The sequence below is a fragment of the Chelonia mydas genome, chromosome 27, assembly GCF_015237465.2.
Source record: "Chelonia mydas isolate rCheMyd1 chromosome 27, rCheMyd1.pri.v2, whole genome shotgun sequence".
Classification (NCBI taxonomy): Eukaryota; Metazoa; Chordata; order Testudines; family Cheloniidae; genus Chelonia; species Chelonia mydas.
The window spans coordinates 13711726-13783814 of record NC_057860.1 but is presented as its reverse complement, the minus strand read 5'-3'; the positions used below and the strand labels follow the sequence as shown (position 1 = coordinate 13783814).

At 42.1% G+C, this 72089-nt stretch overlaps 3 protein-coding genes across 3 annotated transcripts; all 3 read left to right on the top strand.

The window, feature by feature from the left end:
- Positions 1-849: 849 nt before the first annotated feature.
- Positions 850-8381, top strand: LOC119564522 (keratin, type I cytoskeletal 19-like). Its single transcript, XM_037886880.2, has 8 exons — positions 850-1521; positions 2525-2607; positions 3308-3464; positions 4935-5096; positions 5574-5699; positions 5939-6165; positions 6993-7123; positions 8007-8381. The coding sequence occupies exons 1-8, from the start codon at positions 937-939 to the stop codon at positions 8030-8032; spliced, it is 1497 nt and encodes a 498-aa protein (XP_037742808.1). The 5' UTR covers positions 850-936; the 3' UTR covers positions 8033-8381.
- Positions 8382-19362: 10981 nt separating this feature from the next.
- LOC102932837 (keratin, type I cytoskeletal 19) lies at positions 19363-26681 on the top strand. Its single transcript, XM_037886879.2, has 8 exons — positions 19363-20012; positions 21015-21097; positions 21798-21954; positions 23252-23413; positions 23891-24016; positions 24256-24482; positions 25310-25440; positions 26307-26681. The coding sequence occupies exons 1-8, from the start codon at positions 19428-19430 to the stop codon at positions 26330-26332; spliced, it is 1497 nt and encodes a 498-aa protein (XP_037742807.1). The 5' UTR covers positions 19363-19427; the 3' UTR covers positions 26333-26681.
- A 21567-nt stretch (positions 26682-48248) lies between these two features.
- On the top strand, positions 48249-55840 carry LOC102931614 (keratin, type I cytoskeletal 13). Its single transcript, XM_007062057.4, has 8 exons — positions 48249-48909; positions 49477-49559; positions 50354-50510; positions 51247-51408; positions 52885-53010; positions 53250-53476; positions 54311-54696; positions 55760-55840. The coding sequence occupies exons 1-8, from the start codon at positions 48316-48318 to the stop codon at positions 55783-55785; spliced, it is 1761 nt and encodes a 586-aa protein (XP_007062119.2). The 5' UTR covers positions 48249-48315; the 3' UTR covers positions 55786-55840.
- The last annotated feature ends 16249 nt before the right edge of the window (positions 55841-72089 follow it).

Sequence of the window (72089 nt, the reverse complement as noted above, 5' to 3'; positions counted from 1 at the left end):
CATGGACAACCCCACCCCATTCACCACTGCATGGACCATTTCCCCTTTCACTCACTGTCACAGAACATCCAGCTGGCATCTACAGCAATTACTTACATGGGAAAAGTAACGTTAGGAAAGTATTTAATGTATTTTGGCTTATTTCAATGCAGTTGTCAGCTGAACACAAGGAGGAGGGGAACCAGTTAACCAGCCAACTCTCCACAGACTACCAGCAAGAGCTCCTTGGGGATCAGCAGCGATCTACAGGCTATAGTTCGGGAACCCCTGCTCTGCTTCCACAGCCTAAGAATTCTCTTTGTTAGGAGTGTATTGGACCTAGCATCTGTCACAGTATTAGGAGCAGACCTGAATATTTATATCATGGTGTCTCAGACCTTTCCACTGAGAGGTTCATCACTATTTTCACTTTACTAAAGCATGACTCCATGTTTATTCATTCATTCACTTTGATCTTTGATATCTACGCCCCAGCATCTCACATGAAAAACATGCTTATTAAAGACAAAATAAAAATTAAAATAAAACAACAACATATAAAGAGCTTTCTGTTGCAATAAGCTGCATTACTTCTTCCCTGTATATAATTTAGGGCAGTGTTTTTCCTGGCTTCTTCTTGTAAAATTTTCATCATAAAGAAAAGCCAATGATTCATGAAACATCATTGCGAGTGTACATTTGGAACTAGCTGCTGACATGTAAATTAACTTCCTTGTTGTACTGGGATTTCTGGAGGGAAACTGCCTTTGGGAAATTATTCTTGGCATAAACAGCAAGACTAGTCAGCCCCAAGGGAAGGAGAAACACCCTACTGGTGACACCCACTGTGGAAGGTATAAATAGAGATCTGTGGGGATAGAAAATCTGCAGTCTGAATTCATATCAAGCTGTGCCTCTTGCTTTGGGCTTTGGGTTGGACTCTTAATCGCTGTCGCTATGAGCTGCAGCACCAAGCAGACTGTTACTCTCTCTAGCAAAGGGAGGAGTAGTGGTGGTAGCTGTGTGGTTGGAAGTGGTGGTGGAGGAAGGACTTCTTCCATCTCTTCTGGAAGATATAGCTCCTATGGGATAGGCCCCGGTAGAGGCTTTTCGGCTAGGAGTTACAGTGGTGGAGCGAGTTGTGGAGCGGGACTGAGTGCTGGTAGCTTTTCTGGAGGTAGCTATGGAGGTGTCTTAGGAGCAGGTGTCCCAGGATACGGTTATGGAGGTTGTTCCAGCATTGGGTTCAGTGGTGGCAGCACCCGCTGTGGATATGCAGGTGGCTTTGGTGGTGCAGTCAGTGGTGGCTTTGGTGGTGGTGGTGTTTGTGGAGATGGCGTATTTTTCAACTGTGATGAAAAGCTGACCATGCAGAATCTTAATGACCGCCTGGCTTCTTACCTGAACCAGGTGCGATGCCTGGAGGAAGAAAACGCTGCCTTAGAGTGCAAAATCAGGGAATGGTATGCCCAGCATGGACACTCCGGTGTACCAAAGGACTACAGCTGCTACTATAAGGAAATAGAAGATCTTCAAAATCAGGTGACTTTTTTTTGGCTGCATTCCCCATTGTAAGAGCTTCCCTCTGAGTCTGTGTTCAGATCCTAGGGCAGTTGTGAGAGGCAATATTTCACTTTTTGTAAAATGTTCTTTGCAGACATAAATTAAGGCAACTGCTTTTATGAACTACGAGTGAGGGTGTGAAAACTCATGAATCCATTTACAACTTGCCTTTTCTTGACCAGATTTGCACATAGAGAAAAAGGTTACATCTGCAGGGAACATTCTGGGCCTGGTCAATACTCCTCATGAATGAAGTTTGTAAGAGGATGTTTTAAAATATTTATATTCAAAAGGGAGATGAGAAGAGAAATTCATTCATTAATCCATGGAGCTATCTTCATTATTACATTGTATCCTGTCATCAGTTTTCCGGATTCTAGTTAAAATCTCATTTCTATTTCAACCAACTTTGAGCTCGTATACAGAAGTGAGGGTGGGGACGGGGAATATTCTCCTAAAGAACAATAAGAAAAAAAGGATACTTTGTCACCAATGGTTTTGAATGGGCAATTTAATTTTTTTTTAAAATATTTTCCAAGTGTATTCTGAAGAAGAGTTAGCCAGATAGGAAAAACAAAGGAGACAGAATCACAGGGTGCAGGAGAGAGATACCTGCCAAATGCTGAGCTGTAATGTAAGTCTTGCGATGAAAAAAATATAAACTCATAGTTACGAACCATAGACCAAGTTTGAAAATGTGAGGTTTGTTATAGCAGACACTAGGGAGCACTAATTATAATTGCAAAACTGTTAGCATTTTAACAGCGTGTTTTTACACATTCATTCATTTCACCTATTTCACTTCACACACTTGGACATTTCTCAAACATTTCTCCTTGGATCTGAAATTTTCTGTGCCTCCTATCCGTCTGAATTTGAATACTGGGAGAGTAAAAAGACTGAAATTTGCAATGTGGCACTGAATGTGACATAGTGAAGAGACTTCAGAGCTGAAAATCCTCTGGACCCTATTCTTTTCCAGATTGTTTGCACTACCCTAGACAACAATAAGATCATTTTGAACATTGATAACAGCAGGATGGCAGGTGATGACTTCAGACTGAAGTGAGTACCTCTCTGTACCAGACAAACCCTGTAATTCTCCTCTTGTTCCCTCACATCCTATTTACAAATTGACAAATGAAGAAATCCCCAACCAAGAATTACTGGAATTCCTGATTCATGACAGGTTGTGTTTTTGAGAGATTTTATTATTATTATTAATTATCTGTATTAGAGTACAGCTATGAAGCTCAGTCATGGCCCAGGACCCCATTGTGCTAGGCACTGTACAAACACAGAACAAAATGACACTCACCACCCTCAAAGAGCTGACAATCCCACTAGAAGACAAAAGACAGCAATGGATACAGACAGACCAATAGGGGAGTACTTGGGAACAATGACACATAAGTGGCGATCTCCGATTTTGATATGTGCCTTTGGTCTTTGACTCTAGAGTTGCCAGAATAGGGGCATTTCTAGGACAGAGTGTTTGAGGCAACAAAGAGTTTGCTTGTGAGGTTTAATGGGCTAAAATATAGGGACAACAGATGTACATTGGCAAGAGTCCATTGAAGGCAATGGAGCTATGCAGATTTTTACCAACTGAGAGTCTGGCCCATGGATTTTTAAAAAAGAAAAGGGTTTTGATTATTTCCCAGGGGACGTGCAGAAAAATTAGTGTGTGACATCTTTGTAGTAGTTCCTTAATGGTGGGCTCAGCCAGGGGCTGACTTTTCTGTCTTTCTTGTCCATGGCTTAGGTATGAGACTGAGCTGGCCCTTCGCCAGAGTGTGGAGGCTGATATTAATGGCTTACGCCAAGTTCTGGACGAACTGACCCTGTGCAGGTCTGACCTGGAGTCGCAGCTTGAGTGCCTGAAGGAAGAGCTGTGTTGTCTGAAGAAGAACCATGAGGAGGTAGGAGCTCATTCCCGTATATAAAAAAAATTATTTTGTACATTACTTACTACAGCGGTGGGGACCTGATCCTGATTAAAACACCAGGGCACAACTGCAACTACGACCAAGAGAATATTAATAATAATCTGCATTATTATGAAATTACTCCTTTCACAAATCCCGTTGCCTATCATATTCATTCTAATTTGAAATATAAAGAGGGCGGATCCTGTGCCGGAGTAATTGTCACAAGCAGCCCAAGAGCTCAGGTCCAGCCATCTAAGGTTTGTGAACAATGTAGGACCTGAGTGTTAGGAACGAATGTCAAGCTTCTGGGAGCTCCTGGGCTCTGCAAAAGGGGAAGGGGAGAGAGCTACCTTAGAGACTAGAGATGAGTTGCAGAAATCTTCCAGCTGATTTGTCACGGGCCCATTACTTAATTTAACTCAAAACACTTCATAAACAATTAATTAGTATTAACAACATCCCTGTGATGCTAGTATTCTCTCTGTTGCGAAGCCAGGATATTTAAGGAATGGTTAAAAGAAGTGTCCTGCCCAAAATCACTTGGAAACTCAGTAGCAGATCCAGGAAGAGTAGGGCAGGAACTCTAAGCACTGAACCAAGCTCCCTTCTCTTGAAATGTAAATATGAAAGGAAAAAATATGAAGAGAGCCAACCTATTGTGACTAATCTAAGATAAAGAATGACTTCTTTGTCACATTTCAGAGTAACAGCCGTGTTAGTCTGTATTCGCAAAAAGAAAAGGAGGACTTGTGGCACCTTAGAGACTAACCAATTTATTTGAGCATGAGCTTTCGTGAGCTACATGCTCATGCTCAAATAAATTGGTTAGTCTCTAAGGTGCCACAAGTCCTCCTTTTCTTTCTTTGTCAAAAAGAGGCCAAGAGAACCTGTAACACTAGTCCAAACCCATTCAGGAAAATGAGTGACTTTCATTCATCAAAGTTAATTCTGTCACAATATGGATGCCACAAAAATGTCAGTGGAAATGCGCTGACTGGATTCGGTGTGTAGAAGAGCCACACACAAAAATGGCTCTTGTGAAAACATAAACTGTTAAAAAGCATAATGCAGAAATATCACAGGAAATCGCCTCTTATGCAAGATCCAGTGACAAAAAGACCCAGGTGAAGATGAAGCATAAAACATGTCCTTTTTTGCTGCAAAAATAGTCAGGAATTCCTTAATTTGCTGTGATTAACCATCACACAAACCAATAAACACCCACTGTTTCTTTACCTCAGGAGTACTCACTGTAGAGCTTTGCTTGGAAATCAGCTGTGGTTTCCCCACCAGAGCTGGGTGTATACTGGAGAAGAAGCATCAGAGACAGTTGTTGTGACTGTCAGAAATGGGCCCCGGGACGTAGAGGCTCACTGACAGTGGCATGCTGCTCTCACTTGCCAGAGAACTCAACTCATGTTGTTTTCTTTTCAAACAAGCTGATCTGGGTTATCTTTGCAGGAAATCAATTGTCTGAGAAACCAGTCCACTGGTGATGTCAGCGTGGAGGTCAATTCCTGTCCTGGCCCAGATCTGAAACAAATCCTAGAGGAGATGAGATGCCAGTATGAAACAATGATTGCACAAAATCGCAAAGAGGTTGAAGATTGGTATGAATGCAAGGTAAATTCATCACAACTGTAACTCTCTCAAGCAAAAATACAGGAGCTATTTCTGAATCACACGTGCATGCCACGGGGAGAATTTATTCCTGTATCATATGTTCTAAACGTCATCAGCATAGATGTATAGTGACCAGGTGCACAGGGGATGGAGGCCCTGTGTATACACAGTGTATGTGTCTCATGGAAGAACGGGGTTTGCTACATGTCATTATTGAGGTGTGTTGGTGGAACAGCGGGCGAGCCTGTCAGTTAGGACAGAAGAGAATTACTGGTGAAGTTGTGAGGGGTCTTAGCATTCGAATAGCAAGGGGAGTTACAAGCAATAGATGAGATTGATTCCAGTGTGCAGAAAACTTGCCCAGCCCCTGCCTATCTTACATCTTTTGTTACCCACTCCTTTATACATTCACTAGATCCACCTGACAATTAAAAAAAATCCCTCTGAAGCTCTTTATTCTGGGTTTCTGGTTTTCAGATTGAGGAGGTGAATCGTGAGGTCATCACAAGCAGTCAGGAGGTTGAGTCGTGCAACAGCCAGGTCTCTGAACTTAGACGTCAGTTGCAGTGCCTGGAAATTGATCTGCAAGCCCACCTCAGCCAGGTATGTGATGTTGTCACCATTGATATCTCACCTGTGACACACTGACGTCTGGATTTCTGGACTGACGGGGACCAGCCTGGCCTGGCACTCTATGTAGCCGTGATGATATCACTGCCACACCCATTGTTAGCAACGATTTGCTTTTATTTTTGCGTTGAAATCCTCAACTTCCTGCATCGAAATGGGTTTAATTTAGTGCATGGCTAAAGTACAGGTGGGTCTTTTGCTTCATTTCTTAGAGAGACAATCTGGAAGCCTCTTTGGCTGAAACCGAAAGTCGCTACAACAGCCACCTGTGCCAGTTACAGCAACAGATCACCTGTGTGGAGCAGCAACTGGCTGACCTGCGAGCAGAAATTGAGTCCCAGAACCACGAGTACAAGGTTCTCCTGGATGTCAAATGTCGACTGGAGCAGGAGATTCACACTTACCGCTGCCTGCTGGAAGGAGGACAGCGTGACATTGTGTACGTAGACTACAGACACAGCGGGGCATAAAGCAAACACCTATGCTGTGATCTGTGCAATGTGTGAGATCTAAAATCACAGAGAGTGTGGGGATTCAGTTTAGATAGGTATCCAAAGCTTGATCCAAACCTCGTTCCCGCCTCGTGGGTCTGCAGAATGGAGAACTTCTAATGAGACGAGTTGCCTTCTAATACTGTATCTAATGATATAGCATCATCTCGTATTGTTGTGTACTTCCTGGTATGTGCTGGGCAACAACTACCATGAGGAGAGGATTAATTGCAATATTTTGCCATTTCTGCTCCAGACAGAAGCCGGGGGTGCAGAGGCAGCTGTGAAAATGAGAGAGAATTGTAACAAGACATTAACCTAAGTATTTCAAACCTGCATAAAAGACCCAGTCTGAGATTTTGCCAAAAGTCCAGGTCATTCCTTCTTTTATCCCAAGCATCTGGCATCTCCCCAACTTCACTTTGTTGTGAAACAAATGGTACAAATAATTAGGGAAAGATTTTCCTGATTTGGAAGCAAGGGAGTCAGCAGACCCTGTTTAAAAAGCCCATTGGCAATGGCAGCCTATGACTAATTCATCCTTTGTGGGCAAAGTTAGTGGGGAGAATGACTCGCCCTGTAGTGATGTACTTTCGCTTTTCTGCGTGGACAAAGCGGAGTGAGGGTGCTGGACAGGCGTGCTGGACAGGTCCTGGCTCTTTGCTGGACTGGTAGCGATTGAGGACAGGCAAAGTCACATGGCTTCACTGAACCTACAATGCCGTTGTAAGGTTGGTTTCTCGTTCATTCACCAAACATTCTTTCCTTGTCACAGTGGCTCGGATGGAGGGATTTGCGTAGGAGGTGGAATAGGAGGAGGAACAGTCACTAAAACGTCCCACTCCTACTCTTCATCTTCCCACTCTCTGCCCCATGTCACGTCTTGCCACCCCAGTGATCTAAAAGGTAAGAACTGACTTACCGTATAAGGGAAAATGTTTCTTTAGTCCTCTTCTTACCAATAGGGCAAGAGAAAAGCTGTCAAACCCACTCTCTGTTAGGTGGTTGTGAGGTGCTGTAGCTCACCTTTCAGGACCCTGTTGTAAGGCAACTGGAGAGTCTGGTAGGACATGGTGACACAACAGTGGTATGGTATGGGGAGTGTTATCAAGAAACAGGATCAAATGCAGTTGTGACTCTCTCACTATGAATTATGAATGGTGCAAGTGAGGGAGAAGAGAGCTAAAAGAGAGGGAGGAGGAAAGAGGGAAAAGAAAGGTAGCCTGAAGTGGAAGCAGTGAGAGAGAGGGAGAGAGTCTAGAGAACTTGGAGAAAGAGGCTGGAAATGGAGGCTGGGTGTTTTGTAGGACGAAAGAGGTGGTAAAACGTCCTTAAAACAGAGAGACGGAACCAACAAGGTGTTGGTCGGGGATGGGAAAATGGATCCAAGGCCACAACCAGTATCTCCGGGAGGTGCATCCAGCCGTGGGGAGAGCACAACAATTTACATTTTCTTTCTAGGAAAAATAAAACACATTGGGGGCAGAGTGAGCTGGGTGTCTAGGGGATGGACTAGGCCAGGGGAAGGGCACAAGGAGCTTCCCTTGTGCATTCCCAGCACAGCGGCTCGCCCAACCTGTGGGGTTTGTATTCTTTTTTTGTATTCTAAACACATAAACAATTTTGGGGAAGTTCTGGAGCTCATCTGAATTTATAGTCAGCAGGGTGTCTGTGTGCAGCCCCCACACTCGGGGTATATGTTAAATAGGCACATCTCAAAGCCTGATGCTGCAGGGAAGGTTTTACTTGCTTTCTAAGCAAAGTAATGGTTCTATTTATCCCTCTCCAGGGCACGGCAGAAAGATCTGTGACTAAGAAGAGAAACCGGCATCTTCCAGTGCAAGACCCACCCAGCAAAGACCCATCCATACACAAAGCGAGAGCTCAGCCAGCACATTCACTGTGCACCTCTGCAAAGAGCATGGAGAAGAGCTCTTCAGAATTACTCATCGCTGCTAATGCCAACACAAGTGTCCTAAGGGGCCCATCTGAGCTTTGGTCCACCTTCCTGCCTATCATGATACTTGCTTCTTCCAATCTGTGATGCTCTCTGTGTCTAATTACAATAATTACTTACTTGAGTTAATCTGTACCGTGGTTGGTAATTTACCTTCTGCTGAAAAAGTGTCTCCAATAAAACTTTGCTTCTGCCTGATGCAATCAAGAAACCTGTGTCTGGGAAATGGTTTCCTCTATCCAACTTTTCAGTGGTCTCTGGTACCGGGTTAACCACGAAGCCATGCGCTCAGATAGGTCTGTTAGACTGTGCCATCGTCCCCAAAGGGAAGTGGTGGAAGCCTCCTCACAATAAATTAAGGAGAACAATTCTGCTTTGTCCAGTGGGGCTGAGGGAATGCACTAGCGAACTTAGCACGTCTTTTCCAGCCCTAACTTCTAGGTCAGACACTGCCTGTTACTGTGTAAACTGCGATTGTTCACAGTCTATATGTACAGCCCATATGGGCAGGTTTATGTGAATTTGTGGGTTTCTTTCATAACACTATGCTAAATTTTAGGGTTGTTTTTTTTTTTAAAAAAAGGTGAATTGAGCACAGCTGAAAGAATCTGGCTGACAGTTGTGGAGACTGAATGCCTCAGTATAATTCTGGAAGACAGGCCTTGTCACTTCTAGGCTGCCCCTTAAGAAATGGACTAAAGTAACCAATTCCCTTCAGACAGGTCACTGGGCTATTCCTTTGGTCACTACCAGCCTAAACTGAACTCATTTTAGTAATCTAAAGGTGAAAGGTTATGTAAGCCATTACCAACCCCCAAACAATCCAATCCCACTCTGAGCCACACACTGCGTCTGATGAAGTGAGCTGTAGCCCACGAAAACTTATGCTCAGATAAATTTGTTAGTCTCTAAGGTGCCATAAATACTCTTCTTTTTGTGGATACAAATTAACACGGCTGCTACTCTGAAACCTGACACGGGGTTTGGTTCTCAGTGGGTTTGTGAGAGTTTCTGTCAGAACCTGATCTTCTGTGTTTGTGCCCATGGGGACTCACTTAAACCAGACACGTTTTCTCAAATTCTAAGATTTTGTGAAACTACAGTTTCAGCCCAGAAGTGAGAATGGGACAGTGGCCATCTTGAAAATGTTCTTTTTATGGGTAGAAATTAGATGGGGAGAAAAGAGGCTGAGAGAGATAGAATGCAACATTTTATATGTAATATTTTTGTCACTGAATACATATTTTACATATAATGGATGCACTTAAAATTAATTCTGATTTTAGTATTCCTAGTTCCAGAAATATTTCCCATTTTAAATATTGCTGGAACAGTCACAAATATCATCCAAAGGAGCAAGAACTTTGCTGGCTTTTGTTTTAGAGCAGGGCCCTACAGATGTTTCAGTGACCATACAGATGGCGTAATATGTAAAGACTAGGGCTGTCAAGCGATTAAAAAATTAATCACGATTAATTGCGCTGTTAAACAATAATAGAATACTATTTATTTAAATATTTATTTAAATATTATATTTTCTACATTTTCAAATATATTGATTTCAATTACAACACAGAATACAAAGTGTACAGTGCTCACTTTATATTTATTTTTGATTACAAGTACTTGCACTGTAAAAAAACAAAAGAAATAGTATTTTTCAGTTCACCTAATACAAGTACTGTAGTGCAATCTCTTTATCATGGAAGTTGAACTCACAAATGTAAAATTATGTAAAATAAAAACAGCTGTCAAAAATAAAACAATGTAAAATTTTAGAGCCTGTAAGTCCACTGAGTCCTACTTCTTGTTCAGCCAATCACTTAGACAAACAAGTTTGCTTACAGTTTCAGGAGATAATGCTGCCCGCTTCTTGTTTACAATGTCACCTGAAAGTGAGAACAGGCGTTCACATGGCACTGTTGTAGCCGGCATCACAAGATAGTTACATGCTAGATGCACTAAAGATTCATATGTTCTTTGATGCTTCAACCACCATTCCAGAGGACATGCATCTATGCTGATGACGGGTTCTGCTCAATAACAATCCAAAGCAGTGCAGACCAATGCATGTTTATTTTCATTATCTGAGTCAGATGCCACCAGCAGAAGGTTGATTTTCTTTTTTGGTGGTTTGGGTCCTGTAGTTTCCGCATCAGAGTGTTGCTCATTTAAGACTTCTGAAAGCATGCTCCACACTTCGTCCCTCTGAGATTTTGGAAGGCACTTCAGATTCTTAAACCTTGGGTCGAGTGCTGTAGCTATTTTTAGAAATCTCACATTGGTACCTTTTTTGCGTTTTCTCAAATCTGCAGTGAAAGTGTTCTTAAAATGAACATCATCCAAGATTGCTGTAACATGAAATATATGGCAGAATGCGGGTAAAACAGAGCAGTGGACATACAATTCTCCCTGAAGGAGTTCAGTCACAAATTTAATTAATGCATTAATATTTAACGAGCATCATCAACATGGAAGCATGTCCTCTGGAATGGTGGCCGAAGCATGAAGGGGCATACGAATCTGGCACGTAAATACTATGCAATGCCAGCTACAAAAGTGCCATGCAAATGCCTGTTCTCCCTTTCTGGTGGCAATGTAAATAAGAAGAGGGCAGCATTATCTCCTGTAAATGTAAACAAACTTGTTTGTCTTAGCAATTGGCTGAACAAGAATAGGACTGAGTGGACTTGTAGGCTCAGAAGTTTTACATTGTTTGTTTTTGAGTGCAGTTATATAACAAAAAAAATCTAAAATTGTAAGTTGCACTTTGTAAAGAGATTGCACGGCAGTACTTGAATGAAGTGAATTGAAAAATACAATTTCTTTTGTTTATCATTTTTACAGTGCAAATATTTGTAATAAAAAATAATATACACTTTGATTTCAATTACAACACAGAATACAATATATATGAAAAGGTAGAAAAATATCCAAAATATTTAATAAATTTCAATTGGTATTCTATTTAACAGTGTGATTAAAACTGCGATTAATTTCCTTAATCGTGATTAATTTTTTTGAGTTAATCGCGTTAGTTAACTGCGATTAATGGATAGCCCTAATAAAGACACAATATGGTGAATGAATAAGTATGAGACCATGCCATGTGGAAGTGAATTTTACATACACAGATGCCAACTCAGCAGACACACAGACCTAAAAGCAAGTGTGTTTGCGTGTGTGTGTGTGTGTATGAGTCCTGGGAAGCTACTCAGATCCTGAGTATTAGGTCCTTGGTAACGGCCACCTTTAGCTGGTAAATAATCAGGATGGCCCATTTCAAACAGTTGACAAGAAGGTGTGAAATGATAGTCAGACTCCTGATTATCACTACAAAAGTTTTTTTTTCTTCTGCTGACAGTAGCTCATCTTAATCGATTACTCTCGTTAGAGTTGGTATGGCAACCCCTATTTTTTCATGTTCTCTGTATATATATATCTTCCCACTGTATTTTCCACAGCATGCATCTGATGAAGTGGGCTTTAGCCCACGAAAGGTTATGCTCAAATAAATTTGTTAGTCTCTAAGGTGCCACAAGTACTCCTCGTTCTTTTTGCTGATACAGACTAATGCGGCTACCACTCTGAAACCTGAGTAGAGCTGAGTAACCTTTTTTGGCCATATCTTCATTTTGTCAAAACACGTCAATTCTGAGAGAGGGAAACATTTTGTTAATTCATGTTGATTTCACTGAACTGATTTGGTTAAAAATAAAAAGTAAAAACAATTGACCCCAAATCTAAATAATTGACCCCAAAGGAAAATGTTTCAATCTATCAATTTGCAGGTACTTTTCATTTAGAAATATAGGTTCAATTTTATTTTAAAAAACATAAAATGTTTTTAAAAGCTCAAAAATGAAAGGAAATTTTTTGTTTTGGGTTGTTTTGTTTAATGCAAAATTATTTTTCCTCCAACTTTTTGATTTTGGGAGTGATAATAATTTCAAAAAATTTTCATTTTTGGTCAAGCTGAAAGAATTTTTTTTTAAACTTTTTCAGTATGGCTAGTGAACTGAAAAATCCATTGTTCACACAGCTGTTGCTCAATAAATGTGACAACAAACTAGATATGAAAGTCATTTTTTTACACAGCTGGTGATTTATTGCTACAAATACACACACTAAAAATCAGTGTCTGATATTCTTCAGACATTTAGAAATGAAAATTAACTATATTAACATCTTCCTGATTTCCACTGCGTTATGGTGGTTTTACAGGATAATTCCATGCACATCTATGCGTTTACATGGACATAAAACTGGTGTAACAGAGTGCAGAACCTGGCCTTTGATTTCTATGTCATAATTAAAATAAAATAAAATAAAATTCACAACAAAGGTGAAAAGGTTTCTGAAACAAAGGAAAAAGGTTTCTAAAATAAAATAAGTGTACATCCTAGAAAAGGTTTCTGAGATCTTCTACCCATCAGCTTGCGGCGTGGGGGTAATATCTATACAGAGCACTCAGACCCGAAAGGTTGTGCATGGTATTTTGGGATGAAATGTCTCTTACACTTCCCTCTGATGGACACGCTCATCCACAAAAAAACCTTTTAAAGTCCAGAATCATGTCACTCCATGATCATACAAGATCCAGATTAAACGAAGGGACCAGAAATTACTGTTAACACACACAAGGGAGACACAACAGGAGGAAACGGGACACCTGAGGGGAGCCAGTATTATAGCATCTACAGCATATTCCAAAGCATGTCTTGCAGGCCCACAGACACATAGAACAGTGTGCGTATGTGTGTGTGTGTGGGATTCCTCTGCTCAGAAATGAAGCATTATTTACAACACAGAAATAGATAAACTCTCCCTATAGGAGCAAAGGAATCTTCATATTTGGAAGGGAGCAGTGATCTCCTTCGTCTGGTATCCCATCTCTGACAGTGACCAGTGCTGGATGCTTCAGAGGAAAGTGTAAAACTTTCATAATACACATAATTCCATTGCTTAATTATACTATAAACTGGGAGGGACTGTCTTTCTGACTCCACCTGGTGATCAGTTGTGCCCTGTAACATCAGGATTGCTGAGGACCCAGGGAAGGGTAATATTTTGACTCTGACTCACCAGCAGAGGAAGCAAGACTCCCCTCTGGTATATAGTAAACAGAATTCTGGGATTTAGAGGAATCCAGGGCAGTAGGAGTTTTTTCCCCACAACTTGCAGGTACTCTACAAGAAGAAGTTGTAGTGGGAGGAAAACAGCACATCGCCAATACTCCGTTAGCTCTTCCTCTGCCTGCACCTTTGTGGGTCCTGGCAGACAGGCATTCTGACCCTGGAGGTGTCTACTTAGACCCTGGTCTTTAGTTGCTGGGAATATAGCCTGCATATCCCTGCCAAAGAAAGCCAGGCAGCAGGAACCAGAGGTGCTTGAACTACCAGTGCTGGAAGTGCTGCTTCATTAGATCCAGGGTTTACAGTTTGGTTCAATGGCCCTCAGCACCCCCACAATAAAAATTGTTCCAGCATCTCTGGCAGGAACCACCCAGTGTGAGAGGTGTCTCTTGGTGGTGTCCCTGAGGAAGCAGGTAGGAGAACTGCAAGAGGAAGTGGCTGGTTTGAGTAGCATCCACAAGCATGAGGTCTTCATCAACAGGACACATGTGAAGACATCAAGATGGAGGATGCTAGCTGACTAGAAAAGTCCAGCACCAAAAGAGAAAGGAAAACCAGTTGCTCTGCAGGGAGGAAACTTAGCTGCTGGCCACCTTGGGCAGTAGGCAGCGATCCACCCCTCCACTCAAGTCCCCCATCCATTGAGGTCAAGAATCGGTATGCTGTACTGCCAACAGCAAGAGAGGAGCAGGTCCCAAAAGCTGAGGAAGAGGAACCACCTGCCCGAAGGCTAGGGGTTCACAGTCACCACACCCAAGAGAAGGAGATGTAGGGTGGCGGTGGCCTGGGATTCCCTTCTGAGGGGAACAGAGACATCCATCTGCTGACCTGACCTTATGTCCTGGGAGGTGTTCAGCCTGTCTGGAGCCCTGATCCAAGACATTACAGAAAGGTTACTGAGGCTCATCTGTCCCTCATATCACTAACCCATGCCGCTCATCAGCGCTAAGTGTGCAAAATGCTTTACAGAAATAAAAGAAGACACAGTCTTTGCCCCAACAAGTTTCCAATCTAAATTAGACAGTCAGAGGAAATGATGACAACAGGCTAAGATGAAGGAGGGAAGGGATGAAGGAGGGTTATAACAAATAGAGAAGGTGTGATTCATGTTATGTGGGGAATGCTGTTTATGAGCATTGATTTTTTTTCTTTTCTCACTGTAAACAATTAGAGCAAGAGATGACGAGCAGGTGACTGAGGCACAGGCTTAGGCTGAAAACCATAAGTTTTGAAGAGGAATTTAAAGGGGGAGTGAAGATGTTTGGTGCGCTGGGAAGGGGAGGCTGTTCCAAGAGTAGGAGACAGCATGAGCAAAGGCATTACGATGCAAGTAGGAGAAGACAAAGAGAAGAACAAGCAAGGAGTGTGGGCAGAGCACAAGGAAGGAGTCTCAAGGCTCAGTGCAGAATGGATCTTGGGAAGCAGTCAGCATTGATGCCAACAGTTGTGGTTAAAATGAATTGTGCTCCTACGGGGAGGCAGAATCACCAGCCCATTCATGAGGGAGCAGAAATGAATACAGATTACAGCATCATCAAAAAGAAATCTTTGCAGGGACAAATGAACAGATGCTACAAGGTGTGAATGAGGAGATCGAGAGGAGACCACTAGCCACATGGAGTGCAAACTGTGTGCAATAAGCATCTATTAAATACTGGGTGTTGAAAATAATTTTACAAGACCATGTGGAGTCTAGATTTTTTTGAATACTCATGTATTTTATGGTATGATGTAGACACTCTAAATTCTCCATAAAAGTCTGTTTTGTGATGTAGATCTGTTTTTCTGTATTTATTTATTGTACCATTTGTAACATTTGTAAAGATTTATGTAAGTGTAAATTCCCATGAAAATAACCAACCCTGAGGCTGTGAGCTCTCAAGGCCTGAGACTGTCCTTGTGTTATTTGTTTGTCCAGTGCCTAGTAAAATAGGGCTGTTCTACTTGTGTGGGATCTGTACATGCTACTGCAATAGAAATAACAATAAATAATAGTTATATTTCACCCTTCTTCTTGTCTATTGTCTCCACCTAGTCTAACACTGTGTTAGTAATGGCTGTGAATGCTGTATGCTGTGAAGTAGTCACCTGAATGACAAATCATAAATGTACAATATTTAAAAAAATTAAATACAAATGGAAGAATCATTTCAGAAGAAACACCAAGTTGGGTACACATCATCTATCTATTTATCTGCCTGCATTGGACTGACCACCTTGATGTCTGGTGTTTGAAGCACTTTAAATAGTCCAGCTCTGTTGCTCACTTCCCACATTCTCACAGTGCTCTGCCAGTACATTTCCGTGTTCTGCTGCAGGCTCGGGCATTGTCTCCTGTTCCAATCCATCTCTGCACACAGATCCCAGCAAGAAAATATACAAGGAGGGTGAACCAGCTGTGCCTTCACTCCCACTGCATTCTTCCTGGTATTCCCTAATGTCTCTTTGGATTCTTCTTTGCCATGATTATTGATCGACGATGACGCCCCCAGCGATGTAAACGCCAGGAATTTTTATTGCATCGTGAAATATCGGCAGACTCTGCAAGCAGATTAAACCCTCCAGAAAAGAAATCGAGGAGGTTAAGGATGAGCTTCTAAGAGTAGATGATTCTGCTCTTGTTGTACACGCTCTACCACACCTCCAATTCATCACTCACAAATGTGCTGAGATAACTCAAAGCTACGAACTAACCACCAGTGTGAGAGAAACTGAAGTAATGCACAAAACTGGCACCTTGGAAGGTATATTTAAGACTTAGGACCACAATCAGTGTTGCCAAATTCAGCATGGTAATGATTTAATTTACCTGCTTGGAATTTTGTCAGACATCGTCATTACAGACCAGCGAATCATTAGCCGATAAAAAGGCATGGTCTGAATTTGAAGGGTTGCAACACTAAAACTGCAATCAGCACAGTATCTCACACCCACCCACATGCAAAAATTAAAGTCCACATTTACTGCAGAGTACTGATTTCCAACTTACTCTCTGTTTGCACATCAAAGAACTGGAAAAATTTAATAGATGATGCCTGGTAGCTATTATGCAAATTGCATAAGGTAATTATGACAAGTGACAAGATAAAATCATGTACAACAAGGCTGCAGAAACATCACGAAGCAACGCTTAGGAAAGAAAGCTCTGCTGGTTTGGACACACCCTCCTCGTGGAGCACACAGGGCTCTTAGAGAAAATATTCTATAGTGGACTTTCGATGAACAAAAGAACCAGACAGAGAAAAAGAGAGAGATGTCCTGAAAATTAACTCTGTCCATTGTTATAAAAAACCATCAGTGGGAAGGTGCAGTGGGAAATCAACCATTTTGGTGGGAAAAACAGTAACACATGATGCTGCAAGTTTTGAAGCAAAAGGACAGTTTGCTGTCACAGACAGCAAGAGAGAGTCGGAGTTAATGAGATGAGTAGCAAACATAAATGCATTTCCCTCTCTGATCCATGGCAGGGCCTGTACGTCAAGCAACGGAGTCTTTAGCTAACTACAAATGTACAAAAATCTTCCATGGAATTGACAATGAACCTCTGTTTGTGCTGCATGTAATTCAGGCAAGTTTTGCTGTGCTGGCAAGAAAGTGGAACTCTGCTGTGCCAAAACGATACCTCTGAAAGAGAGAACAGAAGTTACCCCCTCCACAAAAGCTGCTTACTGAGGACAGCTATTGGCTAATTTCTTCAGAGATCCGACACAGCATAACGAAAGCTTCAAGCAATAAAAGCATTATATTAATTTCTGTTTGTCCTCAGAGCCTCACCCTGACACAAATTATACTCCACAGTACAAATGATGAAAATCAGATTTTCTTCCTTACAACTTTCCTCATGATTGTGTCTTTGCTGACTTGCATTTGGGAAGCGAGTGGGGTACATTTCTGAAGGGAGGACTGGCTTCTGTTTAAAGCACTGTAGCCTAATTCAGGAGCCCTGCATGTAATTCTTGGCTCTGCCACAGTTTCATTCTGTGACCTTGAGGAAGTCACTTTCTCTCTCTGTGGAAGGATTATTTTAATGCTGTTGGGGGTTTCCATGTACCGAGTAGTTAATGAATGTGGCAGGGCATCTAGAGCCTTGTGATAGGCATCCTTTTTATCATTTGAAATCTAAATAAATTAATTATGATCACTTAAACGGGGATCATAGTACCCTAACTTACATGAATGGGATGATGATAAATCCATACATACTTGGGAGGCACTTGGGTATTATGGGATGGGAGCCATATAAGTGCGTAATATAGATAGCTATTCCTACCAGTAAACAGGAGATGGTTTGAGGGGTATGGATTTGGAGGGATTGTCTTTCAGATCCCAGAGGAGAAGGACTTGGAGAATTAGGTGCTCACAACAGCAAGTAGTTTTTCAATAACCCTTTTTCCTCTAATATGGAATCCCTTTCTCTGTCTCATTCAGGCAACACGATATAGGAATTTAGCCTCTCCTTATACAGAGAGTTCCTGATTGCTCCTAAATCTCTGTGTTAGGGCTTCCAGATCCCTAGCACAATATCTCATGCTAGCAAATCTCAGCTGTTCACAGCTGACAAGTTCTGGCTGGGTGTAAATAGTTCTAACCATTTTGCAAAGAAGCCCCTCTCTTCTGAAGTGGCAGCTGATGCCCTCTCTGTCTTCTCTGACAGCACCAGTCTATATAAATGAGGATTCATCACAACTTCTCCCTTAATGAGCTAACTGGGAGGAGGGAGGAGGTGAGACAAAGCCCATTTACTACTAATGGTTGCTTGTAAATTGCGATCTATTAGGGAATGTGTGCCTTTGTGCACTTGAAGAGAAAAGCGTGCAATTATTAAGATGTCCTCTTGGGAAAACGTTACTGACCTTTTCTGTAGTATGCCAGTTCTGTGAATCCTTTTCTTGTTCCCACCTGTATATCATAGCAGTAGTGGTGTCTAAGCTCTCAGAGCAAATCAGAATGAATTACTATGCAGTTGAGAAATGAGAACAGCTCTTCTCACTTCAATTTCCCTGCTCAGTATAGATTCTTACACATTAGCAATGGAAAAGGTCTATTTGGTCACACCTAGTCCACCCCTTTGCAGCCAGCCAGTTGTTCCTCCAGTGCTATCAGCGGTCCAGTTTTACATTCTCTATTTCAGGAGTTCCCAGAGTTTTTCACATACACAACAAATATTAACAGATAAATTGTCCATGGACAACCCCACCCCATTCACCACTGCATGGACCATTTCCCCTTTCACTCACTGTCACAGAACATCCAGCTGGCATCTACAGCAATTACTTACATGGGAAAAGTAACGTTAGGAAAGTATTTAATGTATTTTGGCTTATTTCAATGCAGTTGTCAGCTGAACACAAGGAGGAGGGGAACCAGTTAACCAGCCAACTCTCCACAGACTACCAGCAAGAGCTCCTTGGGGATCAGCAGCGATCTACAGGCTATAGTTCGGGAACCCCTGCTCTGCTTCCACAGCCTAAGAATTCTCTTTGTTAGGAGTGTATTGGACCTAGCATCTGTCACAGTATTAGGAGCAGACCTGAATATTTATATCATGGTGTCTCAGACCTTTCCACTGAGAGGTTCATCACTATTTTCACTTTACTAAAGCATGACTCCATGTTTATTCATTCATTCACTTTGATCTTTGATATCTACGCCCCAGCATCTCACATGAAAAACATGCTTATTAAAGACAAAATAAAAATTAAAATAAAACAACAACATATAAAGAGCTTTCTGTTGCAATAAGCTGCATTACTTCTTCCCTGTATATAATTTAGGGCAGTGTTTTTCCTGGCTTCTTCTTGTAAAATTTTCATCATAAAGAAAAGCCAATGATTCATGAAACATCATTGCGAGTGTACATTTGGAACTAGCTGCTAAAGTGTAAATTAACTTCCTTGTTGTACTGGGATTTCTGGAGGGAAACTGCCTTTGGGAAATTATTCTTGGCATAAACAGCAAGACTAGTCAGCCCCAAGGGAAGGAGAAACACCCTACTGGTGACACCCACTGTAGAAGGTATAAATAGAGATCTGTGGGGATAGAAAATCTGCAGTCTGAATTCATATCAAGCTGTGCCTCTTGCTTTGGGCTTTGGGTTGGACTCTTAATCGCTGTCGCTATGAGCTGCAGCACCAAGCATACTGTTACTCTCTCTAGCAAAGGGAGGAGTAGTGGTGGTAGCTGTGTGGTTGGAAGTGGTGGTGGAGGAAGGACTTCTTCCATCTCTTCTGGAAGATATAGCTCCTATGGGATAGGCTCCGGTAGAGGCTTTTCGGCTAGGAGTTACAGTGGTGGAGCGAGTTGTGGAGCGGGACTGAGTGCTGGTAGCTTTTCTGGAGGTAGCTATGGAGGTGTCTTAGGAGCAGGTGTCCCAGGATACGGTTATGGAGGTTGTTCCAGCATTGGGTTCAGTGGTGGCAGCACCCGCTGTGGATATGCAGGTGGCTTTGGTGGTGCAGTCAGTGGTGGCTTTGGTGGTGGTGGTGTTTGTGGAGATGGCGTATTTTTCAACTGTGATGAAAAGCTGACCATGCAGAATCTTAATGACCGCCTGGCTTCTTACCTGAACCAGGTGCGATGCCTGGAGGAAGAAAATGCTGCCTTAGAGTGCAAAATCAGGGAATGGTATGCCCAGCATGGACACTCCGGTGTACCAAAGGACTACAGCTGCTACTATAAGGAAATAGAAGATCTTCAAAATCAGGTGACTTTTTTTTGGCTGCATTCCCCATTGTAAGAGCTTCCCTCTGAGTCTGTGTTCAGATCCTAGGGCAGTTGTGAGAGGCAATATTTCACTTTTGTAAAATGTTCTTTGCAGACATAAATTAAGGCAACTGCTTTTATGAACTACGAGTGAGGGTGTGAAAACTCATGAATCCATTTACAACTTGCCTTTTCTTGACCAGATTTGCACATAGAGAAAAAGGTTACATCTGCAGGGAACATTCTGGGCCTGGTCAGTACTCCTCATGAATGAAGTTTGTAAGAGGATGTTTTAAAATATTTATATTCAAAAGGGAGATGAGAAGAGAAATTCATTCATTAATCCACTGAGTTATCCTCATTATTACATTGCTTCGTGTCATCAGTTTTCCAGATTCTAGTTAAAATCTCATTTCTATTTCAACCAACTTTGAGCTCGTATACAGAAGTGAGGGTGGGGACGGGGAATATTCTCCTAAAGAACAATAAGAAAAAAAGGATACTTTGTCACCAATGGTTTTGAATGGGCAATTTAATTTTTTTTAAAAATATTTTCCAAGTGTATTCTGAAGAAGAGTTAGCCAGATAGGAAAAACAAAGGAGACAGAATCACAGGGTGCGGGAGAGAGATACCTGCCAAATGCTGAGCTGTAATGTAAGTCTTGCGATGAAAAAAATATAAACTCATAGTTACGAACCATAGACCAAGTTTGAAAATGTGAGGTTTGTTATAGCAGACACTAGGGAGCACTAATTATAATTGCAAAACTGTTAGCATTTTAACAGCGTGTTTTTACACATTCATTCATTTCACCTATTTCACTTCACACACTTGGACATTTCTCAAACATTTCTCCTTGGATCTGAAATTTTCTGTGCTTCCTATCTGTCTGAATTTGAATACTGGGAGAGTAAAAAGACTGAAATTTGCAATGTGGCACTGAATGTGACATAGTGAAGAGACTTCAGAGCTGAAAATCCCCTGGACCCTATTCTTTTCCAGATTGTTTGCGCTACCCTAGACAACAACAAGATCATTTTGAACATTGATAACAGCAGGATGGCAGCTGATGACTTCAGGCTGAAGTGAGTACCTCTCTGTACCAGACAAACCCTGTAATTCTCCTCTTGTTCCCTCACATCCTATTTACAAATTGACAAATGAAGAAATCCCCAACCAAGAATTACTGGAATTCCTGATTCATGACAGGTTGTGTTTTTGAGAGATTTTATTATTATTATTAATTATCTGTATTAGAGTACAGCTATGAAGCTCAGTCATGGCCCAGGACCCCATTGTGCTAGGCACTGTACAAACACAGAACAAAATGACACTCACCACCCTCAAAGAGCTGACAATCCCACTAGAAGACAAAAGACAACAATGGATACAGACAGACCAATAGGGGAGTACTTGGGAACAATGACACATAAGTGGCGATCTCCGATTTTGATATGTGCCTTTGGTCTTTGACTCTAGAGTTGCCAGAATAGGGGCATTTCTAGGACAGAGTGTTTGAGGCAACAAAGAGTTTGCTTGTGAGGTTTAATGGGCTAAAATATAGGGACAACAGATGTACATTGGCAAGAGTCCATTGAAGGCAATGGAGCTATGCAGATTTTTACCAACTGAGAGTCTGGCCCATGGATTTTTAAAAAAGAAAAGGGTTTTGATTATTTCCCAGGGGACGTGCAGAAAAATTAGTGTGTGACATCTTTGTAGTAGTTCCTTAATGGTGGGCTCAGCCAGGGGCTGACTTTTCTGTCTTTCTTGTCCATGGCTTAGGTATGAGACTGAGCTGGCCCTTCGCCAGAGTGTGGAGGCTGATATTAATGGCTTACGCCAAGTTCTGGACGAACTGACCCTGTGCAGGTCTGACCTGGAGTCGCAGCTTGAGTGCCTGAAGGAAGAGCTGTGTTGTCTGAAGAAGAACCATGAGGAGGTAGGAGCTCATTCCCGTATATAAAAAAAATTATTTTGTACATTACTTACTACAGCGGTGGGGACCTGATCCTGATTAAAACACCAGGGCACAACTGCAACTACGACCAAGAGAATATTAATAATAATCTGCATTATTATGAAATTACTCCTTTCACAAATCCCGTTGCCTATCATATTCATTCTAATTTGAAATATAAAGAGGGCGGATCCTGTGCCGGAGTAATTGTCACAAGCAGCCCAAGAGCTCAGGTCCAGCCATTTAAGGTTTGTGAACAATGTAGGACCTGAGTGTTAGGAACGAATGTCAAGCTTCTGGGAGCTCCTGGGCTCTGCAAAAGGGGAAGGGGAGAGAGCTACCTTAGAGACTAGAGATGAGTTGCAGAAATCTTCCAGCTGATTTGTCACGGGCCCATTACTTAATTTAACTCAAAACACTTCATAAACAATTAATTAGTATTAACAACATCCCTGTGATGCTAGTATTCTCTCTGTTGCGAAGCCAGGATATTTAAGGAATGGTTAAAAGAAGTGTCCTGCCCAAAATCACTTGGAAACTCAGTAGCAGATCCAGGAAGAGTAGGGCAGGAACTCTAAGCACTGAACCAAGCTCCCTTCTCTTGAAATGTAAATATGAAAGGAAAAAATATGAAGAGAGCCAACCTATTGTGACTAATCTAAGATAAAGAATGACTTCTTTGTCAAAAAGAGGCCAAGAGAACCTGTAACACTAGTCCAAACCCATTCAGGAAAATGAGTGACTTTCATTCATCAAAGTTAATTCTGTCACAATATGGATGCCACAAAAATGTCAGTGGAAATGCGCTGACTGGATTCGGTGTGTAGAAGAGCCACACACAAAAATGGCTCTTGTGAAATCATAAACTGTTAAAAAGCATAATGTAGAAACTATCACAGGAAATCGCCTCTTATGCAAGATCCAGTGACAAAAAGACCCAGGTGAAGATGAAGCATAAAACATGTCCTTTTTTGCTGCAAAAATAGTCAGGAATTCCTTAATTTGCTGTGATTAACCATCACACAAACCAATAAACACCCACTGTTTCTTTACCTCAGGAGTACTCACTGTAGAGCTTTGCTTGGAAATCAGCTGTGGTTTCCCCACCAGAGCTGGGTGTATACTGGAGAAGAAGCATCAGAGACAGTTGTTGTGACTGTCAGAAATGGGCCCCGGGACGTAGAGGCTCACTGACAGTGGCATGCTGCTCTCACTTGCCAGAGAACTCAACTCATGTTGTTTTTCTTTTCAAACAAGCTGATCTGGGTTATCTTTGCAGGAAATCAATTGTCTGAGAAACCAGTCCACTGGTGATGTCAGCGTGGAGGTCAATTCCTGTCCTGGCCCAGATCTGAAGAAAATCCTAGAGGAGATGAGATGCCAGTATGAAACAATGATTGCACAAAATCGCAAAGAGGTTGAAGATTGGTATGAATGCAAGGTAAATTCATCACAACTGTAACTCTCTCAAGCAAAAATACAGGAGCTATTTCTGAATCACACGTGCACGCCACGGGGAGAATTTATTCCTGTATCATATGTTCTAAACGTCATCAGCATAGATGTATAGTGACCAGGTGCAAAAGGGATGGAGGCCCTGTGTATACACAGTGTATGTGTCTCATGGAAGAACGGGGTTTGCTACATGTCATTATTGAGGTGTGTTGGTGGAACAGCGGGCGAGCCTGTCAGTTAGGACAGAAGAGAATTACTGGTGAAGTTGTGAGGGGTCTTAGCATTCGAATAGCAAGGGGAGTTGCAAGCAATAGATGAGATTGATTCCAGTGTGCAGAAAACTTGCCCAGCCCCTGCCTATCTTACATCTTTTGTTACCCACTCCTTTATACATTCACTAGATCCACCTGACAATTAAAAAAAATCCCTCTGAAGCTCTTTATTCTGGGTTTCTGGTTTTCAGATTGAGGAGGTGAATCGTGAGGTCATCACAAGCAGTCAGGAGGTTGAGTCGTGCAACAGCCAGGTCTCTGAACTTAGACGTCAGTTGCAGTGCCTGGAAATTGATCTGCAAGCCCACCTCAGCCAGGTATGTGATGTTGTCACCATTGATATCTCACCTGTGACACACTGACGTCTGGATTTCTGGACTGACGGGGACCAGCCTGGCCTGGCACTCTATGTAGCCGTGATGATATCACTGCCACACCCATTGTTAGCAACGATTTGCTTTTATTTTTGCGTTGAAATCCTCAACTTCCTGCATCGAAATGGGTTTAATTTAGTGCATGGCTAAAGTACAGGTGGGTCTTTTGCTTCATTTCTTAGAGAGACAATCTGGAAGCCTCTTTGGCTGAAACCGAAAGTCGCTACAACAGCCACCTGTGCCAGTTACAGCAACAGATCACCTGTGTGGAGCAGCAACTGGCTGACCTGCGAGCAGAAATTGAGTCCCAGAACCACGAGTACAAGGTTCTCCTGGATGTCAAATGTCGACTGGAGCAGGAGATTCACACTTACCGCTGCCTGCTGGAAGGAGGACAGCGTGACATTGTGTACGTAGACTACAGACACAGCGGGGCATAAAGCAAACACCTATGCTGTGATCTGTGCAACGTGTGAGATCTAAAATCACAGAGAGTGTGGGGATTCAGTTTAGATAGGTATCCAAAGCTTGATCCAAACCTCGTTCCCGCCTCGTGGGTCTGCAGAATGGAGAACTTCTAATGAGACGAGGTGCCTTCCAATACTGTATCTAATGATATAGCATCATCTCGTATTGTTGTGTACTTCCTGGTATGTGCTGGGCAACAACTACCATGAGGAGAGGATTAATTGCAATATTTTGCCATTTCTGCTCCAGACAGAAGCCGGGGGTGCAGAGGCAGCTGTGAAAATGAGAGAGAATTGTAACAAGACATTAACCTAAGTATTTCAAACCTGCATAAAAGACCCAGTCTGAGATTTTGCCAAAAGTCCAGGTCATTCCTTCTTTTATCCCAAGCATCTGGCATCTCCCCAACTTCACTTTGTTGTGAAACAAATGGTACAAATAATTAGGGAAAGATTTTCCTGATTTGGAAGCAAGGGAGTCAGCAGACCCTGTTTAAAAAGCCCATTGGCAATGGCAGCCTATGACTAATTCATCCTTTGTGGGCAAAGTTAGTGGGGAGAATGACTCGCCCTGTAGTGATGTACTTTCGCTTTTCTGCGTGGACAAAGTGGAGTGAGGGGGCTGGACAGGCGTGCTGGACAGGTCCTGGCTCTTTGCTGGACTGGTAGCGATTGAGGACAGGCAAAGTCACATGGCTTCACTGAACCTACAATGCCGTTGTAAGGTTGGTTTCTCGTTCATTCACCAAACATTCTTTCCTTGTCACAGTGGCTCGGATGGAGGGATTTGCGTAGGAGGTGGAATAGGAGGAGGAACAGTCACTAAAACGTCCCACTCCTACTCTTCATCTTCCCACTCTCTGCCCCATGTCACGTCTTGCCACCCCAGTGATCTAAAAGGTAAGAACTGACTTACCGTATAAGGGAAAATGTTTCTTTAGTCCTCTTCTTACCAATAGGGCAAGAGAAAAGCTGTCAAACCCACTCTCTGTTAGGTGGTTGTGAGGTGCTGTAGCTCACCTTTCAGGACCCTGTTGTAAGGCAACTGGAGAGTCTGGTAGGACATGGTGACACAACAGTGGTATGGTATGGGGAGTGTTATCAAGAAACAGGATCAAATGCAGTTGTGACTCTCTCACTATGAATTATGAATGGTGCAAGTGAGGGAGAAGAGAGCTAAAAGAGAGGGAGGAGGAAAGAGGGAAAAGAAAGGTAGCCTGAAGTGGAAGCAGTGAGAGAGAGGACTTGGAGAAAGAGGCTGGAAATGGAGGCTGGGTGTTTTGTAGGACGAAGGAGGTGGTAAAACGTCCTTAAAACAGAGAGACGGAACCAACGAGGTGTTGGTCGGGGATGGGAAAATGGATCCAAGGCCACAACCAGTATCTCCGGGAGGTGCATCCAGCCGTGGGGAGAGCACAACAATTTACATTTGCTTTCTAGGAAAAATAAAACACACTGGGGGCAGAGTGAGCTGGGTGTCTAGGGGATGGACTAGGCCAGGGGAAGGGCACAAGGAGCTTCCCTTGTGCATTCCCAGCACAGCGGCTCGCCCAACCTGTGGGGTTTGTATTCTTTTTTTGTATTCTAAACACAAACAATTTTGGGGAAGTTCTGGAGCTCATCTGAATTTATAGTCAGCAGGGTGTCTGTGTGCAGCCCCCACACTCGGGGTATATGTTAAATAGGCACATCTCAAAGCCTGATGCTGCAGGGAAGGTTTTACTTGCTTTCTAAGCAAAGTAATGGTTCTATTTATCCCTCTCCAGGGCACGGCAGAAAGATCTGTGACTAAGAAGAGAAACCGGCATCTTCCAGTGCAAGACCCACCCAGCAAAGACCCATCCATACACAAAGCGAGAGCTCAGCCAGCACATTCACTGTGCACCTCTGCAAAGAGCATGGAGAAGAGCTCTTCAGAATTACTCATCGCTGCTAATGCCAACACAAGTGTCCTAAGGGGCCCATCTGAGCTTTGGTCCACCTTCCTGCCTATCATGATACTTGCTTCTTCCAATCTGTGATGCTCTCTGTGTCTAATTACAATAATTACTTACTTGAGTTAATCTGTACCGTGGTTGGTAATTTACCTTCTGCTGAAAAAGTGTCTCCAATAAAACTTTGCTTCTGCCTGATGCAATCAAGAAACCTGTGTCTGGGAAATGGTTTCCTCTATCCAACTTTTCAGTGGTCTCTGGTACCGGGTTAACCACGAAGCCATGCGCTCAGATAGGTCTGTTAGACTGTGCCATCGTCCCCAAAGGGAAGTGGTGGAAGCCTCCTCACAATAAATTAAGGAGAACAATTCTGCTTTGTCCAGTGGGGCTGAGGGAATGCACTAGCGAACTTAGCACGTCTTTTCCAGCCCTAACTTCTAGGTCAGACACTGCCTGTTACTGTGTAAACTGCGATTGTTCACAGTCTATATGTACAGCCCATATGGGCAGGTTTATGTGAATTTGTGGGTTTCTTTCATAACACTATGCTAAATTTTAGGGTTGTTTTTTTTTTAAAAAAAGGTGAATTGAGCACAGCTGAAAGAATCTGGCTGACAGTTGTGGAGACTGAATGCCTCAGTATAATTCTGGAAGACAGGCCTTGTCACTTCTAGGCTGCCCCTTAAGAAATGGACTAAAGTAACCAATTCCCTTCAGACAGGTCACTGGGCTATTCCTTTGGTCACTACCAGCCTAAACTGAACTCATTTTAGTAATCTAAAGGTGAAAGGTTATGTAAGCCATTACCAACCCCCAAACAATCCAATCCCACTCTGAGCCACACACTGCGTCTGATGAAGTGAGCTGTAGCCCACGAAAACTTATGCTCAGATAAATTTGTTAGTCTCTAAGGTGCCATAAATACTCTTCTTTTTGTGGATACAAATTAACACGGCTGCTACTCTGAAACCTGACACGGGGTTTGGTTCTCAGTGGGTTTTTGAGAGTTTCTGTCAGAACCTGATCTTCTGTGTTTGTGCCCATGGGGACTCACTTAAACCAGACACGTTTTCTCAAATTCTAAGATTTTGTGAAACTACAGTTTCAGCCCAGAAGTGAGAATGCGCTCACGAAGCCATGCGCTCAGATAGGTCTGTTAGACTGTGCCATCGTCCCCAAAGGGAAGTAGTGGAAGCCCCACAACATGAATCATTTAAAACTGGTCTGGACAATAAACTAAGGAGAACAATCTGGCCTTGGCAAAAGAGCTGTGGAAATGGACTAGTTGATGTAGCAGGTGTCTTCCTCCCGTCGTGTCTATGGTTATGTATCAGACACTTCCTGTTACTATCTGAGCTAATATTCATTGGATATAGTCCCCTTGTGCAGCTAATGCATGAGGGTTTATGCTGGTTTCTCTGGTATGAGTATGCTAAATTTTAGTTGTAAGAAGAGAATTAAGAGCAGTTTGAAGTGTATGAATGACAGCTTTGGAGATCTGCAGAACAGGCAGCTCCCACACACTCACACTAACCACCAGCAATACATTGCAGTGACAAGCTCTGTGAGGGGTGAGATGAAATATTGTTCTTTATAAGCCATTGCATCTCTGAGATCACAACAAACAGGCCTATTTCTACAATGTCAACACCTTCTCACTAAGAAATGGACTGAAGCAACCAATTCCCTTTGTACAGGTCACCAAAGACTCACTGGACCACTCCTTTGGTCACTACCAGCCTAAACTGAACTCAGGTTAGTAACCTAAAGGTGAAAGGTTATGTAACCCACCCCCCCCAGCAATCCAGTCCCACTCTGAGACACACACTGGGTTTGGTTCTCAATGGGTTTGTGACAGTTTCTGTCAGAACCTGGTCATCTGTGTTTGTGCCCATGAGGACTCACTTGAACCAAACACGTTTTCTCAAATTCTAGGATTTTGTAAAACTATAGTTTCAACCCAGAAGTGAAGGTGGGACAGTGGCCATCTTGAAAATGTTCCTTTTATGGGTAGAAATTAGATGGGCAGAAAAGAGGCCGAGAGAGAAAAAGAATGTAACATTTAATATGAATGTTTATAGGTGTGGATCTATTTATCGTATGCATATTTTATATAAATACAATGGAAGCATTTAAAAAGTTAATACCAATTTTAGAGGTATTACTGGTTCCACCAATATTCCTTGTTTTAAATATTAGGAATGTCGCTAGAACTGTTAATACGTTTAAAACTTTTTAATGTATCTGCTGTACATACCTTTTGGAATGGTGGCAGAGAATGAGGGCAGAGGTGCAAGGAAGGTGCTGTGGGTACAACTGATGATGGTGAGGAGGGCAGAATGTAGTTAAGGCAGTGTTCCATGTGCCCACTTTGTGGCAAATAGGAGAGCCATGCTTCGAGCAAACACAGTATTGTGGAAGCATCCCCGGATCATGCATAGGTTGTTAGCGTTTTGCCAGCATAGTCCAAGAAAGAAACCAAAACCCAAAGCCATACCCCACCCCTCAACAAAAACAAAGCCAACACCCCCGTCTTGCCCTCCACAACAGCACCACCTACACACAGCATCCCAGAGCTGTACATTGCACACAGGAAGTCACAAATATCATCTGCAGTAGCAAGAACTTTGCTGGCCTTTATTTTAGTGCAGGGCCCTACAGATGTTTCAGTGACTGTACATATGGAGTAATATGTAAAGGCACAATGTAGTGATCATGCCACATGGAAGTGAATTTTACATACACAGAAGTGACAGATGCCAACGAGGCAGCTACACAAACATAAAAAGAAGTATGTGTGCATGAGTGTGCATGTGCATGAGACCTGGGAGACTACTCATATCCTGTGAGAATCAGGACCCCTGGCTGGGATACAAACTGGTGTCCTCTGAGGACAGTCGCTTTATGTTGGAACATGCCCACTATTGGGGAGCTGCATCAGTAACAGCAGTGTGGAGAACTGAAAGGGGGGAAAAAGACTAGTGCAAACAGAGCCCTTTGATATGCAGAGCTATCCAGACTACTAACCCTTATTTACAAGACCAAGATCCTTGTCTCCCCCAAAAGAACACACATACCATTCTTCCGACTTGTGTCTAAGTGGATAGGATGTAGTTATGTAGATGTCACATATCACTGATGTTCATGGATTATTCTAGTGTCTGCTGTACACTACTTGCTCATAGCTCTTTGACAAGCCAGGATACTGCTCCTGCTCAATGTTTTGCAAATTTTTAAAATGTGTTAATTATTTTGAGAATTATATTAGCTCACACAGTGTTTCAGCAATGCAGAAACACCTGGGCTTTTCCTCCTCTGACAAAGATAGGGAATAAAAAGGGGTAAACAGTGTGATGGCAAAGATTGCAGACAATATAAAATTACTCAAGATAGTTAAGTCCAAAGTAGACTGTGAAAAGTTACAAAGGGGTCTCAGAAAACTGGAGGACTGGGCAACAGAATGGCAGATGAAATTCAGTGTTGATAAATGCAAAGTAATGCACATTGGAAAACATAATCCCAAGTAGACATACAAAACGATGGGGTCTAAATTAGCTGTCAAGAAAGAGCTCTTGGAGTCATTGTTGATAGTTCTCTGAAAACATCTGCTCAATATGCAGCGGCAGCCAAAAAAGCTAACAATGTTCCTAACCATTAGGAAAGGGATAGATAATAAGACATTAAATATCATAATACCATTATATAAATCCATGGGATGCCCACACCTTGGATACTGCATGCAATTCTAGTTGCCCCATCTCAAAAAAGATATATTAGAAATGGAAAAGGTAGAGAGAAGGTCAATAAAAATTATTAGGGGCATGGAACAAGCTTCAGTATGAGGAGAGATTAAAAAGAATGGGACTGTTCAGCTTGGGAAAGAGACAGCTAAGGGGGATCTGACGGAGGTCTATAAAATCATGACTGGGGCAGAAAGAGTGAATAAGGACGTGTTGTTTACTCCTTGTCATAAAAACAAGAACCAGAGGTCACCCAAAGAAACTAACAGGCAGAAGGTTTAAAACAAACAAAAAGAAGCATTTCTTCACACAACGCACAGTCAACCTGTGGAACTTGTTGCCAGAGGATGTTGTGAAGGCCAAAAATATAACTGGGTTAAAAAAAGAATTAGATACATTCATGGAGGATAGATCCATCAATGGCCATTAGCCAAGATGGTCAGGGATGCAACCCCATGCTCTGGGTGTTCTAAGTCTCTGGCTGCCAGATGCTGGGACTAGATAACAGGGGATGGATCACGTGACAGTTGCCTGTGTTCATTCCCTTGGAAACATTTGGCATTGGCTACTGTTGGAAGACAGGATATTAGGCTAAATGGACCATTGATCTAACCCAGTATGGCCACTCTTATGTTCTTATGGATGTGAAAAAAATCAAAATGTGAGCGTGGGGGGAAGGGGAGAGATGAGAAGTCCGGAGACAAAGAAACATTCTAATGAAAACACAAATTCAGGGAACCCATTTGTGCTTGCCCAATTTTGGTGGGGGCAGGGGTTCTTCTACCCCTAATACAGAAAACTCACTTCTCTTTAGCTAAAAAAAATAATTTTAAAAATAGACTGAGTCACCTGAGAAAAAACCATGGGTTTAAACCAGAGGAATAAAAGGTTCGTTCAATCCAACCAGTTTTGTGAGCACCCTCGTGAACTATAGTTTCCATGGATGGTGAATGCTTGGCCACAAGGTTCCACCATCCCTACTCTTGGCTTTAGTAAATCTGAGTGCCAGTCCAGTTCAGACTTTCTGAGATCCTGAATATCCTGAGCAGGACTTTGCAAAGATGTAAAAATCAGCCTAGGTTCAGCCTAATGGACAATACATAAATAGAATGATTTTGCTAAATCCGAGCAGAAATATGGCTGCAGTTGCTAAAATCAAGTCTAGAAAACCTGCTTTATAGTGAGAGACTCAAGAAGCTCTATCTATTTTATTTATCAAGAAAGAAAGTTAAGAGGTGACTTGATCATGGTCTATAAATACACTGGGAGAAGATTTTGGATAGATTTCTGATTTTCTTTAATCTAGCAGACAGAAACACAACATCCAGAGACTGAAGCTAAAGCTAGACAAATGCAGGCTGGAAACAAGGTACATTTTTAACAGTGAGGGTAATTAGCCATTAGAACAACTTATCTAGGGGTGCAACAGAGTGTTCATCACTTGAAGTCTTTAAATCAAGACTGGATGTCTTCCTAAAAGACATGCTTTAGCTTAACAATGAGTTCTGGGCTCAATGCAGGAATCACTGGTGAAATTCTCTAGCCTGTGTTATGTGCGAGGTCAGACTAGGTGGTAAGAATGGTCTCTTCTGGCAAAACTTTTTGTCCACAATGGGGTTTTTTTAAAATAAAAATATGAATTCATATCAATTTTGCCTAATTGTTCTGGCTGGGGAAAAAAAAGAGTTGAAATATTTTAGAAAAAAACAAGTTTCATTTTGATATTTCCAAAATGAAACATTTCTATTTTTGAATTCAGAATGACATTTTGTTAAAAAATTTACTTCACTTTTATTTTTAAAAATTAAAAAAGCTCAAAAATGAAAGGAAATATTTTGTTGAACATTTTCTGTTTTACCCAAAATGAATTATCATTTGATTTTTTTCCCACCAAAAATTTCAAAAAAGTTTCATTTCTGGTCAAGTTGAAATAATTTTTTTCTCATTTTTCAGTACCACCAGTGAATTGAAAATCAATTATTTCCACATCCCTATGAATAAACATGAAAAGCAATTAGACACCAAAGTAATATTTTACACAACTGGCAATTTACGGCACCAACTACACTCACTTAAATCAATATTTGAAAAAAATCAGTCTTTTAGAAATCTTAGTTAACTATCGTAACATCTGGCCTGATCTCCACTCTGTCACGCTGGTCTTACAGCAGTTTAATTCCATGGACTTCAATCAATTTACACAGGCATAAAACTGGTGAAACAAAGTGCAGAATTTGGTCTTTCATTTCTATGTCTTAATTTAAAAAGTGTAGGTGCACAGGAATGGTGAGCACATCCTGGAAAAGTTTTCTGAGACACTCTCCCTATCAGCTTTCTGCACAGGGAAGGGAATATGCAAGTACTGCAAGGTTTGGTACAATATGTTGGGGTGGGCTGTTTCTCATCGACAATCACCCATAAAAAGAAAATCATTCAGAGTCAAGTGCCCTGTCACTCTGATCATACAAAATCCAGATGGAAACAGAAATTACTGTTAACAAACACAAGAGAAAAAAGAAAAGGAGGACTTGTGGCACCTTAGAGACTAACCAATTTATTTGAGCATAAGCTTTCGTGAGCTACAGCTCACTTCATCGGATGCATTCAGTGGAAAATACAGTGAGGAGATTTATATACACACAGATCTTGAAAAAATGGGTGTTATCATACACACTGTAAGGAGTGTGGATCACTTAAGATGAGCTATTACCAGCAGGAGAGCAAGGGGGAAGGGGGGAAAGAAAACCTTTTCTGGTGATAATCAAGGTGGGCCATCACAATCAAGGAGATCACTCTCCTTACAGTGTGTATGATAACACCCATTTTCTCATGATCTGTGTGTATATAAATCTCCTCACTGTATTTTCCACTGAATGCATCCGATGAAGTGAGCTGTAGCTCACGAAAGCTTATGCTCAAATAAATTGGTTAGTCTCTAAGGTGCCACAAGTCCTCCTTTTCTTTTTGCAGATACAGACTAACACAGCTGCTACTCTGAAACACAAGAGAGCCACCTACAGGGAGAAAATAGGAGACGTTTGAGGACAGCCAGGTTTTAGCATATACAGCATGTTTCAAAGCATGTCTCTTAGTCCCACAGTCACATAGAACAGTGTGTGGGAATCCTCTGCTTAGAAATTAAGCATTACTTATAATGCAGAAACAGATAAACTCTCCCTAGAGGAACAAAGAAATCATCCCATTTGGAAGAGAGCAGTGATCTCTTTGGTCCGGTATCCAGTCTCTGGCAGTGGCAAGTGCTGGATGATTCAGAGGAAAGTGTAAAACTTTTCTAGTATGTCATTAACACCATAAATTGGGAGGGATTGTCTTTCTGACCCCAGCTGGGGATCATTTTGTGCCCTGCAACAACAGGGTAGACAGAGGACCTGGGGAGGGATAATACTTTGGCTCTGACACACCAACAGAGGAAGCAAGACCCACCTCTGGTATATAGGGAGCCAAGAGAAGTCAGGAAGTTAAAAGAATCCAGAGAATACAAACTTATCTGGCAGGGGTGAAATACTCTTCAAATGGACAGAAAAGTCTCAGTTCTTGCCAAACAAGAATGTTTCCCAGTTTTTGCCAGAAGAAATAAGCTTCCTTAGATCAACAGGCAAAGCAGTGTGCCAGGATGACGACCTCTAGTGCTTAGCGACTAGAAAATATCAAACAAAGGAAGAGACATCTTCTAATACCACTATTCACAGGGAGCTTTCTAATTCAAGTGTGAGGAAGGGGCAGAAGATACGGTTGACGAGATACCTGCCTCTTTAAGCATTATACAGCATTTGGCAATTCGTAATTCTGAGACCATCTATTTATTTTCCTCTGTTCTTATATTAGTACCCATTCTCTACAGTATTTGAGCGCTGCTCAGTGCCCACCACTAGTCTGAGTAACAAAGCATGAAAAAATGTGGGAGTATTTTAAAGTCCTGGCTCTGGCTGCTTGATTAGTAAAACTGTTATACTGCCCTGGTGTTCAACTCCCCAAACACTGACAGCTGTGCACAATACTAAAGAGAGAAAGAGAGCCTGAGAATGCTGGGTTAAAGAACTGGAGAATATTTTAATAAGGGTAGTAAAATGTTATAGCAAGTTTTTTTAAATAGTCCCAAGGGGGGTAGTGTTTTGATATATAATATAATATAATAAATTAATATAATATAAACTGCAATAGTTTTCCAGAACCTCATTGTACTAGAGGTTCTATTCCAACACATATGGAAACACAATCCCTGCCCTCTAATGACACAAAGTATGATTCTCCATGGTCCTGCACCTTATGTCATTACTTATACCTGTGCAAAAGGGTTGTCTAATGCTACCACTGACACAGGTGAGTGGTGAATTCTGATCTGGAAGCACCTTACATCATTGGATTCAATTTATGCAGGTGTAAATGACAGCACAAGATTGAAGGTACTGTTTTGTTGTTCCCATCTTGTCCTCTAGAGGGCACTGTGTTGTTAATGACGCATTGTGTACGTTGTTTCTTCACATAGGCAATAAAGTTATATTTTAAACTCCAGTTTTCAGGTGTGTTTGTTTTGCTAATTCTGGGAATTAAAAATCTTGGCTGTTTAACAGAAATATGCTGTAAAGCAGATGAGGCCCTATCGGTGGAATGTGATAAAACATAATCCTGTGGAAATCGTGTCAACTGAAAATGAGGAAACTGACTAAGAAGATAAGATTCCAACTGCCTATCTTGGCTGCCCGTTGCCCCAGCCCAGTTGCCCATCTTAAACAGTCAGGTCCATGAGAACTTTGAGATGAGCCTGACTTTGCCTAGGTTACTTTCTTGGGAGATGGTGTAAATTTATTTCCCACCTTCTCTGGGATTCCTGACCACATTCGCCTGTGTATGACTGACGGAATTATTACCTGCTGCTCTGGAGGTTGTGGTAGCGATTACAACCAACTGCCAGCAGCCAGAGACCAGATGAAGTTGGACAGGCCTGCTGGATTTATAGATACATAAATCAGTGCATTGTCAGAATGACTTTGGCATCTTTTACCTATTAGAGATTGTGGCATATGTTTAGGAATAAGCCCAGTGTATTCCTGGCTGTACCAGCTAGGCTGTGTCTACATTGAGCAATTCATTTAATTCTCCAGCTCTTGCACTAGCACTGGTATAGTTCCCCCCCCTCTCTTGAGCAAATTATTGGACTTATTTATTATTTGTGTTACTGTAGGACCTAGGAACCCTGGTGATGGATCATGCCATGACTCCACTGAGCTCGGTGCTGTACAAACAAAAAACAAAGAGATGGTACCTGCCCCAAAGAGCTGGAGTGCTCGGGGAGCAAAACTCTTTCCCAATGTTTGTTGCTACAGCTGGATTCTGGCAGATATGACTACTGAATACATCTGCCCACTCATAATCATCAACTCTCTGTTTGGTCGATGCATCTTCAAGAGGCTGCTCTGTAGCATTTTGTGAATACTAGTGTATACTAGATTACGTAACAAATTAGGAAACAGATTAAGTATGCTGCATGGAACAATGGTTTATTAGTCTAAAGGGCAAATATTTGGTTAGGATAGTGTATTCTTGTCTTCACCTACCAGGGGGCAGCAGACTGCCCATGAAGGATGAAGTGCAAAGCAATTTTTCACTGATGGGTGCAGGATGAATGTTCTATGTGATCTTCATCTTCTGAAACCAGTGAGCATAGTGAGTGACTGCCTCCAATGGGGTGTGGGTCAGATGCAATGGGCACACAATCTTTCCTTGGAATTTGTACTTTGTAACTTCAAAATATGCATCTAGGGAATCTAAATATAATAAATTGTATATGTAAGTTGGTGTATCAGCGGTTATATATTATAAACACAGCAGAATTTTGCTGGTCTCTTAAAATATATTGTTTTAAGATATTAAACAATTAACTTGATATTGTTTTAAATGCACAGAGAGAGAGAGAGAGAGAGAGAGAGAGAGAGAGAGAGAGAGAGAGAGAGAGAATAGTACCTTATTTTGCTATTAAATAATCCTAAAACCACCTGCTGTTGAAGTCCCTCTATGGGAGTAAGGGTATATGATCTTTGAACCAGCTGCACTTGCAGTATTCTCAATTTATTTCAAGGTCAGAACTAGAGCTGCTTGGGCATTTTTCAACAAAATGTGGTTTCATGGTAAAATACTGATTCATTGAAACAAACTTTTCATGGGAAAGGGTCAGTTTTGATTAATTTCTGGACTCAAAACATTTTTGAAAAAAAGTTTTCAGAATGTCAAAATATCCTGTTTTGACCTTTTCAAAATGAAAAAATAAATCTGGTTTTCCAGTTGAAAATGACTTTTTGTTTAAACTAATTAGAAGTAAAAATGGTTGAAATTGAAACAAAACATTTCAATGTTATTAAAACAAAACTTTTCCATTGACCCAAACCAACATTTTGTTTGAATTTTCAGTCTGCAAAAATTTTCAAGATTTTGACCTTTTGTGCCAATTTGGGATGAGGGAACTTTTTGAAATCTCAATTTTTTTCACAGGTCGGACAAACCATTTCCTGCCCAGCTCTTAGCTCTTTGTTGCTGGTGGAATGAGAAATAGCACAGGTCCTAAGAGGGAAAAAAGTATCATATCTTCAGCCCCTTATGTGCTTGAAGAACCATACTGTATCTTTATCACAGAGAAATGCTTTTAATTCCCTGGTGATTACAAGATACTAATAAAATTACATGGTTTTACTAAATAATAGGAGCTGGATTATAATGTGTAATTATGGTGATGAATCACACCCTTCAAGCTGATGAGCCACGGATCTTTTAACCTATACCATACCCTAACCTGCCTACTTGTCTGTCTGTCCTTCCTTTGGAAGATCCCCAGAACCAGAACTCTCCTTCTTGAATGATTAGAAAGGACCTAGCACACAGTGCTAAATAAGTAATAAAAATGTGGTGTGAGATATTTTATTCCCCCTCTAAGCAAAATTATGGTTTCTGCTGTCTCTCAGTAGGTTTTTCAAGACAGTGAATCCAGCATCTCTCAGTGCAAGCCCCTTCAAGCAGAACCATCCACAAAGTGAAAGTGTGCCCAGCACAGTCAATGCACACCTTTGCAAAGAGCAAGGAGAAATACTTCTTCCAGTTACTTAACACTGCTGATAATACCTATCCAAAGAGGCCCATCAGAGCTGATCAAATGGCCATCTTCAATCCTATCATGCCACCTGCTTCTTTCATCTTTATCTCTTTGTGTGCCAATCACTGTTACTTGAGTTAATCTTTACCATAGTTGGTAATCTACCTTCTGAATAAAAATGTCTCTAATAAAACTTTACTTCTGTCTGATGCAACCAGAAACCTGTGTCCAGGAATTTCTTAATTCCCTTTAAAAAACTTTTTGTTGGAATCTAATTCAGGTGCAAATACTAAGCCATATATGCAGAATGTACAGTGATGGGTCAATAAGACTATTAAACACTCTCCCAGGTTTAGTGGTGGAAGTCCCATCATATGCACCATTTAAAACAGACTGGGCAAAACCCTGAAGAACATAGTACCAAGAAAAATTCTGTGAGGGTGCCTGGGGTGGGAAAGATGGCCAAAGTATTACAGCGCACAAGAGACTAAACTACTATGTATCACAGGCAAGGAAGGACCAAGGTGCACCAGTGCCCAAGGCTCCTGAAACGGCAGGGAATTGATTAAGCAAGATGGACCCAGATGATCCTGGAAAGCAACCTGTTCCTCCTTTCTAACATAGATGTATGCATATGTGTATCTGAGCCCCTCCAATAAAGAAGATTGGTTAGGACTGTTCACATTTAGCACTGTTCTGAGGAAAGAGGGGTTGCTGAGAAAAAATGCCCCGTGCCAGTTCCAGAGTCAGTCTGCCTGCAGCTCACACTGGAAGATAGATTTGCCTGGGAGGAGGGGGCAGCAGGAGCATGCTGAGGAACAGAGGTTAAATCTTGTTTTTTCAAGTTTATCCATTACCTCCCTCATCCAGGCTGCAGGCCAAAGGGAGTTCAAATCCTGGGATTGGGGGTGGGAGAGTTCCTTCTGACTGATCCCCAATCTTTGTGTGTTGACGACCTAGCCCTCCACTTTGATGGAATAAAAAGGATAACGTCTGGTCATGGTTTTCTAATGTACTTCTCTGTGAGAAACTAAACTGTACATGGGGCTCCACATGAAAATCATTCAAATTTCAGCTGGTGCAGAATACACATAATGGTATCTCTCACAGGGAGGCTATGACACTTCTGTCCTTGTAGTCAGCACAGTTCTCAGCCCTTGATACTGTGGGGGTGGTAGCTAAATAAAAAGCTAAAATCAAATTGAAAGTGATTTTAATCAGTAAAGTCTTTAATGATTTTGGCTCTTAGCCACCTGAAACTGCTTCTGTCCATGTGTTATTCCCTGATTTTGACAGCAAACAAGACACTTGGACTACTAAACTCCAGATTTCAGGTCAGGGGCCAGGGAAATTCCAGATGAAGGGGCCTTATCTTGAATTCATACCCCATGCTGGTCCAACCAATTCTGAGTTGTTAATCTCCATCTCCAGGATACATTGTCCAACTCACCGATTTACAGGGCTTTTCTTCAGGGTGATTCATTGAGGCCTATAAAATGGATGGATCTTTAACTGACCCTAGGTTTATTAATGACTGTATTGTTAATTTAGTGTGTTTTGTATGTGTGCTTAGAGTGAGGTGAAAAGGGTGCTTTTTACAAATCCAAATCATCTAATTAATGAATGAAAGTCCAAGTCCTCATCTGAACTAATCATAGTTTCCCTTGAGATATTTTCTTCCAAAATGTATTAATTGGGGAACAGAGAGAATAACCAAAAGATTGTTCATTGTGTTTGGAGGTTTCCATGTTTTTTGTTTTTGTAGTAGCCTATCTGCTGTAAATGGAAAATATAGGTTTAATAGCTGCAGGGTGATTCTGGGATGCATTTTAGAAAAATCCTAGCCAGAGTCGTCTTGATAGTTAAAGATTCCCAACCAGGGTCACGCAGCAGCTTTTAGAGCAGCAGCTTTTGACAGCACAAGTGTGAGAGGTCCAGAGAGAAACAGCTGGAGCATGGTTGTAGCAGTTGCTTCTCCTTACTTAGACACAGGCAGGCGGACTCTCTCAGTCCTAGCTCAGGCTTTTATCAAACGTGGCCATTTTCCTTTTCTCCCATCAGTCCCTGTTCTGCTCACAAGAACCCCTACCCCTGCCCAACATCAGTGAAAAACCAGATGTGACAGAGGTGGAAGATCTTTTTGTGAAGATCCTTCTCTGTGAAGTCTCATATTTGTATAGACAATTACAGACCTGGCTGATGTTGCTGAGTCTGCTAACCACATGCTACAGGCTCCATGTGTCCCTCCATCCTCCCTTTCCAGTTTTCCAATTTTCACCAAAATCAATAGGATTCTGCCCATTGGTGCCTAGAACATTCCCTGAAATTTTAGAATTGAGCAGATGTGGCATTCAAAAATTATTATGTTCCATCCAAACAGAGAAATGCCATCAAGCTAGGCGTAGGCTATTATTATGCTGACAACACCTATCACTAAATCCTTCAGCAGTCCCACCCTTGAGTCTATCTTCACCACTCTCAAATATCAACACCTGGCTCTTTCATAACTTTTTTCAATTGACTTGTTGACAAATGAATTTCTCTCAAGCTCTCTCAATTCTGGCCTCTCTTTTGCCTCTAATGTCTATAATCTTGGAAAAAGAAAAGGAGTACTTGTGGCACCTTAGAGACTAACAAATTTATTTGAGCATAAGCTTTTGTGAGCTACAAAGCTTATGCTCAAATAAATTTGTTAGTCTCTAAGGTGCCACAAGTACTCCTTTTCTTTTTGCGAATACAGACTAACACGGCTGCTACTCTGAAACCTATAATCTTAGAGGCATCCTTGCCCCATAGCTTTTCTTTGAACCTCATATTGTTAAAATCTGCAATTCCATCTACTATAACCCACACCTGGATCTATTACTTTCATGCATTCTCCATTCCTTCTTTGATTACTCCAATTCCCTCCTCTTTAGACTCTCTGGTACTCATAGACAAACTCCAGTCTGTTCAGAATGGGGTAGCACACCCAGTGAGGGAGCATTGTTTAGAGCCCTGTTTCTCAATCGGTGGGTTGCAAACCCCAGATTGATCTAAAAGGCAAAAGGGGGTTGTGAGGTGTTGAAAATTTAATTATGATTCTAAAGCAAAGAAAATAAAAATTCCAGAATAACTTTAGGGTGGCCACAACCTTTAAAGTTTGTGATGTCAAATGTATAAATAGCTCCACCCCTTTCAAGTTCACACATGTAATCCTCTCCCACTATCTTTCTCCCTTACTTCCTATGCACCTTCAAGGTCAAGTATTCTCTGTGAACCTCTCAAACCACGTGCACCATGTGCGCGCACACACACACACACCCCAATTATACAGGCTTATCACTGATAACATTTTTACTGTTACTTTTACAACAAATATAAAGAGGTAACACATTTTTTTGACTTCAGATAAGGGATCGCCAACCCCCAAAGTGGTTTGATCATGGAAATGGGAGCCTTGAACACCTGAGCTCCTCATCCATCTGTGCCAGTGACTCACTGTGTTGATTTATTTAAGCCACTCAGTTTTTGTGAGTCAATTTCCTCATCTTGAACAAGCATTTACTTGCCTACCCCATAGGGTTGCTGTCAGGATTTGGTAAATGTTTGTAAAATGTTTGCTATCTAAATGCTAAGCATTGTTAATATTCTCACCCTAAAATACAAACATGATTACATCAGCTGTTCAGTAAAACCTTCACTGTCTCCCTATCTACTACAAAATCATGCTCCTCATCTTTATGTCCCTTCTTAGGTATTCTCTAGTTTTAGATCTCCCTCTAGCCCTATATAGTCTCTTGGCTTTGTTAGTTCTGTCTTCCTCTCTGTTCCCAACTGCCTCCTTTTATTTCAGAGATATAAGCCAAAGGGCTAATGCACTTGCCTATAAACCAAGGAACACTCTCTAGTCATAGGATTCTAGTCCCTTTTCATCAGGGACTCAGTTTTATTTTAACACAAGTGAAATATATCAATCATGTCCTTTTCCCCTTGGCCAGGATATCCTACAGATGCCTGCCTGCCTTGCTGGTGGTGATCTTCAAGCTATCACCTGATCTCTCACATGATGGCATCATCTGGGAGGCAGCTGTTTAGTCACAGCTGAGGTGGGCCCAATTCCTCATTACAGACCAGCCATCCTGAGCCAGGGTGTACTGTTGCTTAAAGCAGAACCTCATTATAATAGAGTTGGAAGTGAGAACAGGCATAACACAACCTGCAGGGTTGGAAGCTGTTGGGAAGAGAACTCAGTAGATAGCTGAACACTAAACTGTCTGAGATCAGACGGTTATAAATATTACATGTGACAAACTCCTGAACTAGCACTAACTGAAATTTTATCAGTATTAATATATTGTATTTTGCAAAGTGTTATATAATCATAGAAACATAGGGCTGGAAGGGACCTTGAGATATTATCAAATCCAGACCCCTGTGCGAAGGCAAGACCAAGTAAATCTAGATCAACCCTGACAGGTGTTCACCCACCCTATTCTTAAAAACCTCCACAGATGGGGATTCCACAGCTCCTTTGAAAGCCTATTCCAGAGCTTAACTACCCTTATAATTAGAAAGTTTTTCCTGATAGCTAACCTAAATCTCCCTTGCTGCAGATTAAGCTCATTGCTTTCTGTTCTACCTTCAGTTGACATAGCAACTGATTGATCACCGTCCTCTTTATAACAGCCCTTAAGATATTTCAAGACTTATATCAGGTCCTCCTTCAGTTTTCTTTTCTTAAGACTAAACACGTCCAGTTTTTTTAACCTTTCCTCATTGGTCAAATAACTTTTCGAAACCATTTATCATTTTTGTTGCTCTCCTCTGGACTCTCTCCATTGTATCTAAATCTTTCTGAAAAGTGTGGCACCCAAAACTGGATATAGTACTTCAGGTGAGGCCTCACACGTGCCAAGTAGATTGGGACAATCACTTCCCATGATTTACAAATGCCATTTCTGTTACTATAGTCCAGAAATATTATCTTTTTTTTGCAGCTGCATCACATTGTTGACTCATATTTATTTAGTGATCCACTATAGCCCCCAGATCATTTTAGTAGTACTATCATCTGACCATTACTTCCCATTTTGTAGTTGCACATTTGATTTTTCCTTCCTAAGTGAAGTACTTTGCACTTGTCTTTACTGAATTTCATCTTGTTGATTTCAGACCAATTCTCCAATTTGTCATGGTTGTTTTTGAATTCTAATCCTGTTCTCCAAAATGCTTGCAATCCCTCCCAGTTTGGTGTCAACTGCAAACGGTATAAGCATATTCTCCACTCTATTATCCAAGTCATTAATGAAAATATTGACTAGTACTGGTCCCAGGAAAGACCCCTACAGAAAACCATTAGGTACACTCTCCAAATCTGACGGTGAACTAGTGATAGCTTCTCTTTGAGTATGGTCTTTCAACCAGTTGTGCCCCCCCTTTACAATAATTTTATCTAGATGACATTTTCCTAGTTTGCTTATGAGACTGTCATGTGGGACAGTGTCAAAAACCTTAATAAAAATCAAGATATATCAAGTCTACTAGTTCCCCCCATCCACTAGGTCAGTAACCCTGTCAAATAATGATGCTGACCCATTCGGAGTTATACTTGCAATTAGTATGATTATAATAATATACAGTTTGCAGAAGAATTTTGGTTCTTCAAGATGGAAGATGCTATGTGAATGTACTATAACAATACTTTTGGCAGTACTTTCCTCCTTATTTAATGTCCACACCTGTTCTCACACATCATGTAGAACTGCTGTGTCTTTGTATAGCAGTTGTAGTAAAGACATTATAAATTTAGAGTGCATCATTAAATAATGTATTTTATATCCTGAAAGTAAAACAATAAAATCTAATGAATACCCACTTAAATTACCTAGAGAGGGAATTTGAGGACTACTGAAGCATGAACAAAGCCAGAGCAAGCCAGGCAGGTTTAATATTTTATGCTCCCAGGAGCATAGCTTGCCAACCTCTCAAATTTTATTTCTGATTGTTTTTTTATGCCAGAATACCAAGGCCTGCTTTGGGTTATTACTGAGGTGCACTGGCCAAGTTGTGTGGGAAATCCAGATCTGGAAGAGCACAGACAGTACAGGCAAAGCTCTGCATAGACACAGGACTAGAAAAGCAGAAGTATTGAAGGCCAGGAATTAAGTACATTAGCAGAGCTGTGTGGGGTACCAGAGCTGGAAATAGAGGGACTGCTGTAGGTGAAGTTTGGGTAGTATTGACAGAGCTGTGTGGAGAACCTTGCACAGTATCTGCATTCATTATGATTAATCAGCATTATGAGCTCTAATCTTGTGAGCATCAAGTCTTGCAATTTGCAGAATGTATCTGATGTTTCTAGTAGTTACTCAATAAGCTTGCCGCAATACATGTTGGATAAAGATCTTCTGAACAGTCATAGGCAAAAATAAATTAGCACACACAGTCCTGCAAAAACCCTTCACTCTCAGAATAATTTGCTTTCTGCAGTTGAAAGAATCAATTTAATTTTGTTAACACATTTCAAATTGCCTAGAGAAGATTTAAATTAATCCCATTATTTCTTAGGCTGATCTAATTCGTCAGCACATGTGTAAGTGTACAGAAATACTTCCTGCTGAGAAAACTGCTCCCTTATTGGACTACAAGGGGGAAAAATGGAAGAAAAGGGGGAACATTCTTTAGTTTGATGGTAAACCGGCAAACTTTCTCCTTAGAAACCATCCATCTCCATCATGTATCTCCTGGTGCTTTCCCTACTCTTTTTATGAGCAGGGCATCTTGGTTGCTTAGGGACTTATTTACTTCAAATATTTATTTCCAATCATAATTTCCTATTTGGAATATCAGAGTAAGGTGCTTTGGAAATTATCATGATTTCACAGAGTATTATGAAATTAGCTGGACATGAACAGCAAGGGCAGATTCCTAAGCAAAATCAATAAAAAAAATCCTGTTTTCAAGCAGAAGTTTCTGGTAACAGTTGGGGGGAAGAGACTGTCAAATATAACAGCAGAAAGGTTTACAAAGTTTGCCACAAGATATTAGATGTGGTTGGATATCCTGGTACATATTTAACTTCCTGGGACAGACACACAAGCATCGGTGTATTTTTTTGCAAGTCCATTTTGTATACAACAGCCTCATGAACTGCCTAAATTAAGTGTCTCGGGGTTGTGGTGAAGTACACAATGGGGTTAACTGTTTGTGGACTTTGTCTTTGGTCTGATGCTCACCAGCTCTCTCATTGATATGTACTGTTGGGGCCTGGGATAGAGGCAAAGAGTGAGAGAGAGTCAAAGGAAATCAACATCATTTTAAATCCATCACATGCATGTAGATTTAACAGCTAGTTTCAGTGGTGGCAATAAACTAGTGGTAAAGCTATGTCATAAGATCTGAATCCTTTGCAGACTTCGGGCAACTCTACATTACTGCACTACATTGGCGCAGCTGCATGAGCATCTGGTGAAGATGACCTATGCTGATGGGAGAACACTCTGCTGTCGACATAGCTTCCATCTCTTGTGGAGGTGGAGTAATTATGTCAGTGGGAGACATAGTGCCAGTGTGGACAGTGCTTAGGTTGATGTAACTTACTTCGCTCAGGGGTGTGTGTCTTTTTCACACTCCTGAGTGACATAAGTTACATCGACTTAAGCAGTAGTGTAGAGTAATGCTGGCAGTAGTAATCATGAATTTGTATGCAGGCAATCCAGAACGTTGGTCTTTCTGCACTGGACTTGAAAATAGCAACAGCATTTAGTGCATCTTGGACGGGTAAAGAGCATAACTGTATCAGAATCATAGTGCTCCTCAAAGATAAAAAGAAAAAAAGGGACTAGAAAAGCTGCCCTAAAAATTGTCAGTTTCCTTTAGGCACCCCAGAAAACCACGGCTTTTAGGTCATCCATTTTGCAGTTACTTATGTGAACAAAAATGGATCAAAAATAATAATTATTGTTGTGTCTTGAAACATCAAAACAGCTCAGGATAGGAAAGATTGATTCTGCCAGAGAGAAAGTGTGCCCTATTTTTCAAACAATTAACCTATAACCATACAGATACTGCTGCATTAAGTGACTTCCCAAGAAGACTGAACTAACCAAAGTTTGTGTGCGATTGAGAGCTTACCTAGTGGAGGAAATCACAGGAACCCAAACCTGCTAGTACTGGATTTAAACTTTGAAATAACTTCACTTAATAACTTGATAGTTTAGAAATGGGAAAAGTAGGGCTGGCTGAAAATCTGCCATCAAAAGTTTTTTTCAATGGAAAAACGGGATTTTGACTACATTAAAATATTCATAGAAAGTGTCTGATTTCCACAGGTTTTTCATTGAAAAACTGAAAATATGTGACTGAAAACTGATTGTTTTTAATATGACAAAAAGTCAATTTTCAGTGGGGGAAAAATTCTGACCAGCTCTAGAAATAAGTGTGTGGTGTATGACACATAATTGCCACTTTAACAAAAAGGCCATGCTTCGTGCAGTGCACTGTACAATGCATGTACTTTGACTAATAGCAATGAGAAAAAAGGGAAATTTGTACAGCAAATTAGATGAAGCTATCAAAAGACCCCCAAATGCTGAGACATGTCTCCTTTTAAGTGACTTCAGTGACCAAGAAGGAGCTGACTGCCACTATTATGGGTTGACTGGATGAATAGCTAATGGAAACGGCAGCAGACCTTTGCTACACCAAAATAAACACTGCTGGATTAATGAAAAGAAAGCATTAGAATTCAAGTGATGATAATGAAATAATAGCAATATTGAAAGAAAAAAAGGAAAACCCCACAGGTATACCATTTAAAAGTTACTGAAGTTCAAGAAGCAAAAATTCATACTTTTGTTCCATCTTTCAATATAACTGATGAGAATTTTTAAGTATTAGAGTGGGACTAAAAGAGCCTCTGAGACTAAAGTACTGAAAGTAGGATGGAGTGTTATTAGGGATTTTAAAAAGAGTACTAGGGAAATCTCATTTCTGAAAATCTCATATTTTGGTCTCTTGCAATTATATTAAATACTTCATTGTGAAATTCTTAATTTTTTTTAGAATTATGTATCCACTTTATATTGTGGGAAAAGAATTTAAAACATTTTAAAATCTTTATAATTTATTATTATTTTACAGCCCCCAAAAATATGCTGGGCATTTATAGACAGACAAGACCTTGCCCTGAGGAGCTTTCAATCTAAAAAACATCATACAGGACAGGAGGAGGGGAAAGGATGCAGGTTCTTTAACTTGAGGAGACTGAAAGCCTTCATAAAAGTGACCAGGTTATATCAGAGAACTTGATGCAAATACTTTTGCTCTTGTTGCACACACTCCAGAGAACCTTCAGTTCATTACTAAGCCAATAAAATAGGTCTGATAAAATGAAAGTAATGTACTGCCTTGCATCTGGGAAAGCATATGTAAGACACAGCACTAGAATCAGTGGTGGGAAACTCAGTGTGATAATTGATTTTAGTTACCTTATGGAATTTTGTCAAAGAGGGCCCTCACTGACCAAAAATATGTTACCTGAATAAAAAAAGACACAGAAAAGAGATTTTGCATATGGCAAATTGCATTTTTCAGTCATGCACCAGTAGGGTATCACACATAAGACCAAAGTCTACATTTACTCTGTTGTAGGTTGCCACCTTGCTCTCCATCTGTGCAACAAGGACAAGTTATCATCTTACCAAGGAAAATAAAATATTTCATCACCATTAAGCTATTATGCATAACAAATGGCAAGACAAAATCATAAACAGTGAGCTTCTGCAAAGAGAATGCATAAAGAGCAATCAAGCAGACACAAAAGCACAGCTTTACTGGACAGGACATGTCCCAGATGGCACCCACTGAGCTCAGAAAGAAAATGTTGTATAATGATTTGTTAAATGAAGAACAGCCAGAAATGAAGACGCAGAAAGATATCTTGAAAAAGAACCTTGCACATTGTGACAGATGGCAATTTGTGAGAAGTGACTTGCAGCAAACCAAACAGGTTGCATAGTCAGGGTAACATTTGCAAATCCATGGAGAGCTTGCAAAATGGGCCATCAGAGATACAAGGACAAATGATGATGACACTCTAGGTGTGTCTCACTGTGGTCTTAGCAGGGGGAACATGGAGTGAAAATAGTGTGTCCATACCAATTGCTAAATCTCACAACAGCATCACAACTCACTAAACCAGCAATCACAAAATATCACAAAGGCAGGATAGTGTTAAAAATAATTCAGTAATATTCAACACTTGATACTGCAAAAACAGTCCAGTTTCCTCAAACCACACCTGCCAGAGGATTTGTGGTTTTCTGAGGTTTAATCCACGTGAGGAAGATCACAAGAAGTACTGATAGGTGAATCTTACAAGGTTTAGAGGCTGATTTCAGATAAGCAATCCAGGGTTTGGATGTTGACCTGAATTTACTAAACCTCGTATGTATACAAATAGAGCAAACAAAATGAAAGAATAAATAAATACCCAACCTAAATCGGAGGGAATTAGGATTAATTTTCTCTATTTCATATAGGGAAATGGAATTTGGAAAAGAACTTTATTGACCAATGATGCCCATTAGAGAGACACTATCCAGTAGTTGCCTTTTGCAGTTTATTGGACTACAGAAGCCTTCTTGCTATGATGAAAGAGGTACAAATGGGATGAGTGAGGTAAAGCTCTGCACTGCACTATCTAACACAGAAATCCACATTAATACATCCATCCCACTGAAATTACGTTTGTTTGTCTCAAACAAAGACACACTGAAAAAAATCAGCAATGTGTGCTTGATTGTCTTTATATTTAAAAAAATCCCTTTGGCAAACTATTCTTGGCATCAGCAATACGGTTGCCAAATGCCCTGGGAAGAGGAAACACCCTAATGGTGACACCCAATGTGTAAGGTATAAATAGAAATCGGAGGACATCAAAAATTTACAGTCTGAGTCTTTATCAGGCTGTGCAACTAAACTTGGGCTTTGGGTTGGACGCTTTACTGCTATCACTATGAGTCGTAGCACTAAGACTACGATTACCTCTTCTTCAGTTGTTGGAGGTGGAGGACGTAGCTCCAGTGGAGGTGGTGGTGGGCATTCTTCAAGCTCCTCTAGAAGGATAACCAGTGGTGGAAGCTTTTCTGGTAGAAGTTATGGTGGAGGAGGTTCCAGATGTGGTTACGGAGGGGGAATAAGCGGTGGTCGTTGTGGAGGGGGAATAAGCGGTGGTAGTTATGGAGGGGGAATAAGCGGTGGTAGTTATGGAGGGGGTTTTGGATCAGGTTGTGGTGGCTTCGGGGGATTTGATGGCAGTTATGGAGGTGGCAGCTTTGGTGGAGGTGTTGGCTGTGGTGGAGTCATCGGCTTTGGTGGAGGCGTTGGCTTTGGTGGCGATGATACTGGCATCCTCTCCAACAACGAAAAGATAACCATGCAGACTCTTAATAACCGCCTGGCTTCTTACCTGAATAGCGTGCGAGCTTTGGAAGAACAAAATGCTAATCTTGAGAATTTAATCAAAGAATGGTATCAGAAGCTAGGTCCAACTGGTACATTAAACGACTACAGTCACTATTATGGAGAAATTGAAGACCTTAACAATCAGGTAAGCTATTATTTTTCAGACAAGTTCTATTAATTATAAAGGCTTCTTTTTGAGACTATGCACAGCTACTTAGGCAGACAGCAGGTAAAATATTTCATGTAATATGAGATTACATACAAGCAAGCAAAAATTAGGATGTGCCAGCATTAAGGTTACCTGTGCAGATGGAAACTTCAGAGACTTTACTAAACTCTAAAAAGTATTTACTGAGCATGTGCAATCTCAGATTTTCACAGGCAAATAACTTGTCCAATTTGGGGCTGATTTTACAGAGTCAGCAAAAGGTATGTCTTATGCCAGGGTACACCCTCCTGCCAAATTTAAAGTCTCTATTCCAAAAGATGGAGGTGCTAAACTCAACAAAATGTTAGTAAGAGCTTTTTTTTTTTTTTTTACATAGACAAAACACTGTATTTTACCTAACCTTGTCTAGAGAAATAGCTGAACTGTTTCTGCTAAAATTATATATTTTAAAAAGGGGGCGGGACTCCGGCGTTCACAAGCAGGGGCAAGACCCCCCGTCCCCCCATCTCTGGGGCTGGATGTCATCTGTCACCTCTTTTTCAGATTGTTAATTCATCTGTGGATCTTAACAAGATCATTCTGAACATTGATAACACTAGGATGACTATTGAAGACTTTAAACTGAAGTGAGTATCTCTCTTCCTTCCTGCCTGACCCAGTCATTTCCACCTCTTCACATCAGTTCCATGAATCCACTATCCAAAGCAATTCATACAGGGGGTTATAGTATTTTAGTTCCAACTACATGACAGAAGATGTTATTGGAAAGAGAAGTACTCCAGGAACCACTGGCTTTTTAAGATTTACGTTATCATTTTTCTCTAGAGATGCTTTTGAAGAGGAGCATTCCAAGGACTTCAGTTCGTTGTCACCCAAAACTTTTCTTGAGTTTCTTAGGTATTACGAATTTAGAATCAGATCCTCAGCTGGTATAAATCAGTGTAGCGCCATTGACAACAATGGGGTTTTGCTGATTTTTACGCACTGAGGATCTGACCCTTAGTTTTACATGGTAACTGAACAAAAAATTGATGATTCCTCACTGATAACAGGATACACTGGTAGGTGATATCTGTACAATGCCTACAGTGAGTGGGAACATGGAAAAGACTGAGGAAGGAGTGCTTAATTGTACTAAAAATCCAGTCCATGACGTTGAACTAATAGGTCAGATGGTCAGCCTGTACTCACCTACACCAATGTTAATCAGGAGAGGCTCCATTGCAGTCAATGGGATTAAAACAGTGTAAAGTCAATAAAAATTGAAAGAGAATCAGGAATAAGCAAATAGATTAAAATAAGGTAGAAAAAGGCAACTAGGTGATGAGGACCTGTTCGCAAAGAAACCTGATTGTGCTAAGAATACTAACCTAGTATTCCTCTGGCTCCACGGTTACTGACTTTCCTTTCTGTGATTTAGATATGAGACTGAATTGGGTCTCCGCCAGACTGTGGAAGGTGATATTAGTGGCTTACGCCCTCTGTTGGACCAGCTGACCCTAACCAGGTCTGACCTGGAGTTAGAGTTTGAAACCCTGAAGGAGGAACTGATTTCTCTCAAGAAGAACCACGAGGAGGTAAAATCCCCCCATAAAAATAATAATTAATGAAAATTCAATATTCAAAGAGTTTCCTTGGCTACTAGTCACCAAATTTTGCCCACTGATTTTGAGTGTCTAACTTGAGACATCCTGGGCCTGATCTTCAGAGCTACTGATTGCCCACCACTCTCACTGACTTCAGCAGGTACATTCTTGTTCAGGAAAGGGATGGCCAGGTGAAGTCTACTTCGAATGTTAGACCAAACTAGATTAGGGAAATGAGCAGCTTTCATTCTCCAAATTCAATTCATTGGTGAAGCCATGGAAGAAAACAATAGATTTCATGTATGTAAAAGCCACAAGGAAATATTTAAACTTCTTGTGAAAATATTTTTCATGGAAGAAATGTGATGCATAAACTCACTACCATAATGAACACTCAACATGCAACGTCCACAACACACTGGAAATCAAACACCCCACAGGAGGCAGAGTTGGGGCTGAGCATACAAAACCGGCCCTTTCACAGAGTAAAACAGTGTTGGCCATTGTGTTGTTTAACTAGGGAGTTAAAAGTGTGGATCCTGCTCCTCTCCTGGCATATGACAGAGGAGGGTCTTGTGAAACATAAGGGGTGAATGTCAGAATCAGGCCACATGAGAAAGGGTTGTGTTGGCAGTGGGAAGGTTGTCTTCCAAACCTTCTTTGCTACAAATATGAGCTCAGAATGAGGTATTTGTTTGTTTCTGGGGGGCCTGGGTTTTCATTGCAGGAAATTAAGGGACTGCAACCACAGACCAGTGGTGATGTTAATGTGGAGGTCAATGCTACTCCAGGCTGCAATCTGACAGAAGTGCTAAATGACCTGAGAAACGAATACGAGCATATCATTGAGAACAACCGTAGAGAGGTGGAAACATGGTATGAAACCAAGGTAAGTTGCAGTATCTATAATTATATCTCTCACAAAAAGACTTGACATACTTTATTAGCACACACAGGAATAATAGTGGTAGGACAATTGTTCACATGTTACTTAATGCAGATCATCTTTAAATTACGCTGACAGTTTAGCATGAGAAGTTCAGAACTGGAGTGAAAGGGTTTGCTGCAAGCTAGAATTCATAGAATCATAGAAATGTGGGGCTGGAAGGGACCTTGAGAAGTCAGATGCAGCCCCCTGCACCTATGGCAGGACCAAGTGAACCTAAACTATCCCTGACAGGTGTTTGTCCAACCTGTTTTTAAAACCCTTCAATGATGGGGATTCTACAACTTCCCTTGGAAGCCTATTCCAGAGCTTAACTGCCCTTATAGTTAGAAAGTTTACCTAACATCTAACCTAAATCTCCCTTGCTGCAAATTAAGCCAATTACTCCTTGTCCTACTTTCAGTGGACAGGGAGAACAATTGATCAACTTTTACTGCAGCCCTTAACATATCTGAAGACTAATATCAGGTCCTCCCTCAAGACTCCTTTTCTTAAGACAAAGCACACCCAGTTTTTTTTAACCTTTCCTCAGAGGTCAGGTTTTCCAAACCTTTAACCATTTTTGATACTCTCCTTTGGATTCTTTCAAATTTGTCCATGTCTTTCCTAAAGTGGGGCATCCAAAATTGGACACAGTTCTCTAGCTGAGGCCTCAACAGTGCAGAGTAGAGGGAGACAATTACCTCCCGTGTCTAACATACAACACTCCTATGAATACACCCCAGAATATTAGCCTTTTACCACAGCTGCATCACATTGTTGACTCAGATCCAATTTGTGATCCACTAGAACCCCCAGGTATTTTTCACCACTATCACTATCTAAACAGTTATTCCCCATGCAACCCCTCCCAGCTTGGTGTCACCTGCAAATTTTATAAGCACTCTCTCCACTCCATTATCCAAGTCACTAATGAAAATATTGAATAGCACTGGATCCAGGATTGACCCCTGAAAAACCTACTACATAGACCCTTCAAATTTAACAGCGAACCATTGATAGCTACTCTCTAAGTACGGTCTTTCAACCAGCTGTGCATCCACCATTTAGTAATTTTATCTAGACCACATTTCCCTGAGGTGAACTGGTAAAGATATGTGGAATCTCTGTATTAAATAGCAAGGGGAATTCAAACCAGGCCTGGGGTGCATTGGCATTGCAGAACGGTGTGTGGAAAGTTTACACAGTCCCCAGTTTACATTACTCATAGACTCAGACTCATAGACTTTAAGGTCAGAAGGGACCATCATGATCAACCAATCTGACCTCCTGCACATTGCAGTCCACAGAACCTCACCAACTCATTCAGCCTCTAGCCAGATTTACTTTTTTTTTAAGATGCTTTCATGATGATAAATTCACCATATTCACCCTATAATTAAAGCTAAAACATCTTGATTCTGTATTTGCATTTTTCAGATAACAGAAGTTAATCGAGAAGTCCACTCGAGTGGTGAGGACATACAGTCAAGCAACAAACAGGTCACAGAGCTGAGACGTGACTATCAGAACGTGGAAATTGAGCTGCAGTCCTACATCAGCACGGTATGTAACAGCATTTGCTTCTGTATCTGACATATGGAACAGGACACATAGACTACAGGCATGACAGGAGACCAGCCATAGCTAGTGCTCCTTTAGTAAAGGGTGAGATGGCTGGTACATCTGTTGCTGTGAAGAATTTGCTTTGTACTTTTTGTCCTGGAGAATCCCAGTTTCCTGCATCAAAATAGGTTAAACTTGCCACATTCCTACAGACCCTGTTCTTCCTGTTCAATTCTCAGGTACAGTCTTTGCAGTCCTCCTTGGCTGACACAGAAGGTCGCTACAACATACAGCTGCAACAGATCCAGGGCCTTATTGTCTCTGTGGAAGAAGAACTGGCAAGTATCCGATGTGAAATAGATAATCAGAATCAAGAGTACAGGCTGCTCCTTGGCATCAAGAACCAGCTGGAACAGGAGATCGCTCAGTATCGGCATCTGCTTGATGAAGGACATCAGGACATTAGGTATGTAAACTAATGAGATATCAGGGCATTACATGAAACCTCAATGCTGGTAATTCCTGAGTGCAAATTATAGTACTTAGGAACAAAGAGAATCATGCAGGGTGAAGAACTGGTACAACAGATTCTGCAGCCACAAAACCTGCAAGGAATGGGGGCTAATTTCATGCCACTGAGTGATCCTGAAAATATTTGGAGATTTGTTTCATAAACCATAGGGTGCTCCAAAACTCATAGCATTCTTGGACTTTAGAATTGGAATAGACATCTTATGGGTAAAACCATAATTTAAAAATTATTCTTCTGCTGTACTACTTTGGGCTGGGCAGGAAATACCATGAAAAGAATCTTTTTTCCATTCTTTTGTTAGTTTTGATTCTAGAAAAAGCTGGGAAGTACAGAGGCAGCAGTGAAAATAGAGAAGAATTTTAGTTTGAAGTTCTGGTGAAAATTGAGGTTATTTTTTATTTTACCTGAAGCAGTTGGCCTGTGCCTAATTCTGACTGGTCTTAACCCATACCATGAAGCAAGCAAAAATTAGTTAGCTTTATGCATTTCAACTTTGGATATCAGTGACATAGTAGGCTTTCAGAACTGGTTGGCAGCAGAACCGAATCAGGCAAAAAATCTCTGAGCAGGGCCATGGGAAAATTCGGCCTGTGGACGTGAGGTTGGTGGGGAGATGGATTTGAGTGTCATTTTCTTGATGATCTGCACTGGCCCTGGGGGTTGAGGGTGCTGGGTAATGGACCGGAAGAAGAGTGCTGGCCAGGCTTCCATGCATCTTCAGTGTGTGGGTCTCCTTTTTTCATTCACTTTTCTCTTTTCCTTTTACAGTGTTCCACGAGAAGGAGGTGGCACTTCTTTAGGAGGAGGAAGAGTCATTGGAGGTGGAAGATCAGGAGTCAGAACTGGAGGAAGTAGCATTACTTATGGAGGTAGCACAGGAGGAGGAAGAGGAGGTGAAAGAGGAGGAAGTATCACTGTAGGTGGAGGATCAGGAGGCAGAACAGAAACAAGAGAAAGTGTCCATTATACTGGAGTTAGCACAGGAGGAGGAAGAGGAGGTGACATTTCCTCAGGGGACGGAACAGGAGGAAGATCATGTGGTATAACTGGAGGAGGAGAAAGAATTTCAGGAGTTAGTAGTAGTTCTTCCCACTCCTATTCATCTTCCTATGGCCACTCAGCTTCTCAGCCATGCCAGTCTGGTGAAAGCTATGGTAAGAAGGATAATTGTTTCCTTGTTCTTTACACTCTCATTCAAACAGTAGGCTAATTGCTCATTTGGCTCAAAGGATTCCTTGTGTGGGGCTCTGCAACATTTTATTAAGTCTCTTTTTTCTTCAAAATATATGTGAGGCTGTTGGGGAGACTGAGGTGAATTGGACTGCAGTATCATTGCCATGCAACTGGTACACTGCACTGCTCTGTACCTCATTTTTAATCAGGCCAAATACTCTTTCTTTTCCATTATCTGGGTGTCACAGAGCCCCAGTGAGAGTGAGCTGAATGAGGTTCAATTTGGACATGGCAATAATGATACTTGTTGGTTGGGGGTGGGACCTCAAAAGTACAGAGGCAAAGTTTCTGCACCCGCTACAGAGGAAGTTTGCAATTTGGGAGATGCAAGTTACAAGGAATAGCGTGGGAGTAAAAAGTAGGTAATATAAACAAACTGTGAACTAGAGGAGAATAGGAATGGTGGAACTTGGAGGAAGATCCTGTAACATGTATGTGTGTGCATGTGTGTGTGTCTGAAAGAGAAAGGAGGAAAAGACAGAAAGAGAGTGAGAAAAAGAGAGAGAGAAAGAGAGAGAATGATGCTTATAGAGCAGCATGGTGGGAAACAGAAAAACAGAGAGGGGGACCATAGGTAGAACAGAACTGCAGATAAAAGAGCATTTCTGAAAGATGCTTCAATTCATGGTGGATTACTGATGTATTTTTAAAAATACATTTTACCACGCTATGAAAACTAAAGACCAAATTCTCCCTTCATATGTGTGCTCAGTTCCTGTTTTTTTCAATAGAAGGTGTAAGTGCCCATCTGAAAGCAGAATTTTGCCCTAAACACACATTTAATTACAACCACAGCTGGTTTTCTTCATCTCATTTACTTTCTGCAGAACCCCATCAAAAATACACTTCTTAAATAAAGCTCTGGAGTACTTACAGCCATCCTAGCATTTGTCCCCAGCCTGTTTTCTGGGTGCTAAACAGTAGTGCAAAGAGATTCCCCCCACCCCACTAAACAAAGTAATGGTTCCCTCTCTCTCTCAACAGCATACTCAAGAAAATCCTTTGATTAACCAGACATGCCAATGATCCTCCTGCCGAACACCATCCATTTGAGCAAACTTCAGACAAAGCTAGAGCGAACTCACCACATTTCCTGCATGCCTAAACAAAGAGTAAGGAGAAATGCTCCTAAGAGTTATTCAACGCTGCTGCCATCAATCCATAGGGGGTCCATCAGAGCTGTTCAGATGGGCCACTTTCCCGCCTATTACTACTTGCTTTTTCCATTCTGTAATGTTCTGACAATCTGTACCAAGGTTGGTAATCTGCCTTCCAGTGAAAAGTGTCTCTAATAAAACTTTATTTCTGCCTGATGCAATCAGAAACCTGTGCTGGGAAGTATTTTCCTTTAACACACTTTTTGTTGCTATCCATTTCAGATGCAAATATCAACTCATCCTCACACAGAGTATATAGGAATGGGTCAGTTATACATTGCAGTAGTTGATGGCGTTATACTTAAAGCAACAGAATTAAATTAAGAGATAATACATCTGCATCTCTTACTGGTCATGTACTTCAATCCCAGATTATCCAGCCCATTTCACACTGGTATTGTTCTGATTGTTCAGTGTAGATTGTAAACTCCTTGGGGCTGGGACCATGTCTTCATCTTTTAGTAATGTACCAACTACTCTTGTGGCACTCAGCAAATAATAAATAAACAAGCATAAGGAAGTACTGCTTCACACAAGGCAGAGTCTCCCTGTGGAATTCACTACCAGGGGATGCTGTGAAGGCCAAAAATATAACTGGGTTCAAAAAAGAATTGAATAAATTCATGGAGGTTTAAAACAAACATATGGAAATGCTTCTTCACATGCACAGTCAAACTGCGGAACTTGTTGCCAGGGGTTATTGTGAAGACCAAAAGCATAACTGGGTTCAAAAAAGAATTAGATAAGTTCATGCAGGATCAGTACATCCATAGCTATTAGCAACCCCATGCTCTGGGTGTTCCTAAAACTCTAACTGCCAGAAGCTGGGAATGGATGACTCAGTCAGTATTGGATTACTCAACAATTGCCCTGTTCTGTTCATTCCCTCTGAAGTATCTGGCACAGGCCACTGCTGGAAGACAGGATACTAGGCTCAATAGACCATTGGTTTGACTCAGTATGGCCATTCTTATGTTCTTAGTGCCAATCTAGACCAGACTCTGTAAGATCACTCAACCAAGTGAATCAAGACTGTGAGAAATTAGTGCTGGTTCAGTCTGCAGAGATAACAGTGACCCAGGACAGTGTGATGGTCGGGGTGAATACAAGATGACTTATACAGACTCTTACTTCCTTACTATTTGCCCCTAGTGACCACCCTGAATAGTGGCTCTAAACATTCACAACTAACACCAACCAGTCGTGACTCAGTGAGATCTGAGTAATGATACAGCCCAGACATTGTGAGATTTAAGCACTGATCCAGTTTTAGCTTTGTGAGATCTTGAATGAATTAAACTGTACAGTGTAAACTTGAAAATGTGGAATCTAGTGATCAGTTTGTACAGAAACATTCAATTTAAAAGAAAAAGGAAGAAGACAAGAAAAATAATTCATAATTCCAAATGATTTAGCCAAATACAAACAGAAATACCATAATTGTAGATTTTAAAAGTGAAAAAAGCCACATAAAATGAATTTGTTTACCTAATTAGTAATTATCGCCACCCAATTAACCTGCTGCAGAACAAGATGGATCTATATAGAGCCAACAAGAACTGGGAACTTTTGCAGGGTATATGGGGGGTTTCCCTCTCATTGTTATTTTGTTTCTTCCCTAAAGAAAACCTTTTTGAATCTGAGGTTGTATCCCCCTTGGATCCTGCATGACTCGATAAAACTATGGGACCTGAAGAGAAAATACTGTTAAACTCAAAAGTGATAGCTACAGGAAGAGAATGGGGGAAGTCAAGGGAAGCCAATTTTATTGTAAATATGGCAAATTCCAAAGCACGTGTCTTGGTCCCTCAGACACAAAGAGATGGCTGCATGGGAATCCCCTTCTAAGAAAAGAGGATAGTTCTGTAATATAGAAACCAAGAACCCTCTCTTGAGGAAAAAAGAATTCTCACATTGGAAGAAAGCAGTTATCTGTTTTGTCCAGTGTCCTGTGTCTGACAGTACCCAGTGCTGGGTACATCAGAGGAAGAGATAAAACTTACACAGCATATCCCAATTTCCCTACCTATATTAGAACATGGAGAGAATGTCTTTTTTAACACATCTGGCTATTAGTTTCTTCCCTGAAATGTCAGTATTGACTGAGTACTCAGGGAAGGATAATATTCTGGCTTGTCATTTTATAGACCTTATTCTAGGGGCTTTGTAAATTTTCTTCTGAGATGTTAACATTGATAGTAATATTTCCACTGTCTGTATTAGCTAGTGTACATGTGAAAGCAGACAGAAAAGCTTATTTATACACATTTGTGAAAACCATTTGCACAGTATTTGTAATTTGATAATGAAGTAAAGAATCCTTTACCACCAGAAAGCAGGACCGGATTCACCTTTTGTGGGCCCGGCGCCAAACATATTTGTGGGCCCCTGTGACCGGAGTCCCAGGGGAGCCAACTGAGGTCACTCAGTTAGGGTGAACTGCAAAGAATGAGGCAGGCAATCCCCAAGCTGGTGGATATTCCAATACTTAGATTTACCAAGCCAGCACAAAACAACTTCTATAATACCTCACTGGTTACCCAGAAGCCAACAACACAGTTCCGTTAAAGCAACCCAGCCTCAGGCCTCCACCAAGACACCCAAGTCAAATATGATGAGGATTACTGAAAATCTTATTCATCATATAAAAAAGTTCTACCAATCCCAAAGGATCGGACACATTACCTCCCAGGTTAATGAATATTCCAGATCTTACCCAAATACACGCTTACAGCCAATTCTTATTAACTACACTAAAATCAGAGGTGAAAGTAAGTTGTACGGTACGGTACAGCGTACCGGCAGGGGCCGGTACACAGCTGACTGTACCGGCAGAGGACAGCTTCCCCAGGCTGGCAATTTAAAAGGGCCCTGGGCTTCGGGCAGCGGCTGGAGCCCCATGCCCTTTAAATCACGGCCAGATCCCCGCTTCCAGAGCCCTGGGGTAGCGGCCATGAGTCCCAAGGCTCTGGCGGCGATTTAAAGGGCCCGGGACTCTGCTGCGGTTGGGAGCCCTGGGCCCTTTAAATAGCCACCGGAGCCCCGCTGCCAGAGCCCCAGGGTAGTGGCGGTGGAGGCTGGGAGCCGCAGGGCTCCGGCAGTGATTTAAAGGGCCAGGGCTCCAAGCTGCCGCTACTGCAGCCCTGGGCCCTTTAAATTGCGATTGAAAGGGCCCATGGATGTAAAGGCCCAGCCCCTTCCAGTTGAGTCCCCGCCCCTTCTGGTTGAGGTACCCTCCCCGCCGCTCAGGACCCTGGCCCTGCGTACTGGTAAGTTCCTTAAGTTACTTTCACCCCCTGACTAAAATTTATTAAAAAGGAAAAGATAGAGAGCACTGGCTAAAAGATCAGTATACATAGACATGAGTACAATTCTTGAGATTCAGATTCATAACAGAGATGGTGAGCTTTGTAGCTGTAAAGAGTTCTTTCAGAATTAATCCATAGGTTATAGTCCAAATTATATTCAAGGTGGTCCAGTCAGAGCTGGGATCTCAATCTTGTGGTTTAAGCTTCCCCCGCACTGAAGCATCAAGCAGATCTGAGATAAAAAAAGAATTGGGACCCAAGGGTCTTTTATACAGTTTTCTAGCAGACACTTGACCATACAGTCCTGGGTAATCTTCTGTTTCCTAAACCTCATAGGTAATTAACTACATGGATTAACATAAGATAATTTATCCATTAAGCAGTTTGTCACAAACTTTTAAAGAGACAAATACACAATGACATTATTGCACCCAAGATTCATCTAAATGTTAATTTTCCCTTTTGATCTCTGAATTAACAGCTATAGTGACAGACAGGAACTGTCTGTTTACATGGTTCGCATCTAAGATATCAGTCTACACACACAATTAGTATCACCTCTAACTTCTAACAATATAGGTTTGTATTTCAAAGTTCTAGCCTATTTAACATGGAATGGCCCCAATTACCATTTGCATACTTTCTAACATGTCTCTAAAGGTTGGCTTTGGGTTAGTTAGCCTGCAAGCTGTTTAACCCTTTCTGGCCATGTGTTAAACTTTGTATAAGATTTGCTACAGTTATATAACAGTGGTAGGAACAATGGTTTGCATGGTTATATTTTAATCAGATAACATCACAGCCCCCATGGGGGCAATGGAGCATGGCGTGGGGGGGGTCAGTCCTCGGAGCCAGGGGCTGGTCAGGGGTATGGCATGGCAGGGGTGGCCCTACTCCGCCCAGCCCAGCATGAGGGTACTATTTACAAACCAGCAGTTGCCACATGCACAATGGCCCACCCGGCCCTGTGCTGCCAGCATGCCCCTTCCCCTCAGGGGTGGGCCTATGCCGTGCCACACAGCCCCTGCACCCAATCCTGGAACATCCCCCCAATTCCCTATGGTCAGAAACCCCCCGAACCTGCTATGCCCACTGTCCCCTCCCAGACCCTGCCATAAATGCACAGTGCCCTGCACAACACCACCCCTGCCCCAGCGCCCCCCTGCCGACAGCCATACCCCTGTCCTAGCACAACTGCCTAGCACCCCACACAGAACTCCCACTCCCTAGTGCCCCAACACACACAGATCTTCCCCTCCCCCTCACAGCCCAGCACCCCCCAGGCCCTCCAGAGACTCATTCCCCCATGCCCTGCCTCCCAGCCACACTCACCAGCCCTTCTGGGAGGTGACTGTGTTTGCCGTGCTGAGCTGGCAGGGCAGCCATGGCGGTCCCGGGGCGGGGAATCGCTCCAGCCCCTTGGGAGTGGCGTGATCAGCCAGGCCAGGGCGTGCCCCAGCCGGGCTTCCTCTGGATCCACTTGCCTGGAGGGGCCCAGCTAAGCCCCCCACACTGTCTCTTCCCCAGTTGGCCCAAACTTACCAGGCTTCTGCACCAGTCCCAGGCGGCTCAGCTCTGGGGAGACAGGTGGGGCCCCACAGGTGGTGGGAAGCAGAGACTGCCCGGTGCCGGAGGTGTACTGGGGTCCGGGCAGGAGGCAGAGAGAAGCTGCAGGTGGGGCCAAGGGGCAGAGAGAAGCCCTCGGCCAGCCGGCAACTAGGCCAAGAGGAGCAAGTGGTGGGCAGGGGGGTGCCAGCAGGTTGGTGGGGTCTCAGGGCACAGTGCAAGCGGAGCAGGCTGGGGCCCCTTCTGAGCATGGGCCTGGCTCCATGGCAAACCTGGCATTGCCAGAAAGAATCATAGTTTCAACTCATCATTATCTGGCTTTTTGGAAGTTGCATCTATCTCAGTCCAGTCAAATGTATTCACGTGTTCTGAAATTTATTGTAACACCTTATACCCCTTGCTTGGCATCTGGAAGAACCTTTCAGAAAAGCAAACATCAGTTTATAACTACCCACAATGCAATATTAACCCTCTTGCAATAAACTATTGAATGTCAAGAAAGAACTAAACAAAGAATGGAAAGATATTACCCTTAGTTAGAAATAGCTAGCAGAGACTTGGATGAAAAGATGAACCTTGCACTATACTCTGAAAACACAGCCCCTGGACAACTACTTTCAAACCAATATCATTAGACCTTTTAGTTACTTTCATCCTCATTAGTCACCATATTCACTCAACAGTTAACCCCTCACCCCATTTGTGTTTGTATTTTTCAGATTGAGGACGTGAATCAGCAGTCACTTCAAGTGGTCAGGAGGTCCAGATAAGCAACAAACAGGTCACTTAACTAAGACATAACATACAGGCCCTGGAGACTGAACTGCAGGCCCAGCTCAGCATGGTACCTGACGCCGATAGGATCTGCACTCCCATGCTGTATGACACACAGATATAGGGATTGAGAAGAAGGTGCCATGGCTTGCACTTCTTTTGCAAGTATCAGTGTAATGAGGTTAGCAAAGGGTTTGCATTACTTTGTACTAGAAAATCCTAATTTCTTGTAGGAAAAGGGATTAAATTTGCACCATTCCTAAAATTCTGGATTTTCTTTTTGCATTCCCAGAAAAGCACTTTGGAAAACTCCTTGGCAGGAATGGAATCTCATTATAACACACAGTGCAACACCTCCAGGCCCTGACTGACTCTGTAGAGGAGGAACTGGCCTGTTTGTGACGTGACATGGGCATTCAAAACCGAGAGTACAAAATGCTTCTTGGCATTAAGACCCAACTGAAACAGATCTGTCAATACTGGGAGCTGCTGCAGGAAGGACAGCAAGACCTTGTATATGTACGCTGTAGAGAAGTCAGGGCATAAAGTAAAATACCAGTGCAGTTGTCTGTTTAAAGTGACTTATAGTCATTTTAGCAACAATGGAAACTCTCTGGGTGGGAAGCTAGTACATGGGATTGTGCAGCCACAATATCTGCACTGAAATGGGATTATTCTTATTGTAATGAGCACACCTCAAAAGATTTGGAGATGTGGTTCAGATAAGCACCAAAAAGTTGATCCCAACCTCATCCTGTCCTCCTTGTTCTGCAGCACGGGGATGTAAATCTCATGAAAACAATTGCCATACAAAATTATATTGTATTGTACTTCCTTCTATCAGCTGATCAATAAAATAGGAAGAACTTTTCTGAATTTATTTATTGTTTCAGTCCCCAAAACTTCCACCTTTTCACAGTATCCCTCAAGTCGGGCTAAAAGGAGGAGGTGGAAGAGGTCAAAGATCCCCCGAGTCCTATTCATCATCTTCGCAGTCTCAGTGTCACTGAGTTTGGTACCTAGTATGGTAATATGATAGCTAAAAATTAGCTTTACAAGGGTATATGATTTATTAGCATTTTACTTCTGAATTGGACTCTGCTAGGTAACTTATAGTATTAGTGGTGCTATTACGAAGCGATGGGAATACAGAGGTAAGAAGATAAGTTACGCAGGGCTTCTGGATCAAATTTACATTCCTTATGATCATCTTCAAATTCAGGACAACTTAACTCCTACACAAAACTCCCATCTCTTTCCAATTCCTTTATTCATAGAATCATAGAATATCAGGGTTGGAAGGGACCTCAGGAGGTCATCTAGTCCAACCCCCTGCTCAAAGCAGGACCAACCCCAACTAAATCATCCCAGTCAGGGCTTTGTCAAGCCTGACCTTAAAAACTTCTAAGGAAGGAGATTCCACCACCTCCCTAGGTAAAGCATTCCAGTGTTTCACCACCCTCCTAGTGAAAAAGTTTTTCCTAATATCCAACCTAAATCTCCCCCACTGCAACTTGAGACCATTACTCCTTGTCCTGTCATCCACTACCACTGAGAATAGTCTAGATCCATCCTCTTTGGAACCACCTTTCAGGTAGTTGAAAGCAGCTATCAAATCCCCCCTCATTCTTCTCATCTGTAGACTAAACAATCCCAGTTCCCTCAGCCTCTCCTCATAAGTCATGTGTTCCAGTCCCCTAATCATTTTTGTTGCCCTCTGCTGGACTCTCTCCAATTTTTCCACATCCTTCTTGTAGTGTGGGGCCCAAAACTGGACACAGTACTCCAGATGAGGCCTTACCAATGTCGAATAGAGGGGAACGATCACGTCCCTCGATCTGCTGGCAATGCCCCTACTTATACATCCCAAAATGCCATTGGCCTTCTTGGCAACAAGGGCACACTGTTGACTCATATCCAGCTTCTCGTCCACTGTAACTCCTATGTCCTTTTCTACACAACTGCTGCCGAGCCATTCGGTCCCTAGTCTGTAGCGGTGCATTGGATTCTTCCGTCCTAAGTGCAGGACTCTGCACTTGTCCCTGTTGAACCTCATCAGATTCTTTTGGCCCAATCCTCCAATTTGTCTAGGTCCCTCTGTATCCTATCCCTACCCTCCAGCGTATCTACCACTCCTCCCAGTTTAGTGTTGTCTGCAAACTTGCTGAGGGTGCAATCCATACCATCCTCCAGATCATTTATGAAGATATTGAACAAAACCGGCCCCAGGACCGACCCTTGGGGCACTCCACTTGATACTGGCTGCCAACTAGACATGGAGCCATTGATCACTACCCGTTGAGCCCGACAATCTAGCCAACTTTCTACCCACCTTATAGTGCATTCATCCAGCCCATACTTCTTTAACTTGCTGACAAGAATACTGTGGGAGACAGTATCAAAAGCTTTGCTAAAGTCAAGGAACAACACGTCCACTGCTTTCCCTTCATCCACAGAACCAATTATCTCGTCATAGAAGGCAATTAGATTAGTCAGGCATGACTTGCCCTTGGTGAATCCATGCTGACTGTTCCTGATCACTTTCCTCTCCTCTAAGTGCTTCAGAATTGATTCCTTGAGGACCTGCTCCATGATTTTTCTGGGGACTGAGGTGAGGCTGACTGGCCTGTAGTTCCCAGGATCCTCCTTCTTCCCTTTTTTAAAGATGGGCACTACATTAGCCTTTTTCCAGTCGTCCGGGACTTCCCCAGATCGCCATGAGTTTTCAAAGATAATGGACAATGGCTCCGCAATCACATTCGCCAACTCCTTTAGCACTCTCGGATGCAACGCATCCGGCCCCATGACTTATGCACGTCAAGCTTTTCTAAATAGTCCCGAACCACTTCTTTCTCCACAGAGGGCTGGTCACCTCCTCCCCATGCTGTGCTGCCCAGTGCAGCAGTCTGGGAGCTGACCTTGTTCGTGAAGACAGAGGCAAAAAAAGCATTGAGTACATTAGCTTTTTCCACATCCTCTGTCACTAGGTTGCTTCCCTCATTCAGTAAGGGGCCCACACTTTCCTTGGCTTTCTTCTTGTTGCCAACATACCTGAAGAAACCCTTCTTGTTACTCTTAACATCTCTTGCTAGCTGCAACTCCAGATGTGATTTGGCCTTCCTGATTTCACTCCTGCATGCCCGAGCAATATTTTTATACTCATCCCTGGTCATTTGTCCAATCTTCCACTTCTTGTAAGCTTCTTTTTTGTGTTGAAGATCAGCAAGGATTTCACTGTTAAGCCAAGCTGGTTGCCTGCCATATTTACTATTCTTTCTACACATCGGGATGGTTTGTCCCTGTAACCTCAATAAGTGTAACCCTTCTGCCTGTCAGAGTTGGCAGCAACAAGGGCCGGGTTCAGTATCTAGGGGTTCCATTCCAATAACACAATGCAAAACCGGCTCGAGCCCCCACCCAGTGACCTGGGACAAATATATACCACCCCCGCTGGGCACCTCCAAGAGGCAATACTTCCCCTCTCGCAAGCACATAGTCTGAGTGTAACAAAAATCTTTTTAATAACAGAGAGAAACAATGTGGCATTATGTTGGGGAAACACCACGAACAGGATTCATAACACAACCCATGAGCAAAAAACCCACCCCAAGCAAATTGGGGCATGTCCTTTCCCTTTAGTTCTTGAGTCCAGCAACCCAAAATCACCCAAAGTCCCAAAAGTCCAACGACCCAAAGGTGTCTGTCCCTGGTCAGGGCAGCCCCAGAGTCCAAACGTTTATCTGCAGAGTTTTACTCCCCAGTCTGGGTAAAAATGTGCCTGGGGGGGGGGGGGGAAGAGGTAAGGGGCACCTTAAGTGACCTGAAGCTGACTGCCCCAGAGCTCCGCCGTCTCACGAACGGCTCCGCCCCGCTGTCTCACGAACGGCTCCGCCCCGCCAGCCGCTCTGCTCGCCGTCCCGCAAACTGCTCCACCATATATTTTCAGGCTCCCCCACTACTTAACACAACACTCAGTGATTTCAGTTCTTTTGTGATTTCAGCTTGTAGTAGGGGAGCCTCAGTGCTGGTGCACCATTAGCCCAAAGTTAATTCAGCTCAGCAGCCTGTAACTAGACTCCTAATGGAATCAAAATTAGCTCTGATATTCCACAGTGGAGAGAGGAGGAAGTGCAATTAGCATGTAAGGCCCTCACCAGGGGGCCCATACCACCAAGTATTAATACCTGTTCATAGATTCATAGATATTTAGGTCAGAAGGGACCATTATGATCATCTAGTCTGACCTCCTGCACAACGCAGGCCACAGAATTTCACCCACCACTCCTACAAAAAAAACCCTCACACCTATATCTGTGCTATTGAAGTCCTCAAATCGTAGTTTAAAGACTTCAAGGAGCAGAGAATCCTCCAGCAAGTGACCCGTGCCCCATGCTACAGAGGAAGGCGAAAAACCTCCAGGGCCTCTTCCAATCTGCCCTGGAGGAAAATTCCTTCCCGACCTCAAATATGGCAATCAGCTAAACCCTGAGCATATGGGCAAGATTCATCAGCCAGATACTACAGAAAATTCTTTCCTGGGTAACTCGGATCTCACCCCATCTAATAGCCCATCACAGGCCATTGGGCCTATTTACCATGAATATTTAATTACCAAAACCATGTTATCCCATCATACCATCTCCTCCATAAACTTATCGAGTTTAATCTTAAAGCCAGATAGATCTTTTGCCCCCACTGGTTCCCTCGGAAGGCTATTCCAAAACTTCACTCCTCTGATGGTTAAAAACCTTCGTCTAATTTCTAGTCTAAATTTCCTAGTGGCCAGTTTATATCCATTTGTTCTTGTGTCCACATTGGTACTGAGCTTAAATAATTCCTCTTCCTCTCCGGTATTTATCCCTCTGATATATTTATAGAGAGCAATCATATCTCCCCTCAACCTTCTTTTAGTTAGGCTAGACAAGCCAAGCTCCCTGAGTCTCCTTTCATAAGACAAGTTTTCCATTCCTCGGATCATCCTAGTAGCCCTTCTCTGTACCTGTTCCAGTTTGAATTCATCCTTCTTAAACATGGGAGACCAGAACTGCACACAGTATTCCAGGTGAGGTCTTACCAGTGCCTTGTATAACGGTACTAAAACCTCCTTATCCCTACTGGAAATACCTCTCCTGATGCATCCCAAGACCGCATTAGCTTTTTTCACAGCCATATCACATTGATGGCTCATAGTCATCCTATGATCAACCAATACTCCAAGGTCCTTTTCCTCCTCCGTTACTTCTAATTGATGCACCACTAGCTTATAACTAAAATTCTTGTTATTCATCCCTAAATGCATGACCTTACACTTCTCACTATTAAATTTTATCCTATTACTATTACTCCAGTTTACAAGGTCATCCAGATCCTCCTGTAGGGTATCCCTATCCTTCTCTAAATTGACAATACCTCCCAGCTTTGTATCATCCGCAAACTTTATTAGCACACTCCCACTTTTTGTGCCAAGGTCAGTAATAAAAAGATTAAATAAGATTGGTCCCAAAACCGATCCTTGAGGAACTCCACTGGTAACCTCCCTCCAGCCTGACAGTTCACCTTTCAGTAGGACCCGTTGTAGTCTCCCCTTTAACCAATTCCTTATTCACCTTTCAATTTTCCTATTGATCCCCATCTTATCCAATTTAACTAATAATTCCCCATGTGGCACGGTATCAAATGCCTTACTAAAATCTAGGTAAATTAGATCCACTGCGTTTCCTTTGTCTAAAAAATCTGTTACTTTCTCAAAAAAGGAGATCAGGTTGGTTTGGCACAATCTACCTTTTGTAAAACCATGTTGTATTTTGTCCCATTTACCATTGACTTCAATGTCCTTAACTACCTTCTCCTTCAAAATTTTTTTCCAAGACCTTGCATACTACAGATGTCAAACTAACAGGCCTATAATTACTCGGATCACTTTTTTTCCCCTTTCTTAAGAATAGGAACTATGTTAGCAATTCTCCAATCATACGGTACAACCCCTGAGTTTACAGATTCATTAAAAATTCTTGCTAATGGGCTTGCAATTTCCTGTGCCAATTCCTTTAATATTCTTGGATGAAGATTATCTGGGCCCCCCGATTTAGTCCCATTAAGCTGTTTGAGTTTCGCTTCTACCTCAAATATGGTAATGTCTACCTCCATATCCTCATTCCCATTTGTCATGCTACCATTATCCCTAAGACCTCTTTAGGTCCTTATTAAAGACTGAGGCAAAGTATTTGTTTAGATATTGGGCTATGCCTAGATTATCCTTGACCTCCACTCCGTCCCCAGTGTTTAGCAGTCCCACTTCTTCTTTCTTTGTTTTCTTCTTATTTATATGACTATAGAACCTTTTACTATTGGTTTTAATTCCCTTTGCAAGGTCCAGCTCTACTTGACTTTTAGCCTGTCTCACTTTATCCCTACATGTTCTGACCTCAATAAGGTAGCTTTCCTTGCTGATCCCTCCCTTCTTCCACTCCCTATATGCTTTCTGCTTTTTCTTAATCACCTCTCTGCGATGCTTGCTCATCCAGCTTGGTCTACAACTCCTGCCTATGAATTTTTTCCCCTTACTTGGGATGCAGGCTTCCGATAGCTTCTGCAGCTTTGATTTAAAATAATCCCAGGCCTCCTCTACCTTTAGATCCATAAATTCTTCAGTCCAATCCACTTCCCTAACTAATTTCCTTAATTTTTGAAAGTCAGCCCTTTTGAAGTAAAAAACCCTAGCTGCAGATTTATTTTTATTAATCCTTCCGTTCAGTTTGAACTGAATTAGCTCATGATCACTTGAGCCAAGATTATCCCCTACGACCATGTCTTCTATGAGGTCCTCACTACTCACCAAAACCAAATCTAAAATGGCATCCCCTCTAGTTGGTTCATCAACTACTTGATGAAGGAATCCATCAGCTATCACATCTAGGAAAATCTGAGCCCTATTACTAGCACTCGTCCTCCAGTCTATATCTGGGAAGTTAAAGTCTCCCATGATCACAGTTTCCATTAGTATTTACTTTATTAAAAATATTAAAAAGGGCTCTATCCATATCCAAATTAGATCCCGGTGGTCTGTAGCACACCCCAAGCACTATCCTAATAGTTTTCTTCCCCAATTTAATTTTTGCCCAGATGGACTCAGTCATATCGATTTCATCGCTTCTTATTTCTTTACATTCTATCTTATCATTGATATACAGTGCTACTCCACCACCTTTACCTTTATTTCGGTCTTTCCTAAATAGCACATACCCTTCAATACCTGTAGTCCAGTCATGACTACTATTCCACCATGTTTCTGTTATCCCTATAATATCTGGTTTCACTTCCTGCACCAGTAGCTCTAGTTCCTCCATTTTGTTTCCTAGGCTCCTCGCATTGGTGTACAAACATCTTCATTTTTGCTGTTTGGCCTCACTCACATTCTGTACCCTATTAGGCACAGTCATTTTACTACCAGTATAACCTATTAGACTTGTGTCTACACTGCCCTTCCTCCTACCCATGGCTGTATCCACTCTTACTTCATTTTCTTTCCTCTCAATGCTAAATTCTGGCATGGAGATTACCTGGACATCTCCCAACCATCTCCCCCTAATTCCTAGTTTAAAGCTCTCTTAATCAGTTGTGCCAACCTCCACCTAGAAGTCTATTTCCTTCCCTACTCAGATGAAGTCCATCCCGAGAGAACTGTCCTCTATCCATGAATGCCTCCCAGTGGCCATACATCCCAAAGCCCTCCTTATAGCACCACTGCCTAAGCCATCTGTTGATAGTCATAATCTTGTCACACCTTTGTTGCCCTTCTCTAGGAACAGGCAGAATCCCACTAAAGATCACCTGAGCCTCAATTTCCTTAAGCGTCTTCCCCAGCCTAGCATAGTCTCCCTTAATACTTTCCAGCAAGAATCTAGCCGTATCATTTGTTCCCACATGAAGGATAATTAGGGGATTCTTTCCCGCTCCCTTTAGAATCCTTTTCATCCTCAGGTCTACATCCCGTATCTTAGCACCTGGAAGACAGCACACCCTCCTATTCTCTGGATCAGCTCTGGTTACAGGCCTATCTATTCTTCTCAGTAAAGAGTCCCCAATCACATAGACCTGTCTTTTCCTAGTGACGGTGCTATTCTCCAGTCTATCCCCTGTTCCCTCTGGCTGCAAGTTCTTTCCATTCCTATTCTCCCTTGTAATCCTCTTTAACCCATCCTGCATCCTACTGGGGCTCATATTTGGTGTAATCTCCATTAACTCTTCCCCTTTTCCTATAGGACTAGCCGCTCTTCTCTTCTTCCTTGCCCTTCCACCTTCAGTGACTACCTGCTGAGCCCCTTCTTCATTTTCCAACTCTGCATACCTATTCTTTAGCTCTATTTCTCCTTCACTAGCCCGTCTTTTCCTCTGCCTGGTTCTTTTAGTCACATGCTTCCACTGACCACTTTCCTCACCCAGTCTCCCCTCAGAATTCCCCAGTCCTGCTTCCATCTGCAAGTCTGAGCTTTTCCCTTCAGATACCTCATGTCTTTGCTCCATAATCTGCTCAAACCCCTTCCTAAACTCTACCAGACTTTCCACCTGCATCTTCAAACCTCAGATCTTTTCCTCCATCAGCTCTATCAGATGGCACTTCCTACAGACAAAACTCTTACCAGGTGCCCCCTCCAGGATCATGTACATACCACAGCTTCCACATGCAGTCATCTTCATTGTGTCTTCTGCTACATGGGTCACTCCCACTGCTACCTCTGTATCTGTCATTGCCTTCCCACCTAAATCCTGTTAATCTGGGAAACAGAAACCACACCCAAAACACAAGCACCACAAGACAAACTCCTCTGTTTACAGCTCTGTTTGCTGGCTCCTGTGCCGCTGCAGCTGTCCCAGCCTCTTTCAATTCACAGAGTTTTGGAACCCATGTCCCTTGCCTAGCAAGTGCTACCTAGTTGATGGCGAGTCCCTCCATCATAACAAAAGGCCAAGTGCAGTTCCACTGTCCTTGATTCCCACAATCAGGGTAATAACAATTTATTCTTCCTGCCCCAATAACAGAGACACTGGGGATCCCACAGCAGCCAAAGTGACCATTTGGGTAGCTATGGCCTCATTCTAGGCGGGGTGGGTGTGCCTGTGCAAATGAGATCAGCCCCTGAAGTTCTTTTCCACAATTTGCCACACCTCACCACCAGATGTCAGGGTGGAGCTCATCCTGACTCTGCTTACATAAGGATTCTTTAAAATAAAGCCAGCTCTCCTGGACTCCTTTCCCCCTCATGTTATTCTCCCAGGGGATCTTGCCCATCAGTTCCCTGAGGGAATCAAAGTCTGTTTTTCTGAAGTCCAGGGTCCGTATTCTGCTGCTTTCCTTTCCTCCTTTCCCCTCACCCCTCCAGGCCACATAATTCTCCACCCCTTCATCTCCTTCCCTCCCTCATCTTTGTGCCCTCTTCCATGCATCCTCTTTACCTAGAACTGCCTTCCTGACTAAATCTGCCATGGTTCCACTTCCTCTTCCGCCGTACCCATTGCTGTGGGATTGCTGGGCCATGTAAGGGTCCCAAGCTCCCCATGATGAGCTAAATTAAGGGGAATGAGCCCATCTAGGCATAGCTGAATAACAAGCACCTGAGCCTCAGAAAAGGCCACCAGGGCTCAGTTGCAGGCGGTGCTCACAGACAGAGATGCTCTCCTCGGGGCCAGGAGCTCCCAGAGACCACTGGCCTCTAGAAGGGGGGCAGGATAAGGGGAGAGATTTTATTTCAAGTTTATTTGTATTGAATAAGTAGAGGAATTTTGTCTCACATGCTTTTGGACTGTGTGAAGTTCTTAAGGGATCCTTAGAGAAGGGAAACTGAGGCAGGGAGTTTATGCAGCACCACACTAGGTCAGCAGAGGATGCTACAGAGAAGACAACACCCTGCAACACTCATCCTCATACATTTCCACCAAGGAAGGGTTAGCAAAAATAACCCCCCAAAACAAACTACATACAAAAAATCTCAAATGGAACTAGCACAATGTTTTATAATCAGACTGTTCAATCACATTGCATTTTGTCTGTACTTTTATATAAATTCTTTGATGCAGGGATCTTATATTCCCACTGTTTATGAAACACCAAGCCAACCTTAGCTGCTATATAAATAATGAATAATAATAAAGCCAAAACTCCCACTCTTCTATATTCATTAAAACCAAAACAAACAATTCCCAGAGGGGAAGGAAGAGAAAAGTTTTATGAAGCAAGAAAGCACAGAGAGCACAGGGTTAAATGACAGAAGAGAAATGGTGGTGAGGTCTGAAGGAGAAACAGATAGGTGGCTTGGGGAGAATTGCAGACTGAAGGCCTGGAGTTAAGAAGGCGAAAGTTGCTGTGGGAGCTGATCCCAGGCCTTTAATGTCCAGACTCACTGACAAAGTGAGAGTGCACCCAGTACATTTGCTGCACACATAGGCAAAGAGAAAACGGTTGTACAGCATTCCTATGCTAATAGAACAGTTCAGATGGGACACTTCCCAGCC

Coding starts and splice junctions, on each gene's coding strand:
- LOC119564522 (XM_037886880.2), top strand. CDS start 937: ATGAGCTGCAGCACCAAGCAGACTGTTACTCTCTCTAGCAAAGGGAGG. Junction 2,608..3,307: donor GGTGATGACTTCAGACTGAA/GTGAGTACCTCT, acceptor TCCATGGCTTAG/GTATGAGACTGAGCTGGCCC. Junction 7,124..8,006: donor CCACCCCAGTGATCTAAAAG/GTAAGAACTGAC, acceptor ATCCCTCTCCAG/GGCACGGCAGAAAGATCTGT.
- LOC102932837 (XM_037886879.2), top strand. CDS start 19,428: ATGAGCTGCAGCACCAAGCATACTGTTACTCTCTCTAGCAAAGGGAGG. Junction 21,955..23,251: donor TGAAGAAGAACCATGAGGAG/GTAGGAGCTCAT, acceptor TTATCTTTGCAG/GAAATCAATTGTCTGAGAAA. Junction 25,441..26,306: donor CCACCCCAGTGATCTAAAAG/GTAAGAACTGAC, acceptor ATCCCTCTCCAG/GGCACGGCAGAAAGATCTGT.
- LOC102931614 (XM_007062057.4), top strand. CDS start 48,316: ATGAGTCGTAGCACTAAGACTACGATTACCTCTTCTTCAGTTGTTGGA. Junction 48,910..49,476: donor TTGAAGACCTTAACAATCAG/GTAAGCTATTAT, acceptor CCTCTTTTTCAG/ATTGTTAATTCATCTGTGGA. Junction 51,409..52,884: donor AAACATGGTATGAAACCAAG/GTAAGTTGCAGT, acceptor TGCATTTTTCAG/ATAACAGAAGTTAATCGAGA.